Source organism: Balaenoptera ricei, chromosome 8 (assembly GCF_028023285.1).
Source record: "Balaenoptera ricei isolate mBalRic1 chromosome 8, mBalRic1.hap2, whole genome shotgun sequence".
Lineage (NCBI taxonomy): Eukaryota > Metazoa > Chordata > Mammalia > Artiodactyla > Balaenopteridae > Balaenoptera > Balaenoptera ricei.
This window is the reverse complement of record NC_082646.1, coordinates 64,257,298-64,329,386: the sequence shown is the minus strand read 5'-3', so window position 1 is coordinate 64,329,386 and position 72,089 is coordinate 64,257,298. Positions and strand designations below refer to the sequence as shown.

General features: G+C 43.4%; 1 protein-coding gene, 2 long non-coding RNA genes and 1 pseudogene across 3 annotated transcripts; 3 read left to right on the top strand and 1 right to left on the bottom strand.

Annotated features, from left to right (window-relative positions):
- Positions 1 to 40,606: 40,606 nt before the first annotated feature.
- LOC132370615 (uncharacterized) lies at positions 40,607 to 43,001 on the bottom strand. The gene is made up of 2 exons (XR_009504632.1): positions 42,875 to 43,001; positions 40,607 to 42,238 (listed from the first exon to the last, which is right to left on the bottom strand). It is a non-coding gene; the product is annotated as an uncharacterized LOC132370615 (long non-coding RNA).
- Positions 42,930 to 44,722, top strand: CAVIN3 (caveolae associated protein 3). The gene is made up of 2 exons (XM_059930958.1): positions 42,930 to 43,534; positions 44,093 to 44,722. The coding sequence occupies exons 1-2, from the start codon at positions 43,151 to 43,153 to the stop codon at positions 44,498 to 44,500; spliced, it is 792 nt and encodes a 263-aa protein (XP_059786941.1). The 5' UTR covers positions 42,930 to 43,150; the 3' UTR covers positions 44,501 to 44,722.
- Positions 44,723 to 48,002: 3,280 nt separating this feature from the next.
- On the top strand, positions 48,003 to 59,984 carry LOC132369830 (uncharacterized). Its single transcript, XR_009504479.1, has 2 exons — positions 48,003 to 48,339; positions 59,785 to 59,984. It is a non-coding gene; the product is annotated as an uncharacterized LOC132369830 (long non-coding RNA).
- Positions 59,985 to 64,032: 4,048 nt separating this feature from the next.
- LOC132370171 (TBC1 domain family member 12-like) lies at positions 64,033 to 65,705 on the top strand (annotated as a pseudogene).
- Positions 65,706 to 72,089: the final 6,384 nt, after the last annotated feature.

The following is a 72,089-nucleotide window of genomic DNA, read 5'->3' as shown; positions in this document are numbered from 1 at the left end:
AGGATTCACTCAATACAAACAATTCTCCTCTGAAAGGAGAGGGAAGAATTCTGCATCTAAGAAAAATATAATTAGAAATTTCTCTATATTGTTATACAGTTGACCGTTGGTATCCATGGGGGATTGGTTCCGGGAGCTCGGGAGATACCAAAATCCACTGGATGCTCAAATCCCTTGTATAAAATGGCATCGTACAATGAGTACAGTCGGCCCTCCATATCCGCGTGTTTGGCACCCGTGGAGTTAAGCAACCACTCAGATGGTTGAATCCGTGAATGCCAAACTCGTGGATACCGAGGACCAATCGTGCTAGTAACTGAGCAATTCTAATCAGTCGGATGAGTGCTTCACCGGTTTAAGTGAGAGGAGTCCTGGGAGCAGAGAGGAGGAGCGTCCCCTGCAACTGAGGGCCCTCGCGGAGGTTTCCAGAGGAGGAGATTTGTGTGCATAGATGTGGGAGGATTGATGCTCCGGCACAGGGAACCTCTCGCACCGTCCTCTGGCGGGGGAAGGCTGGGCAGGTTCGGGAACCGGGAGAGAAGACGGGAGCCCTGAGAGGGAGTCGGACTGGGAAAGGGCCAAGAGCTGAGGCTGGAGAGGCTGGCACCGGCTGAACTAGGAGGATCGCGTTAAAGAGTTTAGTCTTAATCCTCAAAGGAATGGGTGTATTTATTATTAATTTTCTTCCTTCCTTCATCTGGCCAGCTGGCCATTCAGGTGACAAACACTTTGGGGAGTCTACTCTGTGCCCCGTGTTGTGCCAGGGAGCACGAGACACAGAGATGACTAAGACGAATGGATAAAGAAGATGGGGCACATATGTACAATGGAGTATCACTCAGCCATAAAAAGAAATGAAATTGAGGTATTTGTAGCGAGGTGGATGGACCTAGAGTCTGTCATACAGAGTGAAGTCAGTCAGAAAGAGAAAAACAAATACGGTATGCTAACACATATATATGGAATCTAAAAAACAAACAAAAAATGGTCCTGAAGAACCTAGGGGCAGGACAGGAATAAAGACGCAGACCTACTAGAGAATGGACTTGAGGATATGGGGAGGGGGAGGGGTAAGCTGGGACGAAGTGAGAGAGTGGCATGGACATATATACACTACCAAACGTAAAATAAATAGCTAGTGGGAAGCAGCTGCATAGCACAGGGAGATCAGCTCAGTGCTTTGTGACCACCTAGAGGGGTGGAATAGGGAGGGAGGGAGGGAGACGCAAGAGGGAAGAGATATGGGGATATGTATATGTATAGCTGATTCACTTTGTTATACAGCAGAAACTAACACACCATTGTAAAGCAGTTATACTCCAATAAAGATGTTAAAATAAAAAAAAAAAAAGACAGCAGCAGCTCCCTCAGACAGCTCTGTGGACCCGTGGGAAGATACAGATAAGAAAGCACAGACCTACAATAAAAGTCTCTCAGTGGGAACTTCCCTGGTGGCGCAGTGGTTAAGAATCCGCCTGCCAATGTAGAGGACAGGGGATTGAGCCCTGGGCCGGGTAGATCCCACATGCCGATCAACTAAGCCCGTGAGCCACAACTACTGAGCCCGTGCTCCGCAGCAAGAGAAGCCACCGCAATGAGAAGCTCGCACAACGAAGAGTAGTCCCCGCTTGCCGCAACTAGAGAAAGCCCGCGTGCAGCAACGAAGACCCAATGCAGCCAAAAATAAATAAATAAATAAATTTATTAGAAAAAAAGATTGGTTGCTTAAATAAATTAGACGTGAGAGTATAAGTAAAGGACCAAAGGCATGAAATATTATGCAACAAGGGGAAATTTTTGAAAGTTTAGATGAAGGGTACTTTTGAGAGGAGATGCAAGAGAGGTGGGTGGCCAGGGACCAGATCTTGAAGAGTTTAGCTACAATCTGGACAAGTGAGTCACTAAAGGATCCTTTAATCAGGGGTCTGTCCCCATAAGCTATGGAGTTGCAATGAGGAAGGGCCAGAAGATCAGCTGGTAAAGAATGGTGATAGGTCAAGTTAGAGATGATGAATTTTGAAAAGTGGCATTGAAGAGGGGCTTTCTGCAGGGCGTACAGATAGAAGAGATATTTGAAAGCGGCCTCAAAAGAACCAACTGGACACTGTGGGGAGGGAACTCTTGATACCTTCCAAGCAGCCACATCAGATCCATAGGTAAATAAGTGAAAAAAGTGAATACTCGAGTTAAAGACGTCAGGGTTTCTGGCTTGGGAGATAGGCAGATGGAGCACACGTGTAAGTGTTGGACCGGGACAAGAAAAGAGATACAGCTTCCCCGAGGCTGAAGGTGCTGTACTTCAGCCTTGTGTAGGGGGAGGAAGAAGACAGAAAGTGAAGGGATTTCAAAGTCCCTGTGGCCTCCAGCGGGTAGGAGTTTGAGGCCGCACGGGCCCTGGTCTGTACTGCCTTCTCCCTCATCTAACATCTTATCCTTCAGGTCTCAGCTCAGCCACTCGGACACGCACAGGGTGCGTCTCCACGCAGCACGCACGTCAGGCGCCCAGCCTGAGACAGTTACCCAGTTACCGGATGTCTGCGAGGGCACAGCTTCAGTGTCACTGCTCTGTCCCCACTTCCTGGAACGGGTGCTCACTGTTTATTTGTTTCTGAGAAAGGAGTGAGGCTGAGGCGGGGGTCTGGAGAATGTTGACAGTACAGAGATAGCAGAAGGACAAAGAATTTAAGGAGAAACAACCAACCTTATTGACAAGTATGCCTGGAAATCCAGGTCAAAAGGTACAAACTTCCAATCATAAGATAAACAAGTACTGGGGATGTCATGTACAACATGATGACTGTACTTAACCCTGCTATATGGTATATTTGGAAGTAGTTAAGAGAGTAGATGCTGAGAGTTCTCATTGCAAGGGGGAAAAATGCATTTTTTTCTTTTTCTTTTTTGGTATCTACATGAGATGGTGGATGTTAACTAAACTTATTGTGGTCATCATTTCACAATATATGTAAGTCAAGTCATTATGCTGTACACCTTAAACTTACACAGAGATATATGTCAAATATATCTCAATAAAACTGAAAAAAAAAAAAAAAAGACTGGGAATCCAGATATTAGAAACAGGAAAAAAAAATGATCCAAAACCTGAGAAAAGATGAACTCTTATGCTATTGCCCAGATGGTCAAGTTGAACCACTTGGATAGACTAAATGGAAAAGAACCTTGTTGTTTGATCTGATTGATCTGATTAACAGTCCTTTTTAGAAAGTTAGAATTTAACCCTCTCAGTTGCGCATTAGTCTTGTGATGAGCCTAATGATCTTTAACCAAACATATTTTTCTTGCATCTTAGCTAATAATTTTATCTACATACTCCTTTTTCCTCCAAAGAAAAAATTGTTTTCAACTGGGTTTCTTGGAAGCCTAGATCCCTTGAGGGATAGCTTAAAATAAAACTTTAACCCTTGATTAAATCAACTTGTTTGAGAAGTTGCTTTAACAATGCCATTGCTTGGCTTTGTGTAATACCACCCACACTTTTCTGTTACACCAGTGTAGGCACCATACCCCAGTAAGGTGTTTCAGAGACCATCTTGGAGATGGGAGAATGAACAGGGAGGATTTCAATGTTTTTAACAGCCAGTTTTCTTAAAATTGAAAAAGTAATATATACACATGTTAAAAATTGTTTTTAAGTACTTTAATGGGTATACTTTATTTATTTATTTTTTTAAATTTTTTTTTTTTTTTTAAAACTTTGGGTTTATTTATTTATTTATTTTTATGGCTGTGTTGGGTCTTCGTTTCTGTGTGAGGGCTTTCTCTAGTTGCGGCAAGTGGGGGCCATTCTTCATCGCGGTGCGCGGGCCTCTCATTATCGTGGCCTCTCTTGTTGCAGAGCACAGGCTCCAGACGCGCAGGCTCAGTAATTGTGGCTCACGGGCCCAGTTGCTCCGCGGCATGTGGGATCTTCCCAGACCAGGGCTCGAACCCGTATCCCCTGCATTGGCAGATTCTCAACCACTGCGCCACCAGGGAAGCCCAATGGGTATACTTTAAATAGAGGATGCCTTCTTCCTACCCCAAACTCCTGAGCCTTTCTCTGGAGAGAACCATGACTACTTCTCTGTGTGTTTGTAGAATGTTCCTGCCATAATGTGTGTGTGTGTGTGTGTGTGTGTGTGTGTATGTGTGTGTAACAGAATGTTGAATGGGACTCTTTTTTTTAATAAATTAATTTTATTATTTACTTTTATTTATTTATTTATATTATTTATTTATTTATTTGGCTGCGTTGGGTCTTCGTTGCTGCCCCCGGGCTTTTCTCTGGTTGTGGCGAGTGGGGGCTACTCTTTGTTGCGGTGCGCGGGTTTCTCATTGCGGTGGCTTCTCTTATTGCGGAGCATGGGCTCTAGGCATGCGGGCTCAGTAGTTGTGGCGCACAGGCTTAGTTGCTCTGCGGCATGTGGGGTCTTCCCGGACCAGGGCTTGAACCTGTGTCCCCTGCATTGGCAGGCGCATTCTTAACCACTGCGCCACCAGGGAAGCCTGAATGAGACTTCTGATATCTAAATATTTTGACAAACGCTCTAGCCTTAGGCAATACACATACCTAAAGGATTACTTAAAAGTTGGCTGAATAGATCCTTTGACCCAAACCCTAGCATCCACCTTCAGTCTATATAAGTCTGAAATTCTATGAAAGTTAAAGCATAAGGGGCAAGTGCTATGGTTTTCTAAGTATGTTTGTGTATGTGTGTGTGTCAGATGGGGAGAGGGGCGCGGTGTTCCAAGGAAACCACTCAGAGTGATTGGGAACCTGGTAACTTTCTTGGGGAGAAAGTCTTGGGAGAGTTGCAGAAACATATACCCAGTGCAATCTCAATGACGCTACCAGGGCAAAGTGTGGTGAGAGAGTTCTTGGAAGAGCTGAAATGTGACACAGAGTTTGCTGCCTTCTTTCCAGCTATGTCTTTCAAGTAAACTCTTGTGCAAATATGCTCTGGGGACTCTGGAGGAGCCAACTGTGGGAGGTGAAGGAGGTGGATGGAGAATGAAAGAGCTATTCACATCTTCTTTCATCACTACAAGTCCCCAGGCCACAGAACTGGCCTGAGCTGGAAGTGCAAGGTTAACGGGGGAAATTCTGAATTGGAAATGTCTTGAATTTTGATTTAGGCAGAACAGAATCATTTCAATACCTCGAAGTGAGTTTAGTTTTATTTGATTTATTTTATTTTATTTATTATTTTGGCCGCATTGCGCGACCTGTGGGATCTTAGTTCCCTGACCAGGGATGGAACCTGTGTCCCCTGCAGAGGAAGCGCAGAGTCCTAACCACTGGACCACCAGGGAAATCCTGAGTTTAGTTTTAATTACGAATGTGAGACTCTTTCCATCTGAAAGTGACCAGAAATCTATGAGATCTACTTGAGACATCATGGGAAGGGTGGTGTGAAAGGGCATTCAATGCAGCCTGGGTGAAGGCTGTGGTAGGAAAGAAAGCTGAGACATGATTGTACTTCACTGAGTTCAGTTCATTCAATATTCCATTGCATGTGTATCTATAGGCAACAATACAAAATACACAAAGGAAAAAAGGTACATTGTTTCTTTCACTTAGCAAAGTATCTTTTCATGTCAACATACAGAGAGCTAACTTCGGGGTGGTTCCAGGGAGCCAGTTAATCACACTGGGTCCTCACTGGATTCTGAATGGAGGGTAAATGCCCAGAGGCAGGTGGGGATGGAGGGGCACCATCTGCTTTAACCTGGTGCTGTGCTGGAGGAGGATGCTGAGGCCGGAGGCCAGCGTGAGACTTCCTATGAATCTTCTCCTGAAGCCACCCTTCAGCAAGATTCAGACTTTGGGACCATCTGTGGGGAAAATTCGGGCTATAGAACAGTTCTTTACTCAGCTAGAAGCATAGAGGATCACAGCCTGGCCCCGCCCATCTACTGGGAGAGAGCAACACACTTTTTAACTTGCAAGTTCCTATGAATAAATGATTTTTGAGTACTCATTCTCATATATTCATTCATTTGCAAATCACTACATATAAATTTACTGTTGCATTATTTTTCTTTAAAAATTATTAAAATATAAATTTAAGAGAATGAAATAAAAATAAAAATAAATACCTCTTCTCATAGCCTAATATTTTATTCTCGCATCCATCTCAGTGGATTGACTGGTGCACTGCCTGGGATGTGTATACTCTTCTGCTCTAGAAGGAGGGGAGCGAGAGTGGAGGAAGCGTGTGCTCTGTGTGGGCCTGCAAGCCCCATGTGAGAGCAAGAGCCAGGAGACTGGGCCGTGGTTTAGCAGCCACTTGCCTCATTTCACCAACTGAGTCACGAGTTTGGCGAGAGGAGAAAGAGACCTGAAGCATTCTTTCAATAGAGTTCTCTTCTGGAGAACGTGTTACCCAAAAACTGGATTCACCTCTTGGTGGGTGTCGAGCTAAAAGACACAACCAAGGCAAAGATTGGGAGAAGGAAGGATTTATTACCTGCAGCAAGTAAGGAGAACCAGGGATCTTTGGGAAAGACTCGGGATCTTTCCCAAAGCAGTGTCTCGATGAACAACAAAATCAGGGAAGTTTCAAGTTAAGGGTACATGCATATCCATGATGGGGCTTGGGTGACTGCAGAGTCCAAGCTTTAGTTGAGAGAAGTCACGAGGGTCAGAAGAGGTCAACATTTCATCCCTTAGGTTCCAGTTGGTCTCGTGGTTGAGCACCTGAGGAGGGTTTAAATTCTGCAAAACAGCTCAAGACAATGCTTTAGGGTAGTCTTTGAAACAGAACTGGGGGCCTTTACAGCTGATTTGTTATCTTTGCTATTGCTACTTCTCTTGCCTGATAACAGTTTATTTCTGCATTCTTTTGTTCCCTTAAGATCATTCATTACTGAGACCTGTTCAAGGGCTAGCATTGTGGCCAGGCTTAGATCACAAAGTGGTTTAGGTCAAAAATGGCTTCTCTTATGTCAAGAAAGCCACTCCTGGTTTTCTTTCCCTGGAGACCCCCTACCTTATTGGCTCACAAATGTAGCAGAAGTACTTCCCCTCCATGAAAACTTGAAGAATGCTGTAATAAGCACCTTCTACTCTAAAATTTAAAAGCAGTTTAGTATTCCACTATAAATAATCATGAGATATCTTGGAATATTTTTCTTTATGTGTGTGTGTGTGTGTTTCCTTTCTGCATATTCTTCCTCTAGACAGAGGGTGGGTAAACTACTGTCCATGGGCCAAATCTGGCCCATTGTTGTTTTTCTGGGACAGTCTATAAGCTAAGAATGGTTTTTACACTTTTCAGTAGTTAAAGAGGGGACTTCCCTGGTAGTGCAGTGGTTAAGAATCTGCCTGCCAATGCAGGGGGCATGGGTTCGCTCCCTGGTCTGGGAAGATCCCACATGCTGCGGAGCAACTAAGCCCATGTGCCACAACTACTAAGCCTGCTCTCTAGAGCTTGCGAGCCACAACTACTGAGCCCACGCACTGCAACTACTGAGCCCACGTACTGCAACTACTGAAGCCCATGTGCCTGGAGCCCATGCTCTGCAACAAGAGAAGCCACCGCAATAAGCCTGCGCACCGCAACAAAGAGTAGCTCCCGCTCGCTGCAATAGAGAAAGCCCATGCGTAGCAACGAAGACCCAACGCAACCAAAAAAAAAAAAAAAGTTAAAGAAAATCAAAAGAAGAATAATACGTTGTGGCATACAAAGGTTACAGGAAATTCAAATTTCAATGCCTATAAATAAAGCTGTATTGGAACACAGACACCCTCCCTAGTTTATGATTGTCTATGGCTGCTTTTACACCAGTATGGCAGAGCTGAGTAGTTGTAACAGAGGTTCTATGACCCTGGAACCTAAAGTGTTTCCTATCTGGCCCTTTACAGGAAATATTTGCTGCCCAGGGCTCTAGACAGTGGGAAATACATACTACCTCAAGGAAATTTAGGATTATGCTAGTAGGAGGAATGCAAATAGAAGCAAAGGGCTAATGTTTAGAGTAGAGTAGTGTGTGTGTGTGTGTGTGTGTGTGTGTGTGTGTGTGTGTATCTGGGTGTAGTGTTTATTTGAAACAAGCTTTGGGGAATAAAAAGGGAAGGGGATCAAGGCATGGAGTTTATGCCATTACAATAGATAGGGAACAGAAGAGGGATAGGCAGGTAATTCAAATCCCACATCCTTGCCCTGGAGAAACTAGATAAGGGTCATGGGGACTTCTGATAGCAAGGAGATGGTAGTGATAAGGTAGGCTGGGAGTCTGGACCGGGAGTGACTCTTATTCCGGGGTCAGCACCAAGATGCCTGAGCCCGTACCACCTCCATCAGCCAGAATCAGGAAGCTGGGCAGAAGCTATGACCTGTGGACTGCCTGTCAACAGTCACATGACCACCCCATGTCACCAGTGTTGGCTGATGATCTCCCAGTCATCGTTGGGAGGAGGTTCCCCAACCACTATGCGTACACGTTACTAATGATGAAGGTTACCTGTGTGTGTCCTGAGACAGTGCTGCACCCCAACTATACTGCCCCATGTGGACACCCCACTTTCAATGACTCAGGATATTTTGAGCTCCACTGAAGCAGGTGATCAGGTCTTTGACACCATGGGTGGAGTGAAATGCCGGAGGGACCATCCTGTACTGGGGTGGGGCTGAACGGGGGTGGAATCCAGTCCACAACCTATGGATCATTTACATTTATTAGCATCTCGACTATCCATAGAAGTTAAGCCATGGTGGCACTTTTCAGCCAGAAAACAGGAATTTAATTAGAAAACCAATATGTATAGTTGTGCGGACATGTGCACCTGAGTGGTGAGCTTGGATGCACTCACCACTCCCCACCACTGCAATAGCTCTCTGACTTCATCAATACCTTCAATCTGTCATTATTTTTTCCCCTTTTATCCACCCCTCCTGGCTTCATGTTCTTTCTAGATCATATTCTATAATCTAATGTTATAATGATTCTCCACAGACACCTGCAGCTCCCTTGCTCCTCTTCCCTCTGTCCTTTTCATCTGGCTTTTCTACTACTGCATCCTAGGGGCTGAAATTGTTATAGAAAATTCTATAGGGGAGAAGATTGATATGATGATAAATTCATAATCCACAGCTTCACATGGCCCATCAGTGCTGCTTGGCAGTTTTTCTGCTTTTCTCTAGTCAGCTTGCCCTAATTTTTTCTACAGCTTGTTCCATAACTTTGTAAATCTTTTTAAAAAAATTGAAGTGTAGTTGATTTACAATGTTGTGCTAGATTCTGGTGTACAGCAAAGTGATTCAGTTATATATACATATATATATATTCTTTTTCATTATAAGTTATTACAAGATATTGAATATAGTTCCCTGTGCTATATAGTAGGACCTTATTGTTTATCTATTTTATATATAGTAGTTTGTATCTGCTAATCCCAAAGTCTTAATTCATCCCCCCCTTCCACCCATCCCTGCAGCCTTTCCCCTTTGGTAACAATAAGTTTGGTTTCTATGTCTATGAGTCTGTTTCTTTCTTGTAAATAAGTCCATTTGAATCATATTTTAGATTCTACATATAAGTGATATCATATGATATTTGTCCTTTTCTGTCTGGCTTACTTCACTTAGTATGATAATCTCTAGGTTCATCCATGTTGTTGCAAATGGTATTATTTCATTCTTTTTTATGGCTGAGTAGTATTCCATTGTATATATGTACCACATCTTCTTTATCCATTCATCTGTTGATGGACATTTAGGTTGTTTCCATGTCTTGGCTATCATAAACAATGCTGCTATGAACATTGGGGTGCCTGTATCTTTTCAAATTAGAGTTTTCTCCAGACATATGCCCAGGAGTGGGATTTCTGGATCATACAGTAACTCTATTTTTAGTTTTTTAAGAAACTTCCATATTTTTTTCCATAGTGGCTGCACCAACTTACATTCCCACCAACAGTGTAGGAGGGCTCCCTTTTCTCCACACCCTCTCCATTTATTGTTTGTAGACTTTGTAAATCTTTTTATATCTCTGATTCATCTGCTCCCACACCATGAAGTTGCATTTAAGGATTTTGTCTTCTATTTCACAGATAATTTAGGAGGCACCACAAAGAAACATCCTTGTTTTTGCTATAACAAATTAAAAGTCTACTCACATCTATAGCTATCCTCTCCCTTTCCCTTCCGTTGTGTCCTAACAGCCACAGCAAACATTTATATAGCACTGTACTGTGTGTGCATCTACTCTTACGCTATTTTACAGATGATGAAACTTGGGTGCAGAAAGGTCAAGGAACTTGCCTAAGATCACACAAGGTGTAGGGCTCAGTTCTGAAGAGAGGAAGTGTTCCTCTTTCTACCAAAGGCCAATACTTCTTTTATTGTCCTCTGTTTCATCCCATTCATAGATTCAGCCACCACAGAACATGGGAGAGTGGCTACTGGAGAACAATAACTGTCTCAGCCACACTCTCCCACTCTTCTGGTTGCCGACCCCAAGTTCGTGTTCCCAACGAAGAGTGAGGCCAAGCGAACTGAAACATTGGAGTTTGGAGCAGAGAAAGGTTCATTGCAAGGGCCATGCAGTGAGAACGGGACGTTTGTGCTCAGAAGGCCCAAACTCCCTGATGGGTTTCAGGGAAGTTTTTATAGGCAAATTTAGGGAAAGGGTTGCAGGGTGTGTAACCCTCCTTTGATTGGTTGGTGGTAACTTAACTGGGTGGTGTTCCAGAAAACTCAGTCATCACCCTTCTGGCTCCATCTGGCCTGGGATCCATGTGTTTGAACTCAGCCTCAAGTTACCATCCTCCCCCTGGGCCTTAGTTCCTGTAGAAGAACTCAGAGATACGTATCAGATTGCTCTGCACCTCCCCCGCAGAGGAACCAGGCCCAGGCCTCATTTCACTACTGTTTTTTTTCTTCATTCCTTTATTCTCCTAATTAGTAACTGTTTGAACCTGTCCTTTGGAAGGTCTAGGAGGCTGAAAGTCTATTTCCTACAAACAAGAAATGGGGAATATGGAAAGGCTTTTATGCCCAGGAGGTCCCCAAAGTGTCCACCTCGGTATCAATCCCCCTTTTCCTTTGATTCTCCTCAGTCTTGAGGGGAACAGGTGTTGGACAAGAAAGGGAATAATATTTTGGGTAGAGAGGTTAATCAAAAACTGAGCAGAGGAGCTCGGTTTTAGAGGGACTCAGTTTCCTTCCCTCTCTGACATCTTCAACCTCTTCTACTCAACCCCAAAACCCAATTGACACTCCATCTTTAAAAATTAAAATAATGCAGGGCTTCCCTGGTGGTGCAGTGGTTAAGAATCTGCCTGCCAATGCAGGGGACAAGGGTTCGAGCCCTGGTCTGGGAAGATCCCACATGCCGCGGAGCAACTAAGCCTGTGTGCCACAACTACTGAGTCTGCACTCTAGAGCCCGCGAGCCACAACTGCTGAAGCCCGCGTGCCTAGAGCCCATGCTCCGCAACAAGAGAAGCCACCACAATGAGAAGCCCGCGCACTGCAATGAAGAGTTGCCCCTGCTCGCTGCAACTAGAGGAAGCCCACGCACAGCAACGAAGACCCAACGCAGCCAAAAATAAATAAATTTATAAAAAAAAAAAATTAAAATGATGCAAACCAGGACAAAACAAACTCAGTCTTCTCTCTGGACCTAACCTGATCTCCAACCATCCTTATTCTTCTCTCTTAAATAGGGAGCATCTCAAGAGAGCTCTCCATACATGCTGTCTCCACTTCCTCACTTATTTGTTCTTCAAAACACTCCAGTCTTGTTTTGACCCCACCAATCTACCAAAAAAGCTAAGGCACCTATGACCTCTACATTAACAGATCTAATAGACACTTTTCAGTCTTCTGGATCTGCCAGCAGAATTGGACACTTTTTTTTTTTTTTTTTGCTGCACTGTGCCGCATGTGGGATCTAAGTTCCCCAGCCAGGGATCGAACCCGCGCCCCTTGCACTGGAAGTGTAGAGTCTTGACCACTGGACCACCAGGGAAGTCCCAGAGTTGGACACATTTGATTCCTCTGTCTTCAAGCACTATCTTCTCTCAGCTTCTCCGTCATCTCAGCTTTCACTTTCCTCCTCTTTTTCCCCCTTATCTGATCCTTCTCAGCCCTTTGCTGTTCCTTCTCCTCTCACTCCTCTCCAGAGCCCTTATGACTTTGACTTCTGGTTCCTGCACAGGAAGCCGGGCTGAACAGGAAGTGCTACAAACACAAGGTGACAAGTGCTCTTCACCTGTATTCTGATTTTACCTAAGGGGTAAAAGGATCTTGGTTTTACAAGCTACTTGCTAACCCAGCCTAGCGTCAGTGGAGGCTTCAAGGTGCAAAGAAAGTAACCTGGGCTGATAGCCAAAATCATGGTTCTGCTCCCAGCTTCAAACAGAGCCCAAAACTCTAGATCCTATTTGACACTCAGTCCTCTGTCTTATTCTCCTTTACGATGACCTTCCTGGCTTTATGCTATTTCCCCTTAGACCGTGCAACTCTGACAAAACCAACCTGCAATACAGTTGCATTTTGCCTTGCACTTCCTCTTGAGCAAGTCAGCTAATTTCAGCCTCTATCACCTAAAAATATAAGAAAGTCCACTGTCTAATGTAAGGATACATCCCATAACAGGGTCTTCTGCCTGCCTGGCTCAGAACTTTTCCTCTTGGTATTTCCCTTATCTTTCTTGTCTTTCTTGAATCTAAGCCAAGAAGGTAGTATATTATTTTCTGCAAGTTTTTTTCCTTTTTATTTCTCTCTTTAAAAAAAAAAAAATCTCTTATCTATTCCTCCTTTTGACACTGAGAAGCTACCAGTAGCCAATAATGGGCTTTCTTTTTCTTTTTACCTGCTGCAGAACTCCAGCCAAAAGCAGGCTTCCTGCTTTAACTTTCCTGTGTTAAAGCAGACACTTTAACACATGAATCACACAAAGATACTTGGGAGTCTCTGTGGCCAAAAGCCTGTAGTCCCCACCTCACTGAAGAGCTGGCTGCTTTCCCAGAGCTGGGCAGCTGTGCAGTGTGGACAGGGCAGGTGACCTTCCAGAACTTGCCGGGCCTGTGTTATTCTTTCTGTTGAAATCTAATTTGTCCCTCTCACTGTTTCTTTGGATGCAAATGGTGGAGTTCTAATTTTTATTTGCTGCAGTCAGAGATTTAATCTACAAAGTCTGGAGGGGCTTACAAAATCAGATTCTAGAGCTGGGCTCTAGTATCTTAGCAGCTAAGAATGGGGGGAGGAAGCCTGGAAGGACCAGAAAATTTAATCAAATTATCACATGACCCTGAGACAGGTACTATAATTATCCTCAGTTCATGGGAAACTGAGACTTAGAGAGATTAAGTGACTTGAATAAAGTCATGCAGCCAGTGAGTGGTGGAATTAGGCTTGGGACTTGCTTCCAGGTTGTCCAGAGCCTGGCCATGCTCTCAGTGATTCCATTGCACTGCCTCTCTCTGTCAGCATTCCATTGTGAAAATCTTGCCAGTCACACAAGCTATGAGATGTTCAGATTCCTTCCAATTTAGGAAACAGTAGTTTTCAGGGTGCCATGTAAACCTGTCAGATAGTGTGCCTTAGGGACAGGACATTATTGCAGAAGTGGGAAACGTGTGTGACACTGCAATGCCTACCAATAACATAATGACTAACTTTACAACAAATAATTGAAAGGTCTTTTCTCTACTCCTTGCCTGGATAAGAAAACAGCCAGAAGTGTAAGAAATGACTAAGGAAGTGGTCCGATTCCTTAGCTTAAGGATGGAGCTTTGGCTCTCTCTCCCTGGACAGGCAGATTTGTATCACCATAGTATGAAGATGTAAATGAAGAGTGTGTGGATGGGAAGTTGATGATTTGAGGAAAGTTAAAAATAGTGCTGTGGATAGCTCAGAAGCCATTTGATTCGGGAAGCATAGTAATGTTGCAGGACAATTTTGTGTTTATAGGACTATTATGACTCTATTTCCATACTTGTATATTAGTCAGGGTAAGTAACACTAGCTGCTATAAGAAACATCCTAAAATATCAGTAACTTAACCTGATATAAGTTGTCACTGTCCAGCGTGGGTCTGTGGTGAAAGAGAAATGAGGGGGACCCAGGTAGATAGAGGTTCTATCATATTCAACTCGTGACTCCTGAAGTTCCTGTAGATGTGGAAATCCAGACATCAGATGGGGCAGGGGGAGGAGGCAGGTGGGGGCGGGGGAGAGGATAACGCAGAGGATCCAGGCTTGGAAGCAGGTTTTATGCACCAAGTTTGGAAATAGTACCCGTCGTTACTGCCCATATTCCTTTGGCAGGAAGTGGGAAAAGGAAGCCTGGGGAATCTAGTTTGGCTGTGGGCCAAGGAAGGAGAGAACAGGGCTCTTGGAGAGCACAATGTGGAACTCTTCAGTGCCAGGTCTAATTAAACTTATCTTGCTATTCCCTGTCTGCACTCACCCCCCTGCACAGTGTCTGGCCCACACAAGCTCAGAGAAGGGTCTGAATCTTTGAATGACTTAAGGGCTTGAGCTTAGATAAGAATTCAAGCTTTCTATTTTTACCTTGGTGTTCTTTAACTACTTGTACTTACCTGACCCAGACTGTAAAAAATGGTCACTGTGTTCAGGGGAGGGAGAGGTCAGTATGGGCTAAGTGATCAAGAAAGGCTTTGTGGGGGGACTTCCCTGGTGGTCCAGTGGTTAAGGCTCCGCACTTCCAGTGCAGGGGGAGTGGGTTTGATCCCTGCTTGGGGAACTAAGATCCCACACACCGCGTGGCCAAAAAAAAAAAAAAAAGGCTTCAGGGAAAGCAGTACCTGAACTGGGCCCTGTGGGGTGTATAGGATTTGGATAGACCAAGCAAGAGGGGCGGCATCCTCCAAACAAATTTGCAAACATAGATTTGGACTCAGACAACCATATTTATTTATATTTTCTATTAATTAAAATTTTATTAATTTTTTAAAAAGGTAACACATTCACATGGTTCAAAATTCAAAAGGAAAAAAAGGATACAGAATTAAAAACAAAATCATCCCCCTACCCTGTTCCCCTTCCCAGAGGCAAACATTATTACTAATTTCTTTGGTATCTTTCCAGAGATGATCTTTGAATATAAAAACAAATATTTGGGAGTGCCCATCTCTTAACAATTTCACCATAACAAAGCATTATCTTTGCTAATCTGATCGGATAAAAAATATTTGAGTTGTTTTAATTTGCACCTTTTATTTTTATGAGAAAAGTTGAGCATCTTTTTATATTTAAGACCATGTGTATATTCTTTTTTTTTTAAATTTATTATTTATTTTTGGCTGTGTTGGGTCTTTGTTGCTGCGCATGGGCTTTCTTTAGTTGTGGCGAGCGGGGGCTACTCTTTGTTGCGGTGCGGGGGCTTCTCATTGTGATGGCTTTTCTTGTTGCGGAGCACGGGCTCTAGGCAAGTGGGCTCAGTAGTTGTGGCTCGTGGGCTCAGTAGTTGTGGCTCACAGGCTCTAGAGCACAGGTTCAGTAGTTGTGGTGCACAGGCTTAACTGCTCTGTGCCATGTGGGATCTTCCTGGACCAGGGCTAGAACCCGTGTCCCCTGAATTGGCAGGTGGATTCTTAACCTCTGCACCACCAGGGAAGTCCCTATATTCTTTTATCTGAACACTTTCCTTTGCTCATTTTTCTGTTGGATTATTATTACTATTCTGTTAGTATTATTATTATTAATTTCTAAGAGCTTCTTCTATATTGGAGAAATGAAGCCTTTGTCACTAATAATAGTTTTGATTTTTATCAGTTTGATATTTTTGTCTTTTTTCTTTTGTTTATGGTGGTTTTAAAAAAATTATTAATTAATTAATTAATTAATTTTTGGCTGCGTTGGGTTTTCACTGCTGCGCGAGGGCTTTCCTTTAGTTGTGGCGAGCGGGGGCTACTCCTTGTTCCGTGCACGGGCTTCTCATTGCGGTGGCTTCTCTTGTTGCATACATATCTAGAAAGATCTTCCATACTCCAGGATTCATTTTAGAAAAATCCTGTGCTTTCTTCTGAAGGGAGAAAATAGGGACTGTGGCACACAGAGATCCTGATACAGATTTAGGGTGACCCAAAGGGGCAGCACTCCTGGCCCTAGCCAGTCCCAGGCACCAGAGGAGACAGCAAACTTTGAGGAAGGCACTCCAAAGCAGGGATCCCCTGAGTCGTGGGATTGGGGCAGGGGCCTTGCTTGTAGGAGTCTAAAGGCCATACTAGAAAGCAGAGATTCACTCCTGACCAAGAAAAAAAAATTAAATAAGGGCAATCTAGCTGTCCACAAAGTGATAAGGAAGATCTGCTGCCTATATTGGGATCTTTTTTTGGTCAGCTTGAACCAGGCATCCCTGCATCGCCTGAGGACCAGGTGATCTCAGCCACGCCTGCGGCCTCACATACTCTTTCTGTGCTGATGATTCCAGATTTATATATCCAGTTTCTACTGCTGAGCTCAGACATCTCTAACTTAACTATGTCTAAAATGGAACTTTTGATCTTGTTTCCTGGATTTGGCGGTGCTCCAGTCTTCATTATTTGTACCAGAAACTTGAGTCATTTTTGGCTTCTCATTTCCCTTTATCTCTAACTTTTATTTACCACCAAGTTATGTCGATTTCTCCTCCAAAGTCTATCCTAAAACCTGCTGCTGCTAAGTACTTCTGCAGCTCCCCTCTTAGCCAAAGCCACCATCATCTCTTGCTTAGATTGCTTCAAGGTATCCTAACTGGTGTCCCTGCTTCCATTCCTGCTCCCAACCCCATGGTCTGTTTCCCACAATCTGCTCCCTCCACGTCTCTCTTCTCCCTCTTGCCTGCTTTTCACTTTATGTGCAGCTGTGTCGGTGTGGAGTTCTCAGAACACACCCCGGCCCTCTCTGTGCATTTGTACCTACAGTTCCTTCCTCAAATACCTTCCTATCCTTTGACCCTTTGGCAAACTCCTACGTGTCCTTCAAATCTCAGCCCAAATGCCTCTTCTGTGCTGCTGTACGCTGCACACCAGACCCCAACCCTCCTTTACCTGATTCCTTGTAGAAGCTCATTTAATGTTTGCTTGAATAAATAGATGGACTCGAGTGGCATGAGGACTGAGGAGGGAAGGGCCTGAATTTTGCTGGGGTCTGGAAGAAAGAGAGACAGGGAGAGTCTGCACTAGTGAGATAGGAAGACAGGAGTATAGCCATTTTGGAAAAGGATTGGGGAACAGCTTTGGACAAAAGAGGCCTTGCAAGCTAAAAAACAAAGTCCCTGGGGACCTGAGCCCTCGAGTCAAAAACCAGGCTCGCAGGAGTAAAAGATGAACTTTATCTCTGTCACACTAACAAGTATACCTAGTTGCCACAAGACAAGAAGCTCAACTATAAATTTTAAGCTTATCTGTTCCCGTGCTTTCTTGCAGAAAATGCTCGTGCATTCCATTCCCCTCACAGAAGCACTCCCAATTCCTGATAGCCATCATGGAGCCGCCTGCTGCTGGTCAAAGAAGTTTGACGATTTCTGGAAATTATCAGTGATCGCAAGATCCCTTTTGTTATGAAAGCAACTTGCTCCTTCTGTGGGAGCTGGCATTTTGTTTTTTTCTGCCTTCTTCCTTGTGCACAAGTTATCTCTTTTATTTGTTTATTTATTTGGCTGCATTGGGTCTTGGTTGCTGTGCGTGGGCTTTCTCTAGTTGCGGCGAGCTGGGGCTACTCTTCGTTGCGGGGCTTGGGCTTCTCATTGTGGTGGCTTCTCTTGTTGTGGAGCACGGGCTCTAGGCGCGTGGGCTTCAGTAGTTGTGGCATGCGGGCTCAGTAGTTGTGGCACATGGGCTTAGTTGCTCCACAGCATGTGGGATCTTCCTGGACTAGGGCTCGAACCCATGTCCCTTGCATTGGCAGGCTGATTCTTAACCACTGCGCCACCAGGAGAGTCCCACAAGTTATCTCTTTAGAATAAAAAGCTTTGCTTGCCTAAGAGTCTTGTGGAAGAGATATTCATTTCTATGGTATTGCTGTCCAAGAATCTGAGAAGGGCCCCGGTGACACTAGGGTCTGGGGTGGGTGTCAGGCCTAGCAGGATGCTGGGTCTGAGGAGCTCTCAGCTCTCTAGGACTGTGATGGGACAGAGGCCCTGTTTGAGAGGGAGAAGGGGTGAGGTGACCCAGACGTGTGACCCGGTGTTGGGAGCCAGAAGATGTGAGCCCCAGGTGGGGACGGGTGGGCTTCTCTGCTCTGGACAGAATCTGGTCCTCTCAGGCCAGGGTTCCTGGGATGAGATCAATTGCCTCAGCAGGGCCCACTCTCCTCATGAGACCCGGGCACAGCTGTGGCCACATCTGAAATAGGGACCCAGGAGCAAAGGCAAAACAAGATGGAAAGCCCTGGTGACCAGAGGCCTCTGTCTTGGCCTCTCTGGAGACTGGGGGGGAGGGGGAAGGTAGCTGGGAAACCAGGTGGGACCTGCTCAGCTCTTGGGTGCCAAGAGTCTCCCAAATGCCACTCTATATGCCCACTTGGCTCTGAGTAAGGGTCTCTAGTTACTGAGGGGCAGAGGGTCCTGAATGAGGGGACTCAAGGTCACTGAGGGGCCCTGGTCACTGAGGCTTGATCGAGGGACTCTTGTCTCTGGGACTCATGAGCTGCAAGTCCTGGTCATTGAGTGGCCTGAGAGGGAGGCCCTAGCCACTATGGGGCTTGAGTGAGGGATTCTGGCCATTGAAGCTCAAGTGAAGGTTTCTGGTCATTATGGGGCCTGAGAAAGAGGCCCTGGTCTCTGCGGGAGGGGGTTGGGGGCTGAGTGAGGGGCCTGATCCCTGAGGACCTGTCCTGGGGGCCATGGCCACTAAAGGGCTTGAGCGGGGGGCCTCTGAACACTGAAGTCTGAGTGAGGGGCCCTGGTCACTGGGGGCTTAAGGGGGAGGACACTCTATTAATCCTGAGCTGAGGTGCATGGGGGAGGCTTCCCAGTGCCCCCAATCCGTTCAGCATGTTCCTGGCCTCACCAGCATGGCCCATGAGAGCCAGCAGATGGCACTGTGGCCTCACACGTGGCCTGAACTCAGCATGGGGGGCCGTCCTCGGGCAGGTGGTCCTTGGGGTGGAGAAGCTCAGCTGAGATGGGCTCAGGCACAGCCTCCTCCACCAGATTCAGCAGCTGCAGGGGCGGGTTGGAGGGGCGGTGGGGAGTTAGATGAACTCTGGCCAAACTCCCTGGGGTGATGGCCCAAGGTAGATCCCTTGGAAGCAGAGAATTCTGTGCTGTGGGTTAGGAGTCCTGAGTATGTTTTGTACACCAGGAGCCAGGACAGGCTTGATCAATAGCTCCGGAGCCCAGAACAAACTCTACTCCAAATCTGGCCACACATACCCAGATGTATTATCCCCTCTGGATTGGTTCAGATGCCCCTGTCCATAAATCCCAGACAAACCAGGATCCATCCTGAACATTAGAGAGGTTGCTTCCCAGAGCATTTGGTGTCCTGTAAAACCCAGACAGAATTAGAGTCTGTACCTTGTCATGGTCAGAACTTGTCAGAGCCCAGAACTTGTTGATACCACACATCCCAGGGCCTGGTGATGTTCCAGAACTGTGTCACATTCCAGGGCCTTGTCATACCCCAGATACAGTTACAGAGCAGTGCTCTGTCATCCCGTGGATAAAGGCACCCTGCAGGACCCTGTCACCCTTCATACACAGAACAACCCGGGGCCTGAACTGTCAGTCTTTATATACAGGCATTTCCCAGGGTGCTGTCACAGCCCATGCTTGGCCCTGAGCTGTGATAATATCTGCGATGTGACAGCCGAGCTGTGACATATTGAGTACATGACCAAACACTGAAATGTGCCTAGATTTGAGTGATGACAGAGGCCTGGGCTGTGATTTTATTCAGAGAGTGCAATAACTGGTCTCAAAATCTGTACTTGTGAGTCTGGCTGTCATCACCAATAATTCATGATTAGCATCTATAATGATCATGGTGACAAGTGCTGAGGAGGGTACAGTGTATAAAGCAGTGCTTTGCCAACTATTTGTGGTGGAAGACCAGTTTCATTTTTTAAATTTCCATTTTGGATCCACTACAGACTGACACTTTTGTAAAGTGCAATTAAATTGCTAGAAAAATGAAATTGAAAAGAGCCATACAAAGTGAGTTACATCATGCCTTCCCACTGTATTTCCAACATCACAATGTTTGTATGATACTGGAACCTGTACTCATACGTTACGTAAATAATCTGAAACTGTATATTTTTCAAAGGTTTTTTTAAACTTTGGGGAATCTTGTTAAGATGTTAAAGGAATAAAAGAGCTGAAAAAAAAAGAAAAAAGAGAAAAGCCATATAAAGTATAAGCCCATATTTTAAAAAATAGAGGTTTTATTTTGGAATAATTGTAAATTTACAGAAAAGTTGCAAAGAGAGTAGAGCGAGTTGCTGTATAGTCCTCACCCAACTTCCCCAATGCTAACATCTTAGATAACTGAAGTATATTTGTGAAAACTAACAAATTAACATCGTACCATTAACTAAACTATGGACTCTCTTTGGAGTTCAGCAGTTTTCCTGCTAATGTCCTCTTTCTGTTTCAGGATCCAATCTGGGATACCACACTGCATTTAGTGCACTTTTTATTATTAGGTTCCAATGACATATAATTATTCTGTCAAATTGATATAAAAGTTTCTAAGCACTTAATCTCTGAACTGTCTCTTCGTGGACTGGTAACAATCTGTGGCTTGGCCCTGGGGTGCCGGCCACACCTCGAGTAGCACTGGAATAAGGAACAGTTGCCATATTTATTGTGACACATCAGGGGCGTGAGAAGGGTGGATGTGGCCGGCATGAACAACCAAGGCACAGGGTACAGAGGAAGGAAAGATGGTACCAGATGGGTGGGCCTTGGCCATGGTCTGTGTGGAACACATAGGAATGGGAAACTTTAGGGAAAGAAGTCCCAAAAGATACTCAGCGAGGCTGTGATCCTGCATTTCTGTGCACTGTATTGAACTTCGGTGTGATGTCAGCAACAGCCCTCAGGTCCTGATGAGTATTTATGAGCTCACTGAGCTATGCAGGTGTCTGGGTGGTGAATTTAGGACTTGAAAAGACAACGTTGTGTATGGGCTCGGAGATTCCAAACTCTGACCTGGGCCCCTGCCAGTCCGAGGACTCTGGTGAGTCAGCATAGTCTTAGGACGACTTAGGTCTAGGATTGCACGACAGGACACCAGGAAGCACAGAGGTTCAGGGACGGCAAAGTTCCCCTGGGGAAGGAGAAGGAGACCAGGAGAAGGACACGTGCGCTCCAGGGCCTCCCTTCATCCTGACCATATTGTGACCCGAGCCCCCAGCAAGTGGGTAACGTAAACATTCCAGGCCTTAGTCTCCCATGTATGCAGTGGGGTAAATAATTCGTAACCTCAAGGAGGAGTCTGAGAATGAAAGAAGAATCATATGGAAGTATCACCATGACACCCGGCATGGAGCAGGAGCTCTCCTTTCCTGCTCAAGACAGCCCAGCTAGAATCTTCGGTTTCTTCACCTTCACCTCTTTTCTTTTCCTCTAGGAAGCTGGAATCAAGGTTCTAGTAGGATTTGTCTGGCCCATGTCCCATCACATCCCAGATTCTCCAGCCTCCTCCTCTTTGCACTCATCCCTCAGGTGTCAACATCCCAGATTCTCCAGCCTCCTCCTCTTTGCACTCATCCCTCAGGTGTCAACATCCCAGATTCTCCAGCCTCCTCCTCTTTGCACTCATCCCTCAGGTGTCAAAAGGAAGCCTCCGGGCCCTTCCCTCCATCACCTCCAAGATGCACAGCTTGCTGCTCAACACTTTCCATTCTTGATCATCACTGCTTATTTGATCACAAGTAAGTAATGGTGGAAACTGAGCCTGTCTTATTTCCAACACCAACAAGTGCCTGGCCCATAGTCGATATTTCATAAATATTTGTTGAATGAATTATTGGGAGGAAAATATGTGATTTTTTTCCTTTAAACAATTTTGAGTATAGTTAACACAGAGTAATACAGAATGTACAGTCAAGTGTCAAAATAATCGTTGCTTAGAACTGAAGAGGTTGCCTGGCAAAAAAGATGGCCCTGATGGACATGAATTCAATATACCATAAAGTTGGAATCAGAAATTTATTGGTAAAGGAAGAAATTTATTCCATACATGGGCTGGGAAAACTGGCTAGCATAAAAGAAAAATAATCTGTCTTTTCCTCACATTGTATACCAAGAACTTTCCAGATGGGCTAAAGAGCTTTAAAAACCTCGGAAACACTAACCTATTTATCAAATATCTGGAAGGAAGGAATTTTCCATCTTAGAAGCAACAGAAGCAGTCACAGGGGAAAAGGTTAACTGATGACTATATAAGTATTTTAAACTTTTGCGTGTTAAAAAAAAAAGAAAGGTAACCCAAATAAAAAGGCAAACAAACTGGGGAAATATTTGCAGTCAGCTGCAGCAAGAACTTTCATAAACTGATTTTAAAAGAATACACGGAGGCCCCAGTGAATAAATAGAGCATGTGACCAGATGTTTTCCCAAAAAGGAAAGACATGGAATGGTGTTTAATCATGATAATGAAAGATAACTCCAGGAGGAAGAGGTCCATCGTGGCCTAAAGAGTCAGGGGAGATTTCACAGGTGAGGGGGAGTGTGAGCTTACCTGAAGACAGGCACTTTATGGAGATGGAGGGAGGAGATGTCACACACTTGGGTGGCATTTCCTGCTCACTCGCCTCTCCTGGCTCCCCTCTGACTCTGCAGGCCTTTTGAGGCCGAGAGCTGGACACTCTCCTTAGTGTCTCTTTGGCCACCATTATCCATCAGTAAGGGAAAGGACTTTATTCACGGAAACAAATCACCACGGAACCTCAGGCAGGCCTAGCAGAGGGATGTTCTGGAGCGAGAATTCTGTGGCTGTAGGCTTTGGGAGCTGGCTGAAGACCCTGACTTTCCCTATCTCACCTATCCCAGCAATCTTGGAGTTTTCTGACTTAAAAACCAGCTGCCAGCCCACCTTTGCCCTCAACGCCTAATCTGAGTTAAACTGTTCCTTTTTTACAACGCTCTTGGGAATGCGAACAAAACTGTCTTTAATTTCTCTGAAACACAGCTCAAACTGGCATTTTCACTTTAAAGTCTTTTCTTTTTATGACTTCTAATAGCAACATTCCATAAAAAAATTAAGCAAGAGGTACATATTCATCGGAGGAAATATACATATAGCTGGCATTTCTGAAAGTTTTTCTGAAGAACTGAGAGGAAGAAAAAAATAGAAAATATAAATAGTTCACCAACAGTCACATTTCCAAGCAGAGCATGAAGATACCACGATAAGGAGACCCTGCCCCACCGCTAGACTTTCTGAGCCTGTGGGCTGGCTTCCTCTCCAAGTTCCCGACCTGACTAGGTCTGGGCACCTCGACTCCTTCCCCGTTGGAGAGGTCTCCTGACATCCTCGTTGCCTCCAGGCTGCAAAAGCCAGATTCGTGCTTGCAGCTCCCTCCGGCTCAGCCTCCCACTCAGCTCTCTTTCTGGTCTAAGAATGTGACTCACACCCAGCCGCATGCAACAGCCGTCCTCAGTCGTTTCTCCGCCCACCATGTGGGATGGATGACATCCATATTCAGACACACTCTCAAAGGTTAAACACAATTTAATCTAAACCCAGGAAGGATTTGGGCAGGAAATGAAAGCCAATGGTAAAAATAACCATTACGTCTCAATGCAGTGTGATGACTTGAAATTGGCACGGCCGTTGGTGTGTTAGCAGTCTGCCCACGCTAGTCTGCTGCACACGTAGCACAGGCTTTGGAGATGCAATTCCTGGGTACTGGCTGTGATGTTACCTCTTCCTCTCCCAAATTAGTGAGGGTGACATTACTATAGGGATAACCTCAATAGTGGGTCACCACTAAGTCTCACGTATATATTTTTAGAGCAATTATTGCGTTTAGTTGTATGTCTATTTTCCCAACTAAACTTACGTGTTAGTGGCTGTATCCCTAGTGCCCAGCACAGTGCCTGACGTTGACCAGTGGACAAGGGTTGAATGAATGACTGAATGAACCCATTTGGCTGTAAAGCCTGTCCGCATCTTGCTCTGATTCTAAGAAATCCCACTCTCCTTCTAGTCCTGTCTCCCAGGTCCGTGCCACCAGCAGCCCTTTGCTGCTACATTTTCTAAACTGTCTGCTTTCTCGGTGGCCTGTTTGTGTTTGTCTAGCCTCCCAGTCCTGACATCTTGGCCCTGTTACCTGTGCTCCTTTTTTTTTTTATAGATTTATTTATTTTTATTTATTTATTTTTGGCTGCGTTGGGTCTCTGTTTCTGCTTGCAGGCTTTCTCTAGTTGCGGCGAGCGGGGGCTACTCTTCATTGAAGTGCACGGGCTTCTCATTGCGGTGGCTTCTCTTGTTGCAGAGCATGGGCCCTAGGCGCGCGGGCTTCAGTAGTTGTGGCTCGCGGGCTCTAGTGTGCAGGCTCAGTAGTTGTGGCGCACGGGCTTAGTTGCTCCGTGGCATGTGGGATCTTCCCAGACCAGGGCTCGAACCCGTGTCCCCTGCATTGGCAGGCAGATTCTCAACCACTGCGCCACCAGGGAAGTCCCTTGAGAGCTTTATTTAGAGTGATAGATTTCTCCATCTTTCTCCTCCCCTCAGCAGGAGTTCTAAGTTGGCTCTTCATCTAGATTTTGACTCTTTGACAGTATATTTATGTCTTATCCACTTTTATGTCATTCAGAACATGAAGTACAGGCCTAGGTACATGTTAGGTCCACCTCCTTTGCAGCATGTACTACGATTTTTATTAAATAAGTAACCATGTAGTTTGTCTAACATCTGTTATCTCCCATTTGGAGGTAAATTCCATAAGGTCAGGGACTCTATTTAATTCACTTCTGAATCCCCAGCATGTAGCATAGGACCCAATACATAGTACATCTCCATAAAGATAAAAATGATAAGATGAATGAATGAATGAATGAATGAATGAATACAGGAATTAGTAGACTGAATGAATGACCAATTATGACTTTGATAAATAGAGAATGGTTTTGTTTCTCTGGAAGGAAGCCTTAGACACTGAAGGCTCTATTTGTGAAAGGGAAAAACAGGCCTTGGGGCAATTGGAGGCCAAAAGCAGTGGTTAATGCTTAAGGCGACCCATGGGCAACCTGTTTAAGTGCAGGGCAGCCCAGCTTGGGCCAAAATAGAGGGAACAAATGGCTCGGGGAGGGCTGAAAATGGGAGTGGGAATTTGGGTCACAATTCCCTACATCCTACCCACCAATTTCTCCCATAATTGTATTTACTTTGGACCCTGAACCACGTTCTCAGAGGATTTGGGGTAAAAGTGGAAGTTGGTTTGTTTGTCTGTTATACCATTCATGTGGATTAGTGTGTGGCAGCAACATTTCAAAGAGGATTATTGCTAATCACTCCCAATGCAGGTGGGCTGGGGCGGAGGTGGCCAAAGCTGACCTTTTGGGGAACAATCCCTGGGGCGGCACCAATTAGCCCAGCAGGCTCACACTTCCTCCTGCGATCTGGGCTCAGCTGTGGCCCCTGTCTGGACAAGGGGCCCAGGGACAAGGCAGGAGGCAGACGTCCTGGAGGCAACAGGCTTTGGCAGCTTCTCCGGGGACCAGAGGGAAGCAGAAGGTGGACGGGTGACCTGAAGGGACCCTCTGAGCTCTTGTTATGTCACTAGACCTTAATTAAAGCCCTTTGGTCACGAAGCCCTGAGCGGTGGGCACTGGGCCCCCAAGGGAGTGGGGCTGGATCCAGAATGTTAAAGGTCTAAACATATTAAAGATTATGATTGGTCTCCATATGTCATTCAAAGTAAAAACAGTTAAACCACAAAATAAGTGCAAAGAAGTTCAATACAGTTCAGGTTTATCTCATGAAGGTCACATTGATGCTTTTCTGCAAACGTTGACTTCTTTAAAAGAAACTTTTTTTCCATTTTGTTTTGGTGTTTCCACCTTAGTAATGCTGGAAGGTCTTTCTTGGCGGCCTCTTGAGGAATCTGTCCTGACAATGTGTCTGAGGGAGGGGTCCTGGCTCACTGAGGGGCTGAGGGAGGGGCCCTGGCTGCTAAGGGAATGGAGGCAAGATCTCTTGATAACCGAGGTATCTCTGTGAGGATCCTGGTCACTGAGGACCTGAGGAAAGGTCCCCATCACTGAAGCATCTGAGTCAGTGGCCCTGTTTACTGAGGGGTTTGGGGGAGGCATCTGTTCACCAAAGCCTGAAGAAGAGGCTCTGGTCGCAAATTCTTGAGTGTGGTCAACGGTTCCCAAGTGAAAAGCTCTACTCCTTGAGAAGACCAAGGAGGGTGTTTGGATTCCAGAGTTAAGGTCACTGAGTGTGGAGTTCCCAGCTTTGAGGTTTGAAGAAAGGGCTGACCACCAAGACATGTCTGAGGGTTTTTGGTCAATGGAAAATATAAATAAGAGGCTCCCTCTATCAAGTCTGGGCTCACGGACTTCCCTGGTGGCGCAGTGGTTAAGAATCCGCCTGCCAGTGCAGGGGACACGGGGTCGAGCCCTGGTCCGGGAAGATCCCACATGCCGCGGAGCAACTAAGCCCGTGCACCACAACTAGTGAGCCTGCGAGCCACAACTACTGGAGCCCGCGCGCCTAGAGCCCGTGCTCCGCAACAAGAGAAGCCACCACAATGAGAAGCCCATGCACCTCAACGAAGAGTAGCCCCCGCTCGCAGCAACTAGAGAAAGCCTGCGTGCAGCAACGAAGACCCAACGCAGCCAAAGATAAATAAATAAAATTTAAAAAAAAGAAAAATAAAGTCTGGGCTCACATAGGTGGGAAAAACTGCCCAGTGTGGGGTGCAATAACTGAGATTCCACAGCCAGATTAAAGCGCAGTGGCCTTTAATTCCTTCTCCTTCCTCCTTCAGCCTGACCTGCAGATCTTCCAGTCACCAGTAGATGGCACTGCAGCTTCACACGAAGAGGGGGCTGCTGGCTTGGAACCCAAGGTGGGGCCCAGGTGCAAGCAGGTGACACATGGGAGATAGAAGAAATTAGTTGCCCCTCCCCCCTCCCCAGACTCCCTGGAGGAAGGGAGGAACTAGGCTTTGATGGACAAGGGAGAGGCCCTAAACACAGGCCACCAAGAGGCTGAGTCCTGTTAGCACCAGACCAACTAGTTCCAAATGCAGAGTGACTTTTTAGAGTTCATTTGCTCAGCAAGTGTAGGTCCAATACATAAAGAATTTGTGCTAGGCACTGAGGGTACAAAGGTGATTAAACAAGGTCACTGTTGTTGAGAAGTCCATAGTCTTGGAGGCAAAAAATTAATATAAACATATTAAATTAATTTAAATGTGATAAAGACTGTAACATAGGGATGTAGACAATGCTGTGGGAGTCCAGGGAAGGAATGAATATAGAACATGGGGAAGAAAGAGGTGGCATTGAGCAGAGTCTCAAACTAGGGGCTGGGATTTTGTTTGTGTGGCACAAATGAGGGAAGGTGTCTGGGGTGGAAGCAAAGGTATGAGTAAAGATATGGGTGAGTGAAAGAGGCCGGGTGTTGAGGGACCTTTGTGCAGCCCCAGATGTCTAGGGTATAGGGAACAGGATGGGAGTGGGCTGGCAAGACGGTGAGGAGTAGGAATGACAGGTACATATGGGTAAGATCATTAGGAACCTTGTAACCCATATTTAGGGATTTGTTCATGGTCCTTTAATGGATGAAGAATCAGGAGGGTTTTCAAGTAGGCAGGTGACATATTCAGGTTTCTGTTTAATTACTCTGGTAGCCAAGGTATGGGGTGGATTAGAGGAGGAACAGACTGTATGCAGGAACCCAGTTTGGCAACCAAATTAGAATTGATGAGAGTTAAGTTAAGAAGGGATATAGGGAGAAGAAAACAGACTTGAGGGGTATTTTAGGAGGGAAAATGAATAGGATTTTGTGCCAAAGTAGATGTGAAAGATAAAGAGAATAAAGAATTTAGGAAAACAATAAATGTTGACATTTACTAAGAATTTAACATTTATCATTTTTAACATTTTATATTTAACATTTATGATTATCACTAATCATAACAGAATTCTATAAGGTCAGAATTATTACCCCCATTTCCAGCTGAAGAAACTGGAGCTCAGGGAGGCTACGTGACATGTCAAAGGCCACACAGCTAGTTCTGTTCCCCACCTGGTTTTCCTATCTTTAGCCTTATCCCCCCCAGGTCACCCTCCACACGGCCACCAGATTGAGCTTCAGAAAATCCTTCCTTAAAACCTTCCAATGGCTCTCTAATATGTATAAGATAAAACAAAGCCCAAGCATTTCACAGCTGTGCCCAAAGTTCTCGGCCATCCAGTCTCTGCTGCCCTCGGCTTTTCTCCAGCCCTTTCTAAAGATGAGGGAGACAGGGCTGCTGGCAGCTCCCTAAAGGGCATCCCTTTCTTGCCCGTATGCACTTGTGTATGTGGCACGCTGCTGCTGTACACCCCACCCGGAGACCTTCACACGCACTGCACCTATCACATGTACTATCTGACCAACTCCTATTCATCTTTCAAGTCTCAGCCTAAATGTCACTTCCTTAGGGCGGCACTTTGTGACTCACCCTCAACCCCAGGAGCTAAGGTCTTCATATCATGTATTGTCACAGCATCTAGTACTCTTGTTTCATAGCATTTATCACAATTATAATTAATTATTTTCATAATTAGTGACTTAATATCAGTCTCTTCCACTGGACTACAAGCTCCTTGACAGGAGGGCCCTACCTAAAGATATTCATCACAGCTTTTTTGTAATAACAAAAATACCAGGAATGGAGGATTGGTTCAAGAAAATGTGATGGAATAGTCCTTATAATGGAATATTATTCAGTCATTAAAATGAATAAAATTCATGCCACCCTCCCTCAAGTCCCACCCAGGACCTGTTGACAGAGGATGAGAAGACTCAAGGCTGATTTGCAGAAAGCTCTGCACAGGACGCAGCCATCAGGCAGAAGTGGGCAGGAGGAAGGAAAAGCCATCCTTCCCACTGCCTGGAAGATGGGAATGTCATTACTCATCATTATACTTTAATAATCATTCCCCAAATGTTGGCTTCCTGACACCAAGATTCTTTCACTATCCAAGCCAAGGCCATTTTCACTAGATTGGAAAATGGTCGTTTCACATTTCTCATAACACACAGCAGAAGGAAGACAAAAAGGTGTCCTGGTGTCATTTAGGATGATTAATCATGACTGCTATTGAAGAAAAGTGCTTTCCCCCCACTCTCTACAGTTTATTTATATGGCAGGAGCTTCTCCAGAGTAATACTCTTGGCCTCTCTCCCCAGAAGAGGAGTTAATAACTTAGTGGAATGACAAATTTGAGAAGAACAAACTGAGCATATTAGTTCAGCACCTCCATTTCTCTTTTTGGGAGGCAGGCCGACCACAGAAGCACGCATACTGTAGGATGTTTTAAATGGACTTGCCCCAACAGGGAGACCTCCGTTTTCTAGCATGATCTATGACTGGGTAAGACTCTATTTCTGGGGTTCACTATTGGAAAGCTCATTTATCCAATGATACGAGCCACCTTCTCCAATATTAACTTTATCAAAGTAATAAAAGTAATATATTGACTTCTACTTTTTAATTGGTTTTGAACTCAGGAGAGGAAAAGAGGGACCTATTTATTGAGGATCCACAGAACATCAACATCTGATTCACTGGACCAGGAGCCTTAAGAAATAAACAGGGAGTAGAATTTGGGGACCCAACTAACATGTGAAGAGGCTTTTGGTGAGGCTGGGGTCTGTAGCTTTAGGTCTGGACTTCAGTAAGCATGTGCTTGTGGCTGCAGTGGTTTGTGGAAGCTTACACTGAGCCATGTGGAGGGTTTTGTTTTTGCATAGAGTTGGTTTTTTTTTTTTTTTTTTTTTTTTTAGTTTTATTACTTGGCTGCATTGGGTCTTAGATAGGAGACCTGTTCTTGGTCTGTTTTTGGAATCAGAATCCAAATAAGACCCAATCATTAATATTAGTTTATAGGTCTCTTAGATGTTTTTTAATCTATATATTTCCCTTCCATCATTTTTTTTTTTCTTTGAAACTTATTGGTTGAGGAACCTGGGTTATTTGTCCTGTAGAATGTCCCACAGTACGCATGAATTGCTATGTTATCATTGAAGATGTTTCTCTGTCTCGCATATTGCTGGTGAAGTGGTAATTATATCTGGAGACTTGATCAGATTCAGATTTGATTTTTGATTCGACCCCTCTGGGGCAAAGGGGTCACTTCTCTGGTAAATTTGGGACAAATGAGTCGGGCATGCTCAACACTCTGACTCTCTTTAGCCAGGTTCCCCAGGATACACACACTCTGCTTTCCTCTTCCATGAAGTAAAATTGAAAGGGGTCCTCCCTGAAGGGGCTGGTGGATGGGGTGGGGAAGGGGGAGAGCTATAGTTTTCTTGCCCAGAGTGGGTGGGTTAGTTTCCCTAATCCTGGGGGTCGGGATCAAGAAGCCCGTTTACTAAATGATGCCGCCACCCTTGCCAATATCAACTTCATCAGTAGCACGGTTGTTTTTTTGATCTCTCATTTGCCTTATTCTTTTGAATTATTTCTCAACTGATTCAGAACTTTGGCAGGGAATGGAGGGGTATTATTTATTGGTGTCCCTAAACTCTACAACAACCATCAAGGATACATAGTCTAGCTACTTCTATTAGACAAGCTTCTGTGCCTGCCTAGCCCACAGATCCTGTAAGAGCTGGCCCTGTGTACCATGTTCATCTCATTCCCGAACTGCTGGGCAACAGCTGGTTGTATCTGACCCAAGGCTACCAGTTAGATGCTCATTCTCTTTATCCCTCAGGACATTCAACTAAGACACAATGACTAATATTTGACAGAAGGCACTTGAGCTGTGTTGAGATGGCTATTTTCTCTCCCTGTGCATTGCTGATAAGAAGGCACAGAGAGTGAGCTTCAGGGGAAGCAGCGTGGAGGAGGCATGTGGAGAGGAGTGGAGCTGAGAGATCAGGAGGCCTTTGAGAATCAGAGGGAGAAACCTGGCCCCTGACCCCCTTGTTCTAGTCCTCCAGGCTTTTCTTGTCCTTAGATGCTGTGAGATGGTCACTTGATCCTACGTTTATGAGATGGAGGGAATTATACTCACCAGACTTGCTGAAGAGAGAGCACTGTAATTTTTTTGGAAGATCTTTCATATCAGGCTCATTTGAGGTAGAAGCTGAGAAACCAAGGGGTCTGAGCATGGGCAACACATCTGCAGGGAACAGGAAAAGCTTTTGTTGGTCACTCTCGAGAGGGAGGGAAGAACGAGAGGAAAAGTGTAGGAGGCACAGTCTGTGACACTGATGTGACACTTCCCAGGACTGACCCTCCAAAACTTCAGAGCTCCTATCTCTTGAAATAAGAAATTTTCAGTTTTCTTAGTGAAAGCTGATGAAGGGGCTCTGCTTGACACCCAGATTCAAGTGAAAGAATCGAGCCAGCCAGAGGGAGTGTGGGACCCTGGGAGAGTGAGTGTGGTAGGAGTGTATTAGAGTGTGTAGAACTTTGGACTTGAAACAGGAGCTTAGAACTCATTGTAACTAGACGATATTCGGTCACTTTGAATGCCCAGCCTCCCTCACTTCCTCTTTTAGAGGGCAGCCTCCTCTGATCTATACAAAGACCCCAAAGCTTCAGTCTTATGGCCCCTCGAATTTGTCACCTCTGCAGTGCTATCCTGTCATCCAGGGTATTTGCTCCCTGCTCTCAGTTTGGCCTGTCACTGCTGGGAGCTCTGCGTTATGCCCCATTTGATGTCTCCCTCCCATAAATCAAAGAAGAAGATGGCTGGGCAGATCTTTCTCCCCCCTCTAGTCTCTCCAAAGTTACCAGCAGCCTAAGTGTATATGCAGGTTTCTTCACTGAAGAGTTGAAGCAATTTCAGAAGGGAGAGTCAATGTCAAAGAGGGAAGGATAAAACACTCCTAACGTAGACCTTCTATTTACTTCTCAAAGGGAGGGATGGTACCTACAAATCCAGGTCCTTCACAGACTCCCTGGCTTTTAGTTTTTATTTTTTAATTTTTTTGGTGGCGCCGCATGGGATGCAGGATCCCCAACCAGGGTTAGAACCCGTGTCCCTACAGTGGAAGTGTGGAGTCTTAACCACTGGACCGCCAGGGCAGTCCTGTTCCCTGGCGTTTAGATGCACAAAATTCCCTTCTCCATGGGCCTCCTTTTCACATTTTCTCCATTTGAAACCACCAACTTCCACACCTATCACAGGAAGGGATCTCACTTCTTGTGTTACCAACTCGGGTCCTTGGATTCTTTAGTCAATAGAAATTGATAAGAGGCCAGACAAGGAACACAAGCAAGGCATTATTGGGCTCGTGCTGCAGCACGAAGGAGTGAAAACAAATAACAGGTGCCCTTGCTCACTCCCTGAGTGGGGGCTGGTTCCTTACATGGGGTGAGGGTAGGGGGGGATCGGTAGGTTGGGCCTCAGGGTTGGCTTAGGTGGTCTGCCCACCCTTGGTGGTGCTGTGTGCACGGATCATGGGCAGTGCCCTGCTTCTGCTCCCAGCACTTCAGATGTGGCAGTTGGGTTTTGGCCTTTTTGTATTTCCTTATTCATAATTTGCCCCAACTGCACATGCATGCAGTTATTTTTAGTCCCTTATGATTCTTTGTATTTTGTTGTTGGAGGAGACGTTTGTCCAGGTGCAATCACTGCAGCAAAGGGTCCCAGGTCCCAGGTCCCAGCCTGTCTCACTTGGATCTCTCTGTCTCCAAATTCACCACTCTTATCCTACCCCAACGTCCCAAATCTGAGTATGCCAGTTGGAGGCAGGTCCCCAGAACTTTAGGCAGTTCAAAATGACGCCTATTGTCACCCAAGTCTTGCAGAATTGTGTGTATAGGGTGGAGGTGGGAGTGGGAGAGGAAGATGAAGAGCCTCCGGGTCTGTGTTAGTTGTGGGTTTAGCTCTTCCTGACCAGATTTCCTTTTCAATATTCTTACACATGTGAGTGGGAATCACATCAGTTCATTTGATTAATAGAATTGTTATACAAGCTCATCCACTGCTCCCAGGAACAGACATTAATTTTTAGAGAGTACAATCTAAACCCATATTGAAAAAGGATATATTTCCTCAATTAGAAGGGCATCTCGCCTTTTTCCCAGAGTTAGTGGGCCCCATTATTGTGCACAAAAGAGGTCTGGTTTCTTTCCTGCTTCGCCTGAGAAGCTATTGAAATAATAAATAAGCTATATTATCCTTTAATGGCTCCTCCCTTTTGTTAATTCAGGAAGGGCTCCAGACAATAAATTATTTCAACAGTCTGCTTTGGGGGCTGGGGTAGCTGCCAATTCTTTTACAACAAACCCACCTTCACTTAAGTTAACCGAGATATTTTCTGTTCCGTGTCACCAACTGATCCTTGTCTAGAAGAGAAATGGATGCTGGCAGGTAGGTTTGCAAGCAATAGAGCCTTAGATGAATGTGGATGCTGTTTCCAGTACTGCTGCATGATGCTGAGTGGTGAAGATTTTCTCATCCTGGGAAAGCAGTTTGGTGAGGCCTAGCCAGCTTGAGGGGGGCTTCTGTTTGTTGCAAAAAAGTGATGCCTGAGTAGGATCCACTATAACCGAGGCCTGGAGAAATATGGGTAGAATGTGAGGAAACCTTGGCAAGACTCTTTATTCTGCCATGTCTGGTGGTAAAGTTAATGAACACATTGGCACAATTCTAGGCTGCTTCACCATGGGTTTAGACTCTTCTGGTATGAAAGTTTGGGTCAGCTCACCAGGTAAATCTTGACCAGGGTAGGTATTGGTTAAAAGCATGGGCAACATGACATGCATTACAGAGGACAGAAAAAATAAAGACCAGCTTTACCTCTTAAACTCAACTGTCAGTTTCTTATCTATTTGGCATCGGATTTTTATTTGAATTTAAATTTAGCTTAATTTTATTTTATTTTGCATATGTTTAACACAATCTGTTTTCTGCGATTTTACCTCTAGTCTTAACTTATTTCTCTCTCCCTCTCTCCCTCCCTGCCTCTCTCTCTCTCTCTCTCTCCTTTTCCTCTTTCTCATAATATTTGCCATTTAAAATCTTCTCTGTTTATTTTCCCCTCTCATTCTAATGGTCCCAGATTGACAAAAAAGATGGGAGGAGTCCCTGACTTGGAGAACACAAGGACTAGGTAGCAGGGGTTACTTTCTGAGAGACAGCCCACGTGAGAGAGTCAAGAGGTCTTTCTGCACGTCCCTTCCCCAAGATCCAGGTCCAGCAAGGTTTGTGCACTATGTAGGTAAGCCGCCGCAGACTTTCCCTATAGCAATTGCTTTCAGTTTCAACCAAGACACTATGGCTTCAGCCTCTTGGGGCATCTTATAGAGGCTTAAGTCCTGGATCTAGCCTAAGATCACAGGCAGGCTTAAATAGTTCAGCCATAGAAAAAGCTTATTTTTGCCTCCCCTTACTCACTTGTATAGATAAAACAAATCAAGGTCTGTGAGGAAACCTAACGTTGGGTTATCGACAGAAGATGAAATAGACACAAAGCAAAGCTGCGCATTCGTTCCTGTCATTTCTCAACCTTTGTTGCCAGGATATCCCCAAGGTCTGAAGACTCCTTAAGTGTGGGTACGTCTGGCAGTGAATGTGATGGTGACTTCTGTTGGACCTGTTGTGCTGGCTTCACGAAAAGCCAAGGAGCATCAATTAAACAAGCCCAGCAGGGTTCAGCCCTCCAAGCACTGTAGCCCCGGCCTGTGACCAGGCTCAGTACACTTACCATGTTTCCCCCACTGCCGCCCTTGATTCTCACTGGTCTCTCTCTCCCCAGGTTGCTACCTCAGAAGCAGAGTCTTAACTCTTACTAACGTGTTTACTCCTAAGGTTATCATTGCAAACGTGATCCACTTCTTACTGGTGTTCTACTTTGCTTAGCAAAGTAAACTTTCTTTTTTTTCAATCAACAAATTTGTATTGGGCCCTTTCATGTTTCTAGGCTCTTCTGTATGGGACACTTGTTATTAAAACTAACAACTAAGGTATTTGTTGAAGGTAAGTGCAAGGTTATGTTTACTTTTTTATTCAAAATTGCATGTTACAAAGTAAACATCTTCATCTTTCTCACAGCCTATACATCCTCTTTCCAGGGTGAGGCAGGTTTACAGTGAACATCCTGGTCATTTTCACCACACAGACAGAAAGGAATCTTGTCACTTTGGCAGACACAATTGTTGCAATACTTCCCCCCAAAGGATAAAATCAATAACTATAATTCCCATAATCAAGGTAAACCATGTTGGAAGGTATATATTTTTGAGAGTGCTGGTCCAGGTTCTGAAGCATGGGACCATTTCAGAAACTACTCTCCTGTAGCCTTATCTACCAATTTTAAATGGTACCAGTGCTATTGGAAGAAATCAGTTCTCCATGAATTGCTCTGTAATTTCATTCATACTGGTAATTTCTTGTTCAAGATGTGCCTTTCAGGAGAAATGGGAGATTTCTTTGTCTCATCTCTCAGATAAACCTGTGGGATTGTTATTGGTAACATTTGGGGAGGCACGCTCACCCCATGGGCTAATATTAACTTAGAGGCATTGAGTCCAATGTGGTAGCCCCTTGCTAATAGTGGCTGTTAAGCTCTTGAAATGTGGGTTGTGTGACCGAGGGCTGAATTTTTAATTTTATTTAATTTTAATTAATTAAGCTTAAAATTTAAACAGTCACAAGTGGCTAGTGGCTATCATGCTGTACAGTGCAGGGCTAGAGACATCCTTAGACAAATTTAGGAAATCGGGTTTTCGGTCACACTGCTTGTACCAGACTTTCTCAGGTGATGCTCTAATCTGATTTCCTGAGGATGCTTCACTTCCTAACTTAAGTGTGAAGAACAGTTTCCATTCTTCCTTTGAGGATTCACATTGTAATTTTACAACCTTCATAAGTACAGCAGGCATCTGTAAATTACATTTTCTGTTCTCATAAATGTTCCCATTCTACTTAGAACCATGTAAGATATGGTCTCTTTAATATCTTGTACACATTTTCCAGCATTGGAAGTATAAATATGTAAATATTTACCTTTATTCTCTTTCTTTCTTATTCTCTTTCTTCTTTTTTTTTTTTTGACATAAATCTTTGGCCTGCATCAATAGAACGGCTCTGGCCCCCTCCTATGGTCCCCTCTCCTACATTAGCTTCCTAAGCAAACTGACTTTGACTGAATCTACTTTGTAGGGGACATGATTCCAAGATCAACTCCTCTTCCTCCTTCCTGGTCTCTTTCCCCTGGTGCAGGCCCTGAAGCAATCCTCTCGTTCTTATGGGGAAGCAGTGCCTTGCTCATTGCTCTCTGGCCCAGTGTGTGGCTTAGACACAACTTGGTGATAGAAAAAAATATCTAAACTGTATACTCTGCCTATGTGAATTAATATTTCCTCTATCCAGCTCCCCACAAGAAGGAGGAGTCATGGTTAAGCTGCAGCTCTGTCAAACCAGCAAGTTGAATAGCTGGTAGTAGATTGATTTTGCGTCATATATTACCTCCAGAGGACTCAGTGGGTTACCATTGATACCATCACACTTAACTTGATGGGATTTGATACCAAAAAGCTGGGATACCAGCCTCAAGGACCATTCTACCAGTCTCAGGGATCGTACCACCTCTTGGATTAAATGGGTAAGCTTGCAGACCTATTAAAACATTTTTTTTTTTTCCTTTTCAAAGCCTCTCAATTGTCATACCAGCCTGGCTTAGTGAATGGATTATTATACATATGGTCTGGTTCTGAGAGCCTTCTCTTCTAAGATCCACTGAATCCAAATAAGATAAAAAATATTCAATAGGGTACTTTGTGTTGTGCAACATTCCTAAACCATGCCATTTGCCTTCAAGTGGAATGAGATGGATGAACCAATGCTATTCTTTGCCCAGGGTAGGCTCGCTTCTTCCACTTCCGTAGTTGAATTGATTAGCAGCTATCTCTTTTTTTTTTTTTTTTTGGTTTGCGGGATCTTAATTCCCCGACCAGGGATCGAACCCCGGGCCCCTGGACTGCCAGGGAATTCCTAACTCTCTCTCCTTTCGACACCATACAAATGATAGTTATTCTTCAAACAAAATCTCATAAGTAAACACCATCCAACTAATGCAATGCTAAATTTTATGAGTCAAATTATTTCCTAGCTGTGGTAGATACTGGGTGGCTCCTAATGACTTCTCCTACCTTGGACCCAGCCCCAGAGACACAGGGGAATGCTTGTACGAAGATGAAAATAGCTGCAGGACTCCAGCTGTATACAATTTTCTGTAAGTCACCACCAGTCCGGATTTGCTACCCACGGCATCTCGGTCAAACCCGTCTTCAATGCCTCATTCTACCTCTCACTCCTCGAGCCTGCCTCTGAGAGGTAGGGCACACCAGTCCCTAATGATCTGCCCTGTCCTTTATTATGTGGGTGGTAAAATAACTTCCGGGGTCAGAGGAATGCCATATTAGCTCAAGATAGAGGCCTGCGGGGGCTTTGATGGTGGTTTCTGAGTGATTTGCCAAGGAATGCAAGCTCAAATCCAGGCCAGGCCTCCCCGTGTCAGGGCCCACTGAATTCCTCAGATTACAGAAAGAGGTTCAATAGAGTCTATTCAGTCACTTCCAGGCTTTTTGCCTTTTGAATGTCCCAGGACATTTTTGCAGGAGGAGCTCAAATCCCACACCCTGACAACTGGCTCCAGCAGCAATGACAGATTCCAAAGTTCTGGGTTCCTCAGCTTCATCTCAGGTGCAGGATGCTCTGATTCCATTCATGGCATATTGACTGATTTACTTGGTTGTTAAAACTGCTTTTTGTGTCCCTAATCCTTCTGGTGGCTGTTCATATGTGTAATAATTTCCTAGGGCTGCTGTAACAAATTGCCACAAATTTAGTGGCTTAAAACAACAGAAATATACTCCCTCACAGTTCTGGAGGGCAAAGGTATAAAATCAATGTTGGGGGCTTCCCTGGTGGCGCAGTGGTTGAGAATCCGCCTGCCAATGCAGAGGACACGGGTTTGAGCCCTGGTCTGGGAGGATCCCACATGCCGCAGAGCAACTCGGCCAATGAGCCACAACTACTGAGCCTGCGTGTCTGGAGCCTGTGCTCTGCAACAAGAGAGGCCGCAATAGTGAGAGGTCCGCGCATCGCGATGAAGAGTGGCTCCCACTTGCCACAACTGGAGAAAGCCCTCGCACAGAAACGAAGACCCAACACAGCCAAAAATAAATAAATAAATAAATAAAATTAAAAAAAAAAAAAATCAATGTTGGTAGGGTCACGCACCCTCAGGAGGTTCTGAGGGAGAATCCATCCCATGCCTCTCTCCTACATTCTGGTGGCTGCTGGCGATCTTTGGTGTTCCTAGGTTTGGGGTTGCCCTCCAATTTCTGTCTCGATCTTCACATTGCCTTCTTTTCTGTGTCTCTGTTTTCTCCTCTTCTTATAAGGGCTCTAGCCACTGGATTTAGGGCCCACCCCAAACCTAGGATGATCTCATTTCAATATCCTTAATCACATCTGCAAAGACCCTATTTCTAAATAAGGTCACGTCCATAGGTACTGGTGTTAGGACTTGGACATACATTTTTCGGGACACTACTCAACCTTCTAAAATATGAGATACAAAAAATAGTGGTTTGAGGGAATAATATGCCTGATTCTTGTCATAAAAGCCATCCCCAAACCTCTTGGCCATAATGTATAATTCCAGGATCTTCCATCCATTTGGTTATTTTGATTTCTGGAGTTCGAACTGATTCTCACTTCCTGTTGCTCCAAACTTATAGCTCTTTTCACTGCCAGAGGCACAGAGCTCCCTCATTGTGTGGAATGGCCTTACTCCTTCCGTAGGCAGGATGTCTGTGACAAAGGGTGGAAGGTAATGCCTGTCCACTGAGGCTCGTAACCTGTTGAATGGGTGGCTCTGCTTGTGCTGCACGTTGTTACTTTATTTTTTAATTGAAGTATAGTTGATTTACAACATTGTGTTAGTTTCAGGTGTACAGCAAAGCAATTCAGTTATATATATTTTTTTCAGATTATTTTCCATTATAGGTTATTATAAGATATTGAGTATAATTCCCTGTGCTATACAGTAATTACTTGTTGCTTACCAGATACAAACTACTATGCATGTTGCTCCTTTTAATTCAAAGCTTAAGTCCTTGGAAGATGTCCCTGTTTGGCAGCTGAAAGTGAGGCTCAGGGTCAAGGGTGTTTCTTGTACAATTAACTCACACAGCCATTTCTCATTTTTTTTTTAGATTTTTTTCCATTGCATAATCAAAGACTGTTAGGCTGCATTGCTATGCGAGACAATGAACAAAACAATCCAGCAACCTCTGGTGAATCTCTCCACTAGCATCTACTAGTAAGCCAGCAATTATCTTTCAAAAGCAGTATAATTCTCAGATGCCGGAAGCATTGCCTAAATGTTTCTGTTACATTTTTCCTTTTAGGTCCTGCCATCTCTCTCCCTCTCCTCAAATCATCTTGGTGGGAGAGGCAGAGATCACACACAGATCTCAAGTCTCATCTTTCTTATAGGGCCCAAGGGGTAGGAGTTGACTTGTAACTTGGCCAGGGTCAGTCACTGAGGCGCCTCTGAACCCTATTCAAAGTATGTGGCCTTTTGGATAACCCAAGATGTGGAGTGTATAAGAATTCCAAGGTGGAGCAAATTTGGACACTAAAGCCCAAACACTACCATTAGTTGATGTTCTTTGTTGCAGTGGGAGATATCACACACATTTCACTACCTGTCATGGGCTTAAGTACTACTACTCCAGGAGGCCCCCATCTGCTGCATCCCTCATGGCTGGTCCCCGGGGCAAACCTGACTGAACATCCTCTTCCCCTCAAGTATGATGTTAAGAGCTGCAGTGCCTCTGTCACTTTCGTTTCAGGGCATCTTTGCAACATCATACAGTGGGGCACCTGACCACTGAGGAAAGAAAGAAAATAAGGATGCTGAATGATATCATCTAAGGCACCGTAACCTGATCCGTCTCTTTCAGAGGTTTCCTTGAGCTTCTTTTCACTTAAAGTAACCAGAGCAGATACAGGCAGAGGCAGGGGGCCACCGTCAAGTCAATCTTTGTTAGGCAGATATATTCCAGGCAGGTCCAGCCCTCATGAAAGCTGTAGTGATTTCTTTTAAAATAAAGACAACTCTGCCTCATAGTATGTATGTTCTGGGAAGGGGACAGGCCAATGTATGAAAAGAAGCCTTGAGAAGCAGGGCGGGCAATACCTTTGTTTCAATTTTTTAAAGAATTTGGTAGGGCCATGCTCCCTCCAAAGCTTCTAGGGGAGGATCCTTCCTTACCTCTTTCAGCTCCTGGACACTTCAGGCTTTCCTGGGCTTGTGGCAGCATGATTCCACTCTCTGTCTCCATTGTCACATGGTGTTTTCCCTGTGTGATTCTCTTCTTCTTGTAAGGTCACCAGTCATATAGGATTAAGGGCCCACCCTACTCTAGCATGATCTCATCTAACTTGATTACATCTGCAAAGATCCTATTTCCAAATAAGAACATATTCACAGGTATCAAAGGTTAGGATTTGAGCATATATTTTTGGGGTGACACGATAAACCCACACCAATTGGTTTCCATTTTTCAAACCCATACCAAGGAGTTTGAGGGGGTGGGTCCCAGTCACATCCCTGATGGAGAAAATATCTTTAAACAAGATCAGGTTGCACTGCCTTAGAGGGTATCATTCTGCATCTTTGCTCTCTTTTCTTCTTTCCATCCTTATTGGAAACTGTAATATGGCCTTTTCTTGGATACTTCGTGATCAAGGTCATACTACTATAATTTCCATCAATCTGGGCTTTTTTGACTCAGGGCATTCTTCTGGGTTGCCCCCAGTTATTTTTATGCAACTCATGGGCTTCTATTTTCCAATATCTGCTAGTTTCTATGGCTTTTATAGTTGAAGTTTTGGGAAGATCAGTGGAATCATCAGTGGCTTTGTTGCTAAATTTTAAGGTCATCCTTGTTCTGCATATCCAGAGAGGAATTCAGCAGGTCTTTGAAAAATATCTATCCACATAGTTCTTGTTTCCAAGTGCATTGGGCTTCTTTAGTACCAATCCTCAAGGCTAGTGATTCTTTCACAGGCTTCCTGTAGCAGATATTTTCGATTGACTATCTATCCCTAGCAGTACTCAGATTTTATACATAGATAACCACTTTTGCACCCAAACCACCCATGTGCACCTAGGCAAGCTGACCCTACCCTGCTCTAGAAGTGGGCCTACTTTGTCAAAAGGTAATTATCAGCTCTCTTGTCAGTGATGGGTTAAGGAACTCATGCTTAAGCCCACCAATGCAGAGCCATAGAATTTGGTTCTGGCATGGCCATTTAATTCAGTGGAAGGCAACTGGAAAAATTCTTGGGGGCCTCTGGGAAATAAATGTTCTAAATTTTAAGATGGTCCCCTCTTTTCTCTTGATCTTGTGCAGAGATGTGAGGCCTGGAACTGCTGTAACCACCCTGTTTCCCGTCTGGAAATGAAGCTGACACCTGTAGAGGGCATAGCTGAGAGAGCTGTGACTGACCCACACTTAAGCATCACTCTACCATGGTCTTTTTCAATTATGTTTGGATTGGATTTCCTGTGTTTAAGAACTGTTTAAATTGTGTTCTCTGTTCCCTTAGTTTGAAAGTATTTTAACTGGCACATCCTGATGGGTCTCTCTGAGCAAATATAGATCCACTGGAGGAGATGGTGATTCCCATTAGGCTCCCAAGGGGCAGAGGGGGTCAGGCTGCATGAACTTGTATTTGTAGAATTTGGTCATTAACTTAGCATCACCAGATTTCTGGCAATAACTGCTCATCCTCTGCTGTACTTCTGTGTAAATTGGACCTCAGGTCTTTTCAGGCCCACGTAACTATACCCCGAATGACAGTTTCTTCCATAGTCATCAAGCGGCCCTCAGAGATTGGGTGAGGAGAAGCAGAAGGAGAGACGTCGTCATGATCAATGGATTGCTTGGATTTCTGTGCCTACCATCAGTTTACCAAGTACTGCTAGAGACAAGGCGTGGGGTTTTCCAAACTGATGACATAATGAATCCATGACCCACATCATTAACTGGATCCTCTATGTTCACTCTCTCCCCCACCAGGCAGCAATTTTAAATCTTCTTCACTCTCAGTAGATATTCTCACCTATTTCCAAAGAAAATTTAAAAAACATCAGGTGGGAGCCACAACTAGCCTCCAGGAGAACAAAGACATACCAGAACCTACTCTAACACTTTTAAAGGTTTCACAGGAAGAGGTGTCCTGCCTGCTCCCCAAGCTTGGGGTGCAGGACCTAGGCTCTGACTGGCTTAAAGAAAGAGAGGGAAAGGACTAGAAGAAAGAAAACAGGGTAATGCTACACAACAGTAGGAACTAGAGAAGCAGGAAATGAGGCCTGTGGCCAAACCCTGGTGATGACTATTAGGAAAATACCAGAGGATGCCTCCTCACTCCCTCCGCCCCTCCTCTGTCCACATTGCGGGGCCTGCTGGGTCCCAAAGCGAGGCCTCAGGCTTAAACAGTCTTAGGTTTGTAGCGGAACATCCAAGAACCTCCCTGTCTACAGCGCCCAGCCTGGGGCGCAAACGCAACCCTTTGAAGCTTGGGAGGCCAGGGCAGGAGGCTGCGGAGGCCCTTTGGTTACCCCTTTGCTTTGCTAACATAGTTTCTCTGCCCACTCGATGCAAACAGCAAAATTTTCCATGGCTCGCCCTCTGCAGTGGGGAGAGTACTTTCCAGAAAGAGGCACACCAGGGAATTGGAGTGGGGGAGGGAACTCACACTCAGAGCGAGAGAGTTTGCCGGGCTGGGTGGGGCGGATCCCGGGCCAACCTGCTTCCCCGCGGGTCTCCGGGGCGGGGCGGCAGAAAGGGGGAGCGCTTCCGAAGGACCCCACCACCAACATCCCGTCCCCCCGCCTTCCCTCCCGCCGCCCGGGAAGGCCAACCCCGCCTGCCTGAGTCACGGCCGGAGCTGGGGAGGAGCCGGGGAAGGCGGCCCCAGCCCAGAGCGCAGCCGGCGGCTTCAGGGAGAGCCAGGGCAGGGCAGTCGGGGAGCATGGGGGAGAGCGCGCTGGAGCCGGGGCCTGTTCCCGGAGCGCCGGCTGGGGGCCCGGTGCACGCCGTCACGGTGGTGACCCTGCTGGAGAAGCTGGCCACCATGCTGGAGGCGCTGCGCGAGCGGCAGGGGGGCCTGGCTCAGAGGCAGGGCGGCCTGGCGGGCTCCGTGCGTCGCATCCAGAGCCGCCTGGGCGCGCTGAGTCGCAGCCACGACACCACGAGCAACGCGCTGGCGCAACTGCTCGCCAAGGCGGAGCGCGTGGGCTCGCACGCCGATGCCGCCCAGGAGCGCGCCGTGCGCCGAGCCGCCCAGGTGCAGCGGCTGGAGGCCAACCACGGGCTGCTGGTGGCGCGCGGGAAGCTCCACGTTCTGCTCTTCAAGGTCAGTGACCTCAGGCGTCCCCTGATCGGGGCCTTTCCTGCGGGCCACCACCTGGGGGCTCCCCCTCCCATCCGCCTACCACACCCACATTCCTGACCCTACCCTCCTCCCATCTCGTGGAACCCACTTCCAGGGCCTCGCGCCCTTCCCACCACCGAGCCCCAGCCTTCCCTCACACCCCTGAACCCAGCCAATCAAAGCCCGCCCAGGCCACGTCCACAGCAGTTGCTCCAAGTCCCAGCCCATCCCCAGATGAAAAGAACGGTGGTGGAAGTGCATCCCGAGACAGTTCGCCCCCTCCTCCTGTTCTTGCCCCTGCGGCTACCATCCTGTCTCATGTCCCTAACCGGGTTCCACAGACTTCTGCAGTTCCCCTGCCCTAGCTCTCCCCACCTCCCTCCAACCCACGCCCTCCTTTCCCACGCCTGCCTTTTCTTTCCCGTCCGGGCTGCGGAGGCTAAGGGTGGGGTGGGTTCCCCTGGTGTCATTGAGGAGGGAGGCTCAGGCTGGTGCGGGATAGGGGGCTGCCAGGGCCAGTGCTGTGTCCATCACTTGCAGGAGGAGGCTGAAATCCCGGCCAAGGCCTTCCAGAAGGCGCCGGAGCCCTTAGGCCCGGCGGACCAGGCCGCCGAACCTGGCCCCCAGCAGCCAGAGGGCGAAGGTGGGGAGAGCTCAGACGAGGAGCAGCCCGTGGAGTCCAGGGCGCTGCGGCTGCGGCGCGCCGGGTTGGTACATAGCTTGCGAAGGGCCTTTTCGGGCCGGAAAGGGCCTGCAGCGCCAACCCCCACGCCTGTTAAGCCTCCTCGCCTTGGGCCTGGCCGGAGCCCTGAGGGCCAGCCGGAAGCCCAGCCTGAGTCGGAGTCTAAGCAGGAGCCAGAACCTCCGCAGGATACCGAGGAAGATCCCGGGAGACCTGGGGCTGCCGAAGCAGCAGCGGCTGTGCTCCAAATAGAGAGTGCGGCCTGATGGCCGGTGCTGCCTGCCTCCCCCGTGCCGATGCCTAGCCCCGAAATAAATCTTCCTCTCAGAATGCAGCGTTCCGGCCCAAATAAGGAGTGAATCCTGCATCCACAGCCCAGCGCTGGCCCTCCCTTCCTGGCTTCTTAAGCCCAGCACCCTGTGTCCTTTAAAAGAGCAGCCACTCACACCTGCTTACACTCACCGTCAATAAAAGTCATGGCACCTAAACCGGACTCCATGTGAAGGGGTGGGGGAAAGGCGATGCAAGGAATAAGACAGACGTTGGAACCTGGAGTGTGGCTTCCATTTCAAACAGATCATTGTGTGATCTCTCCAGTTTCCACTGAATCCTGGGCTCTCCCCCAGTGGCACATAGACATATCCTTCTGGCTACTTGCTCCTTCAGCACTTTCCTCCTCAGGACACACAATCATAATTCTTTCCCAGCATCTAGTACAGTCCCTTGCTGTAGGTGCTCAATAAATGTCAACTTGTGGTTTTCCCCTTAGTCTCTCCTTCCTCTACCACCTCTTAAAAGTTGGGTTTTCCGAGATTCTGTTCTTAGCCCTCTTCTCATTCTGGGTATTCTTCCATTAACTCCCACTGCTGGGGCTCTCCTATGGGCCACATACCCCCTAGACCACTGTCTTGAGTTGTATTTGAAAAGGAATCCAAACTCCAAATGCGTCCAAAAGAAGCAGCGTGTCTTCTACCTTTTAATTGAGTTCAATTCAACAGCTATTTATTGAGCACTTACTATGTATCATTCAAAACTGCTCCTCCTCCTGTGTTTTCTTTACCAGTGAATGGCACCATCATCCATCCAGAAACCTGGGAGTCTTCACTGGCTCCTCCTCTCTCTCCTTCCCCTACCATATGGAGACAGTTATCCTGCTGATAACTCTGATCTCTTCTCTTTTCTTAATACCCATTGCTGCTGCTCTGTTTCAGGCTTCGTCTTTCATCTGACCGTTATTTGAACTGCCAATCTGATCACATCACCCTCCAGATCCAGACCCTTCAATAGTTCCCCATCACCTTCAGAATAAAGTCCAAGTTCTTGAACGTTACCTTCAAGGCCCTTCATGAGCTGGTACCTGCCCATTTTTGTAGCCTCACCTCTTGCCACTTCCCCTCATTCTACTACTGAATCACGATGAGCCATGTGCGCCCACTCTCATCTCTACTGTCCTACAAAAGTCAGCAAGGTACCCCCGTTTTTGGGCCAGATGCTTCTCTTCCTTGCTCCCAAAGCACCACTTGCATGCTTCAGCGCTAACTGCACTAATGGTGATTGTTTGCCATTACTCTCCCGCCACCACCCCAGCTCCACTAGACTGTGGCTCCTTTGCAGTAGAGACTGTTTTATTCATTTCTGTATTTCCCATACCTAATACTATGCCTGGTGCACAGTAGGCCCTCACGAGCATCACAGAAAAAAAGAGAAGTGGGAGGGGGTTGGCTCGGGATAGGAGTGTGGTCATCCACCCATTCATTCAGTCATCGTTGTATAAAAATACTTTGAGTACCTATTGTGTTCCAGGCCCTATAGTAGCTCTCGTGAACACCAAGATGACAATCCCTTCGGAGGCACTCAAGGACCTCAGAGTGCAGGGAGATACAAACATATAATGACTGATGTAAGTGCAGTGATAGTTATACATAGGTTATTTTGAGAGGAAAGGGGAAAGGGACACAACCTAACGTGAAGGAGGAAAGGGAGGGAATGTTCTTGGAAAAGGTAAATAGAGGGATGGGAAACAGGAATGGTGAGGGGCAGTAGAGTTCAGTGGTTAATGATTTGGGTTCTTAGTTCCCTCAGCTGTTCAAAGGGATAGTGATAGCCCCTACTGAGCTGATACGAGGTTACGTGATGTTAAGTGCCTAGCACAGTACGTGGAACATAGTTTGTTTCAGGTATATAATCCATTTGTCCACTCATCTGACACATATTTCCTGAATTCCGAGGGTCTGCCAGGCACTATTTTAAGACCTGGGGATACAGTGACACACAAGAATGACAAGATCCCTGCCTCCGTGGACTTAAATTCTAGTAAGGGGAAGACAGGCAATAAAGAAGTAAACTTATAAGCCAGATAAAAACAAGTAAATGTATGAACTAGAAGGGCCTTCTGGTTATGGGCTCTGAGGAAAACACTAAGGATACAGATAATTACTGGGGAGGATGAGTGCTTTAACTGAGGACGTTGGAGACTTAAAGTGGGACCAGAGTTCAACGGTGACGTTTTAAATAAATTTCTATGGATTCAATTAGAAGAGTCCAAGCCCCTACCTGCTACAATTGGTAGGAAGTCTGTTTCCAGTCACTTTAGGGCTCTTCCACTTCCTTAGATTGTGCAATTATACCAGGGGGTTCACACCATCTCAGTTGTCTCTCAGACTGTGTATCTCTGCTGCTATTGCTTCTTATGACCACACGATGCCACTGTTGGGGTACCAGTGTCCTGGTTGGTGCCTCATCCTACAACCCAGAGGTCCGCCTGTCAAGCTCTGTGCCCTGAACCAGAAGTCTTTCCATGGAGGGTGGCTCTGCAGTAGCTCCATTTCCTCTGGAGAAATTCAGGGCTCCGCCTCCAGGCTTCCAAACCTTAGTGCACAGACCATGTCAGCTCCCCAGCAGCCACTCATTTCAAGGTTTTGCCATCACTGAGGGGCTGGTCTGAACAGGCTCAGTTCTCTATCCCCAAAGAAGAATAAATCCTTGTTCCATTTCAAATCCTTGGAAATCCAATTTCCCCCTTTCAACCCCCGCACAAAATTGAGAGCTCAAATGCACGTTTCTCACATAAAATAGCTTGCTAGCTCATTGGGAAGCACACAAAGGCTCAGAGACCCTGGACCCTGACCCCTAGGGATCCAAAGGCTTGGCTAACTTTGGGGGGGGATGTTACTTTTTATTCCTTCCTGATGCTTCTACCGCACCAAGTAATAAAAATCAAGTTAAAACAAAAGCGACTTAAGTTTTTAATAGTTCTCTTCGTGACATTGCATTCTTCATCGTCACTGCTATCATTATTATTACTATTACTATAAACTAAAGGGAATGGAGACACTGACACAGAGATCCAACTTGGCATCCAGCATATGTGACATTTAGGTGGCTGCTTTAACCAGGGGGGAGGCACACTGGTGGATTACCAAAATTCAGAGACTCGTTCTCAGTTTTTAAGATCAGAAATGCAAATTTATTATGTGTTCCACCATGATTAGGCTGAAAGGGATTAATCAGCAATAACCGAATTCAGAAAACACTGATTAACTTGAATCATTAATTTCCCTGAGAAGTCTAACTGGTAAGTGAACTAGAACAATCTAGCTAGCTAGTCAGAACAGTTTCCATTCTGCAAGAAAGTCTACATGGGAAACTGAAGTAAGATCTTAAAGTGTAAAGAAACAGAATAGGGCTTCCCTGGTGGCTCAGTGGTTAAGAGTCTGCCTGCCAATGCAGGGGACACGGGTTTGAGCCCTGGTCCGGGAAGATCCCACATGCCGTGGAGCAACTAAGCCCGTGTGCCACAACTACTGAGTCTGCGCTCTACAGCCCACGAGCCACAACTACTGAGCCCGCGTGCCACAACTACTGAAGCCCGTGGGCCTAGAGCCCGTGCTCTGCAACAAGAGAAGCCACCGCAGTGAGAAGCCCGTGCGCCACAACGAAGAGTAACCCCCGCTCACCGCAACTAGAGAAAGCCGCGCACAGCAACGAAGAACCAAAGCAGAAAAAAAAAAAAAAAAAAAAGGAATAGTGAAAACAGGATGAAGATAATGGGCAGGATTATCCAACCTGCCTGCATTTTTTCTGCTGTGATATTCCTCCTGCATGGGTAAGACTACATTCCTGGTAGGAAGTGTCTTCCTCTGTTAAGTACTGGAGACCCTTTTGACTTCCCTTTACTGAGAGTTGAATCATATAACTTCAGCACTGAAGAGAACTAGAAAGCCATTGAATCCACCTGCATTTCCAACACTTAAACATCCTTTACCATTTTACAGCCTATCCTTAGCTAGCTTATATTTGAAAAAGTCCAGTGACAAGGAACTCACTGCCTCTTAGGCAACTCTATTTTTGAACAACTTTAACTGATAGGAAACTTTATAAGATCACAGTATGTCTTTATGGTTTCCCATATGTGGCAGTTGGCCTCACTTCTGCAACATCTGTACACCAAAATTCCTTTATTTTTATAATGTGCGTGTCCTTGGAGTCCAGCTCCGGCAGGGCACACAGGACTGACTTAGGTAGGATTTCTCCCACCTTCTCTTCCTTAGGCTAAACATTGCTGCTTTTATTCAGTCATTCCTTGTGATATGTTCCTTCCAATCTTGGCCTTTCTTTGGTGAATTGTTTTAGTTCATTTGTATCCATGTTAAATAGAGAGGTGGCAAAGTACATGGAAAAAACATCATCTTCACAGCTGAACTTTACTGCTGGTGAATGGGAATTCTCTTTTTTCAGGTCTGTTAGGAAGATTAAATAAGGTTTTTCATGTATTCATTCATTCACTTGATATTTGCTGTGCTAGGTGATGGGGATGGATGGTGTATTACACAGAGAAGAGTGCTGCCCTCATGGAACTTATATTAAACTGGAACTTATATTAAGCTGGAAATTGTAATAAAATTTTAAATAGGTGCTATAATGAGAGAAATATAAGGTCCTATAAGAGCCCCAGAAATGGGACCTTTTATCCAGTAGGGTGGCAGTAATTACAGAGGAGTCATTCCCTCCAACCTGATTTCCTCTTTCATTTTTTTTCTATCCTGTTGTATTATTTCTTATTATGTAAGTTTCTTAAGTGACTTTTTGGAATGACCTGATATATAATAAAAAATCGTCATCTGAGTATCTGATTGACACACTAAATTGAACACATCTAAAACTGTGCTCCTCTTTTCTCAAAAGTCATGATTCTCCTCCGTTAATCACCTTAGAAAGTGTTACAATCAAAGACATAAATTTCACCACCCGCCGAAATCCCTGCATCCAATGAGTCACCAAGTCCTGCATATTCTTTCTTAGTAATTCCTGTGAATTTTTCTCTCATAAATAACTAATAAATTTGGGTCCACTAGGAGGATTTGAGAAGAAACCCTACAGTCTGGAAGGCAGAATAGAGAACCGGAGAGAAGTTGAATATTGCACTTTTCTCCTGGGCAAAATGGAGCTAATCATACTACCTACCTTGTAGGTTTGTTGTGAGTTAAATGGGTGGATACATGTAAAAGGCTCAGAATTGTGCCAGGCATATGAGAGCTTAACTTTCACTGTTGTTTGGTTATGGTCACTTGATCCCTAAACTCAGTCAATCCCGAAACCAGGTATACCATGGACGTTTTCATTTATGTGAACTAATAAATATGCTATTTGTTTAACCCTAGTTTTAGTTTTTTGGATGTATTTGATTTACCCCCGCAGCTGAAAGATTCCTAATAGATACAGTCTCATTGGCGCTGAAACCAACATGAAGGGCGAGGGCAGCATCTCATCCTTGTATCCTCAGCACTTAGTGCAGGACCTGTCACAGAGTAGGTACTGAATATTTGGAGAATAAGCAAATTTATTCCATTGAGGTGCTAGGGACACGAGAACGAACAAGAACCTGCCCTCGAGGAGCTGGCTCACAGCTGAGCCTTGTTTGTTGTCCTTCGTTGGAGCTCTGTTGCATCCTCCCAGGCAGACTAAGGCTTAGTAGAGACAGTACGTAGGGCCCACAATCCTTTCTGGGCCCATGACAATGCTTTAATTTTTTTAAAATCAGAAGAAAAAAAAGAACTTTTAGGTAAAAGAAACATTTTAATATATGATGTTAATATATTGATTACACAACACAGTTGTAAAATGTAATTAAAAATGTGGTTACCAGAGGCAAGGGGGTGGGGGGCATGGGAATTGGATGGAGGTGGTCAAAAGGTACAAACTTCCGGTTATAAGTTAAATAAGTACTAGGGATGTAGTGTACAACATGATCAATATAATTGACACTGCTGTGTGTTATAGATGAAAGTTGTTAAGAGAGTAAATCTTAAGAGGTCTCATCACAAAGAAAAATATTTTTTTCTACTTCTTTAATGTTGCCTCTCTATGAGATGATGGATGTTCACTAAACTTACTGTGATCATCATCTCATGACACATGCAAGTCAAATCATTATGCTAAACGTATACAGTGCTATATGTTAATCATGTCTCCATAAAACTGGAAGAAAAAAAATTTTTTAATGGAGGAAGGAGCTTGTCATCTGCCATTTAATTTTCTAGTTTCTTTCCTCCTTTTTTTAGGGTAACTTTAAGTTCTGTTCAATTTTTTTTTTTTTTACATCTTTATTGGAGTATAATTGCTTTACAATGGTGTGTTAGTTTCTGCTGTACAACAAAGTGAATCAGCTATACATATACATATATCCCCTCCCTCTTGAGCCTCCCTGCCACCCTCCCCATCACAGGAGCACAGAGCCGATCTCCTTGTGCTATACAGCAGCTCCCCACTAGCTATCTATTTTACACATGGTAGTGTATATCTGTCAGTGCTACTCTCTCAATTCGTCCCGGCCTCCCCTTCCCCCCGCCGTGTCCACAAGTCCGTTCTCTACGTCTGCGTCTCTATTCCTGCCCTGCCACTAGGTTCATCAGTACCATTTTTCTAGATTCCATATATATGTGTGGTATTTGTTTTTCTCTTTCTGACTTCACTCTGTATGATAGTCTCTAGGTCCATCCATGTCTCTACAAATGACTCAATTTCGTTCCTTTTTATGGCTGAGTAATATTCCATTGTATATATGTACCACATCTTCTTCATCCATTCACTAAGTTCAGTACAATTTTTAAAACTATTGCTTATCATTGAAAGAGGTGATTTCTTCTGGACTGTATTTGGAGGAGATTCACTGTATGGTGAATGAGCCAGGGCAGTGATCCAGGCTAGCAGGAATTCTCCGTATGACACAGAGTTTTCAGTGTGGCTTTTTCTCTTTTCTTTAGCAATTAACAACGCAGAGTTTTCCTTCTGCTCCTTGAAATTACTTGCTGCAGGGTGGTGGTCTGTTTGATTTCTTGGTCAGCTCTGCAAGTTCTACTTGTGTAAGCATCTAACTCATTTCAAGGAAGCTCAGGCCTGCAGCCCCTGGACTCTGTTCTCATTGCTGCAAACTAAATTGTGTTTCTTCTGCACTTCTGGATGTGCCCATTCACTGTGTGTTCTGCCAGCTCTGTGCGTGTGTCTTTGTGGTTTGCAGCTGTGACCATCCTTGCTTTGATCCTCACTGCTATTGGCAGCGCTTCCTATTTGTGGTTGGGGCTTTCAGATGTTTCCTAGTTTCATCAAAGATGCACAGAGTTTGCATTTATGTTTCTCTTTCCTACTTTAGGATTTTTTCCAAAATGATAAGATGAGGAGAAAAATACGCAGTGCAAATATGGGGCATCATGTAACAAATATGCGCCATTTCCCTCCCCCATGAAGGTTTAAGAAATTTCAAATTGATTTTATAGAGTATAGATCCAAACAGGGTGTTCAAATCATCTGAATGTAATACAAATATCTCTGAAAATTAAAGAAAAATATAACCTCATCCAGGGAAACACTAAGGATCATGAACCCAGAGCATTTAGCTCCTCAGATGGCATTCTCATGCAACTAACAGAGAATAGTAACTCATAGATAAAACAGACAAACTCTTATTAATGGAATTTTACCTTAAATTCTCCAGCTTTTACAATTTTGGGGGATTAAAGTATAGACAACTTTTCCTTAGAGTCATAACTTGATCCTGCTTACTTTTTTCACACACACACACACGCACACACAGATTTTAAAACATTTTAATATTTACCTTAGTTGAATTCCAGTTTCTAGGGAGACCTTTGGAGAACTCTCTATTGATGTCTATACACACATATATATACATCTACATATGGATGAACACACACACATACACACACGTATATATATATACACATATATATATGTACACGTACACAAACATACACATGTATTTCTACCTCAATGTTATATTTCATAAATTTCCAAAAACCAGTTAGGAATGTCAAGTTAGAACTAAATTAATATAATATTAAAACACAATCAAATCATACTAAAATTATTAGAGAAAGAAATAAAATTACATTTCTGAAAACTTAAATGAGCAAGTTTGTGTAGAACAATATCTACAAATCCAGCTAATCTTCACAAAATCACTCCTCAAAAGATATTTCCGTTATTATCTTGTGTTATCATTTACATTTAGTTCTCCAAATATCAAGCCAGACATAATAGCTTTTTTGTTTAAAAGCAAATAGAGAAGATTTAGAAAACTTTATCCATAAGAAATTTAAGTCATTTCAGCTTTAGTTTAATAGCTGACTCTTTAGGGACTCCCTGGTGGTCCAGTGGTTAAGACTCAGCGCTTCCATTGCAGGGGGCACAGATTCGATCCCTGGTTGGGGAATTAAGATCCCACATGCCGCGTGGCGTGGCCAAGAGAAAAAAAAAAAAAAAAAAAGAAATAACTGACTCTTTGCATGGATTAAAACATGCCTTTTCCATATCCCCCAAATGCATCTTCTGTAATAATTTTCTTGATTTTGACAGATATAAAACATATGGCCATCTTTAAGAATTAAGGCTCATAAATGACTTATTTCACCAATAAACATTTTTCTATTTTAATTAGCAACAGCAAATAAGAAAATGCCCAAATTGAGAGATAATACATCTTGCAGTTCTATTATATTATATACTTTTACTACTATACTTTTAGATTTAAAACAAAACATTTAGAATAAAAGTTGCCAAACTTGGAATTGTACAAATTAATTCAAGAAACCTCATATAGGAATTTGACTGAAATGGGAGCTGTGATAGATTCCCTCTCCTTCCTGATTCTGAAGCATCAGTTTCTAGGTAGAATTTTTGACTGGCTGAAAAGACCCCATCCATCCTTGTCTCTCCCTCTAGAATTTATATGTAGGAGAAATTTCTTTTTCTTTTTTTAGGTCATGTTGTGCAGCATGTGGTATCTTAGTTCCCTGACCAGGGATTGAACCTGTGCCCCCTGCACTGGGAGCATGGAGTCTTAACCACTGGACCACCAGGGAAGTCCCATGTGGGAGAAACTTCTTGATAATTATTTGGGTACATTTTGTTTTAAGTATCTTTATTTTTCTCCCTGATATGTTGCTTGATTCAGTTTATCAAGATCATACTTATCCCTGAAAGAGAAAATTCATGAAAAAACTATACTGAAAAAAAGTCACGACTTTAGACATGATTTAACTCAGGATGGCATTTTACTTTCCTTGAATGGTGTCCATATTACTTCAGTATACTTGAGAACTATAGTTCATTTTGGGATACACAAAGCTGATAGTAAAAAAATGTTTTCACAGGCAAATCACACATTTAACCAGAACTGATAATATTTACAATTTCTCAGCTTTTCACACATATAACTCACACATTTGTTCTGGTCAAAATGCACTCTTCAAGAAATAAGTTTCAAAAAGGAGTGGCTCATATTTATGAATGGAAATTTCATGTTCACAACTATTTTCTTAAAAAAAATTTTTTTTTTAAGTCTTTAATTTGTTACGATATTGCTTCTGTTTTTTTATGTTTTGGTTTTTTGGCTGCAAGGCATGTGGGATCTTAGCTCCCCGACCAGGGATCAAACCCTCACCCCCTGCATTGGAAGGCGAAGTCTTAACCACTGGACCACCAGGGAAGTCCCTATTTTCAAACATTTGCTTAGAAGGCATCTTTTAGAGCAAACACATTTTGGAAATGTTGTCACATTATTTCAAGACCAGAATACCCTTTCCTGACCCCAACTCCTGGAAGACATCTCTTTCCTCCATGGACAGAAAGATTAAAAATATGCATTTCAAACAGAATAATTCAAAGCTAAAAGCATCGGTTTATAATTGGGCAGGTATAAGTGCTTACAACTTCAATATTTTAGTTTGTTTCCAGTTTCCACTGTCACCACTCTCACATCTATTGACTTCTATTCAATTTCCTTTTGCTAAGTTAAGATTCTTCATTATTTTAGATCCTCTCTATTTTAAGTTGACACGTGGAGGGACATTTTACATAAAGTAGGAATTATTATTTCTTTGATTTGATAGACTTTGCCTTTAAAATTTACAGAACATTGTGCGGATCTCAGGTTGTTGATGTACCCAGGGATATATGCTAAGGGATCAGAGAATAGAGACAACATTAGCAAAAGGAAAAGTAATCACAAATGGTATCCATTAGGGAAGTCCTTAACAGATCATGTCACCACCTGCAATATCATGGGAGAACAGGTTTTGGCACTGAGAACTTGCTGATCCCTAGATGATGGTATAGACTCAGCAGAGGCTATGGTGAAAACCGTGGCAGGCATGAGATACATTTGTGGGAGAGTGAAAAACTGTTCTCCACTACCAAAGTATCCTCCTTTCTGCACAGTAAACAGGTGATAATATATTGAGCATACTAATGCAAAAGGCCCTTTATGTGTCTAGACAAAGAAGTCCACTATAATTGTTATTATTCAGTGTTATTCTGGGAGTTCTACTTAATATAATAAAATGAGAAAAAATGTCTGAAATATTGAATATGTAAATATATGGGAAGGTGTCATTAATATTAACTTAGCAAATGTAGAACACTACGAATCGTGTAATTCCCTTAAAAGATATAAGTACATGAAGTGTATAACATATATGCCATAGAAAATTATTTACTTTTTGGTAGCGGGATGGAAAAAGATACACTTATACTTTTTATAGTCTATATTTTTATATTTATATTTTATATTTTTATAGTCTATATTTCTCTAATTATTTGCACTTATAAATATGTATTAATTTTGTTAATAAAAAGGGAAACTCTACCTAACTCAGAAGCCCTTAAGTGATAAGTAAAATAGCTCTCTATTTCTTTCCTTTAAACATACATAAATACTTCACATAATCATTGTCGAAATAAAACTTTATATTTCTTAATCAAACTATATATATGTTTCACAGCAGAAGTATAAGCAGAAATCTTGAATTAAGAATTATGTAATTATTTCCTTTGTGCCTTTTTTCTTTCCTTTTTTTCTTGTGACTATAGGCATATATATACATAGCCCAGGAAATTTTTGTTATGAAGAGTTAAGCAATCAATGTAGGAGTTATACACAAAGAAAAATATAACATCTACAATTATGAAATTTCATGCAGCTATCAAAAGTAAGATAATTTTAATTATATAAGAAAATTCTCAAACTATAATAGTTAAAAATATCAGAAAACTATACCATTTACACAGTAGGATCCCAGCTATGTTTTAAAATTAAAATGTGCATAAGAGGAAAAATACTAGGCTAAAATGTTAACATTGATGAGAGGACAGGTCACACATTTTCTTCTTTAACCTTTTTTCTTAGTTTCCAAACCAAGTAATTTTTGCAATGAGTACATATTACTTTTGTGAATAGAAAAAAGTAAATTAAAAAAATGTTAAACGACAATACAATATAGTTTCAAGTAAATAAAACCTGTCAGAAATGAGACTGAAGTTTATGAGTGCAAAGTCGAGGTAGGAAGATTGAGGCAATTCTATGCTGACATGTGGAGAATTCAGAGAAGAGCTGAAGAGACTCAATTTAGTAAGAGTGCCTCATTTGATTTATAGGGAATGGTGTCTTGAACCTGTAAATTTATTTTTCCAGCATCCAAATCAGGTACTTTCAGATTGTGCTGAGAAGAAAAAAAAAAAAAAAAAGATAGACAATCTATGGTAGGAGCTCAAGTGTCTGCAGGCAGCCCTTCCTCCCTCGACAGAGCTTTAATAATGGAGTACTCCTACATTCCAGCTGGGCAAGCTCATCTCCATCTCGTCAGCACGTAGAGGAAAATGAAACTGCAGGTGTCCGAGTTACTCATAGGGAGCTAAAGCTAAATAAAGAGGTGACATGGTGGAGGTGGGCGGTGATGGCTTGAATCCTAAGAACTGGCTTTCAAAGCATAAGTACTTATGTTGCATAGAGTGTCTACAAACCAGACATATGACTGAACAGACAGAATGAAAAGACAGGAGTCTTCACTGGGGAAAAATAAGACAAGATGGCCTCATCCTATGTAATCACCAACCTCTTGTATACTGTTTTTTTTTTTTTTTTGGCCGTGCCACGCAGCTTGCGGGATCTTAGTTCCCCTGACCAGGGATCGAACCTGTGCTCCCTGCAGTGGAAGCTCGGAGTCCTAACCACTGGACAGCCAGGGAATTCCCTTGTATGCTGTATTTAAAGCAGCATCTCAGAAAGTAAGCTTGCCATCTTCCACCTCATTTTGTTTCCCCCCCTTACTTCTGTGAACTATATTTCCGTTCTTAATGTTCAAACATTTTGTTTCCTCCCTTTCAATCATCTCCCATATGTACATTAGTTAACAAATCTTGAAGAAGCTAGCTATGCAACATTTCATAAATCTAGTCCCTCATTTCTGTTTTATTGCTATTACCCTCATTCAGAGTCTCATTGCCTCTGATTTGAGCTCCTGAAATCATCTCTGAAATATCCCTATTCCAATCTACCTGATATACTCAGTTGGTTAAAACACTATTCTTGATTCTCTCAAAACCCCATGACCTCCTCTTCCTCTTAGCCAAGGTGGCATTCTTGTATATTTGCTATAGTCTATTTGTGTAATTGTTCCATTCCCCACTACACTGTAAGCTCCTTGAGAGCAAGGATATATTGAATTTACCTTTCAGTCCTTCACAATGCTACATGTTTATTTAGAAGTCATAAAAATGCTTGGGGCCTTGGTATATAATTATTAACTTAGCTTCCCTCTCTTCCTACCCTGGTGCCAAGAAGCTCTTTCCAAAAACGTGCTTTCGGTAAGAGAAATGGAACTGATATGTCCTCTCTGAACCGTAAAACCTGCCCCCTGAGCACCTGTTTCCCCCCCACATCACCAATCAGTGACGGAAATACATTAATGCAAGTCCATTCAAAACAGACGGGGGTTATCATCCCCTTTTCATAACTGCCTGTTTGCTGGTAGGTGTCTGTGCCTCCACCTTTGTTGGGGATTGATGCCCATGATGTGTTTTCTACTAGGCACAAGTAGATGCAGCTTCTGCATTTTGAGAGACACCAGCTCTCAACTGCACACAACTCTGGGATGACTGCCGTTATACTGTCACCACCACACAGTTTCCTCTGCTTACTTTCCTGGGAGCTCTTTGTTCTGTCACTGGGAATCTCTTCTCCTCAAGCCTTCTTCTACCCTACCATTGCCAGTACTCCGATATTCTGTTATACCTCCCTGCCCTTGCTCTGACCAGGGTAAGTTTTCCCAAAGAGGGAATCTTATTGCTCTCACCATGCCCCTGGAAGTGCAGATCTTTCAACTATTATTGTTTCAGAAGGAAGATACTGTGTTATACGATTTCTCTTCTGTCCTACCAATAACTCAGTGCAATCTATCTCTCAAAGGAAGGAGTGGGATCTTGATCTTTTCTCCAGGTTAGTGGGTTGGGGGACTTAACAGAATGCTTCAAACAGACTCACGGTCCTTTGACTTTCAAGTATATTACCTAGACAGACCGTTAAATATACTAAACCTTATGATAGTGAAGGGGGAGGGTTGCTCCTCTAAGTCTTTGTTATTTAGCCACTAATATGGCCCTAGACTTCCAGGATATATAAGCAAGTGAGCATAAGGTATTTGGTTATGATCATGGCCTCCCACACCTTTTTCCCTAAAGGACAGACACAATAAGACCCAGACGTTTGCCTAGGAGTTTTCAGGTTATACTAATAAGAGGGAATTGAATAGGAAAAATGGAGCTCTGATCTAGATTAAACAAGAATGAACTTAAGGCTTATTTGAAGATGGCAGAAAACTGTAAGGCTAACAGAAACACCTGAAAACAGAAGACATGCTTCCAAAATAAGACAAGAAATCTCAATACCAACAGACAAAAGTAAAAAAGAAAAAAAAAATAAACAGTTTAACATCATCAACAAAGAGCAAAGCTATAGAAGCCAAACTGTAGAGAGAATCTCTGCAATGCGTTAGACTCTTAGTGGATGGATTTCCCAGAACCCCTTAAAGGAACAGCGACATAGATTTAGCTAGAGTTATGTCCTAATTTCCTGATTCCTGTCCCCTGGTCACAGTTGACTGGACAGGACAAAGCATTCCATCCAAATTAGTCAATCACAATCTTTTCTCTACACCAGTGGTTCTCAACGGGAGATACTTTTGCCCCCAGGGGACATTTGGCAATGTCTGGAGACATTTTTGAGTATCACGAGTGGCATCTAGTATGTACAGCTCAGTGATACTGCTAAACATCTTACAAAGCACAGGACAGTGCCCCCAACAAGAATTAACTTGTCCAAAATGTTGATAGTGCTGAGGTTGCTGAACCTCATAGTTGATTGATCCCTGCTGTGAACCTTACGCAGGCTGTTCCTTACTCGGATATCTGCAATTAAGAAGTGAATGAAAAATATTCTCCTGGCATGCAATGAAGGAAAAAGATGCAACATTAATTTAGGGTAACCCCTTTGCCTCACCAAAGACATTACATTAAAACAAAACAAAACAAAACCAAGAACAAAAAACCCAAAAAACCAAAAAATGCAGGTGTGTGTGGAAGTATTCTCATAGGGACTTGGGGGGAAATTTTGTTCTTTTTCTTTTCAGAAATACTAGCACCCATTACCAGGACACCTATTTGTGCCTTTGTTATAATGCAACAGGGTTCTTGGATGTGTCAACAGAAAGGCACCACAATCAAACAATACCAGAGCCACCAGCAGAGTGAAATAAAAGCAAGCAAAACTATGTAAGATTATTTGCCAGAAGTGATTTTTAGGGCAAGATACAAAAGGGCATCTTTATTCCTGTCCTGCCCCTAGGTTCTTCAGAACCTTTTTTTTTTTTTTTTTAGATTCCATATATGTGTGTTAGCATACGGTATTTGTTTTTCTCTGACGCACAGGGAGATCAGCTAGGAGCTTTGTGACCACCTAGAGGGGTGGGATAGGGAGGGTGGGAGGGAGACGCAAGAGGGAGGAGATATGGGGATATATGTGTATGTATAGCTGATTCACTTTGTTATACAGCAGACACTAACACACCATTGTAAAGCAATTATACTCCAATAAAGATGTTAAAAAAAAAGATACAAAAGGGCAAGTATATGTCTATGTGTGTGCATTTTTCAGAGGCATTTAACAGTTATTTTTAAATACTATTTTCTGATTGTGATTTAGGTGTGATTACACAGAAAGTGACAAGAGATACTGTGTGAATCCAGTGAAGATAAATGTCATCATCACAGCAGGAAGTTAAAATGGGACTTGATGATGCAGAAAATGGCGTTCAAGTCAGTGGATACTGACCAGGCCTGTCAGCAGTCTGCCTGAAAATAACAAGGAGGAATTTTTTAAAATAAATTTATTTATTTAATTTATTTATTTGGCTGTGTTGGGTCTTCGTTGAGGTGCGCGGGCTTCTCATTGCGGTGGCCTCTCTTGTTGTGGAGCACGGGCTCTAGGCGCGTGGGCTTCAGTAGTTGTGGCTCGTGGGCTCAGTAGTTGTGGCTCGTGGGCTCTGGAGCGCAGGCTCAGTAGTTGTGGCGCACGGGCTTGGTTGCTCCACGGCATATGGGATCTTCCCAGACCAGGGCTCAAACCCGTGTCCCCTGCATTGGCAGGCGGATTCTTAACCACTGTGCCACCAGGGAAGCCCAACAAGGAAGATTTTAAGACAGAGCTGCGAGCCCCCTTGAGAGCTATGCCTCCCACAACCATAGTTGCTGTGCCAAGGCCACCTGTACAGCCTGTGATGGCAGCCAAGTCACTGTCGATTGTGCTGGCTTGTCCAGTTCAGCCAGGACCCAGCGGAGGGAGCGCAGAGGGCTTCCGAGATAGGAAAATAGGGAAATGCTTAGGGGAAGCTCAGAGGTAACTGGGACCCCAAAGAATGATGTCTGGGGGTAGATACATATCTGGAAAGCGCTATGCACTGGAAAAGGCTTGTGGATCATATTGGGACTGCTGAATATCTCCATGGATTTTGTTTTTGTGTAACACCCCAGAAAATGGCCAAAGGGGTACCCAGAGATTCTAAATAAAACCTGAAGTAAATGTATCCTGAATATTACATTCAGCTCTGGCAGCTTGGAGAGGGGTCAAACAAGTCATTGTTCTGTGGTGGAGATGGCAACTGAACTTACCCAGAACGTCAAACATGTTAGAGTAATTCAAAGCTTGTTGCAGATGTGTTGTCAACGTTAATAGGGACTGTTAGAAAAAATGGGGTGAACAGAGGATAAATAAAACATTCTTCTGGTCAGGTAATGAACCCAAACACAGCCTGTGGACTTCAGTTGTCCGGGGTTGGGGGTGAGAGGTGGCTAACATGTGACCTAGGGTGGAAAGCTGTTGAACATATAGGACAAAACCTTAATCAGCCACTTTCTGGATTCTTTAACCTTCCCGGAAGCTGCCAGAAGCCAGGGCCTTTCTGGTGAATGAATAGTGGGGTCCTGCTCACAGTTTTTAACATGGTTCTGAGTCAGTATATGTGAGTCCTGGGCCAGCTGTCAACAAGACAGCCCCAAGCAGATGAGAATAAAATAAGACACCGACTCCTTTCAGTGGTTATGCCGATGTCCATAAGTTTTGGCTCTGTATAAGCTTTACTTCTCACCAGAAAAAGAGCTGTCTCTATCACCCCCTTCATTGCTGCTCCTTTTCATCCAAAGATTGTGCTATTTGGCTCACAGATGAGGGGTTATCTAACATGCCATGTCTTCCTGGGAGGCAAGGGTCTTGTCAGGCACCACTTCCTGGATGGTTTCACCCTGATCAAGAAACTAGGGTGGTCTTTGTGTTCAATGGTTGTTCACCCCCACCCTGCTATGGCTGTGAGGGACCACAACTCTGTGAAACATCACCTTTGGGCAACATCACAACGGAACTTTGGTCAGATCTCACCATGTGGACAGCTTCAGGTTTCCAGTATGTGGTTCATTTGGGTGGCCCAGTTACAAAAGAGAAGGACAAGAAATAACGAAGAAGGGACATCTCCAGCTTTGGGTCTTTTTTGGGGTATGCTCTTATGTTGGAGGGTGGTTATAAATATGCAGCTAACCTACACTTTGTTTCACAGTCTGGGGAGAGGGTACAATACCCTCATATCTTCACAAGTCTGTATCGTTTTGTGAACAAGACCAAGCACTACTGTGTTGGGTACTGAAAATTGATCAGCAATGGTGGTGATTTTAAGCAATGTTATTCAGGACTGAGAAAAGTATATGTGTACCCCCACTCTGGGGCTGTTTCATCTTGTCCTGCTTTCTAGGGTCCATAGAAAGCTGATGTTCACGTGCTACTGCCCGTTTACAATATCGTAGAGAAAAAGGAACAGTTCTTTACAGGTGCCCAGTGGAACTGAGGTGACCAACCCATCTTGGTCTTCTCAGGACTGTCCCTGTTTTAATACCAAAAGTCTTCTGTACCAAGAAAACCTTCAGTCTCAGGCAAACTGGGTTGGTTGGTCACCCTAAGTAGAACTGAATATGGCTCTGGTCAAAGTGTATGGGACTAACAAGATTTATGAGGTCTGGCATTTTAAAGAAACTTCCACATGACTCTTGGTGAATATGTTCATCCACATCCGTGTTATAAAAATAAGGTTTCCAATTTCTAAGCCATGAAGGCCAATATAATGGAGGAATGATTGTTAAACATAGGATATTGAGTTAAACCACTGTAAAATTCATTAAACAAATATTGAGTATTTACTATGTTCCAATCACCTTTCTAAGTATTAGAAATAGAGAAACGAGCAAAATAAAGTCCTTAATTTCAGAGGACAAATTCTCAGGAATATAATCAGCAAGGTTGGCATGCTTTTTCTGAATGAATTGTGGGATAAATGTGCACAATGGTCAAACCTTCCCAATACCAATTTGGTGAGTCTACTTGGGAAACGCAGTAGCAAGATGTTTTCATGATATATCCAATTTTCTAATCTTGATTGCACATCCTATGAGAAAAAAGTTGGACATGCAACCTCAATATATGTGTATTTACAAATTATATGCATGTACTACTAATATATTAAACACATACACAAACATGAAAATTAAGAAAGGCTGTCCTGAGTTACCTTTCCTGAGATGTGTGCATCCAACTTTAGAGATGGCTAATACATCCCAGGTCATTTCATAAATGATAACATGATAATTGCTTGCTAGAAGAATGCAAAGGATATCTGTGCAGCAGCTCAGACCACCTGCGTCTTCACACACCGATTTTACTACAGGCTGTGCCCTCCTGGGTCATGACTTGCTTGACCATGTGGTGTCCTCCTGGAGGAAAATATGAGCCCCCCCCCCCGACCCCAGTCTACCTGCCATCTAGATACAAGCATGAAGCTTCACATGGCTTTAAACAAGCTTATGAAACCCCATGTGGCAGTGCTTCAACACTATCTCACTCTTGTCTGTGAGAGTTAGATTATGAGGGTCTTAAATGTGTATTTTTCTCCTGAAGTGTACTTTTGGGGTGTACACAGCCTTTAAGAGGAGCCAGGACAATGTCAGCCAAGAAGTCTCAGGCCACCTCAAACTGTAGGGCTGCCACCATAAAGCTTCTAGGAAGTTCCTGTGCTAGGTTGTTTGGAAGGTCACCAAACTGGGTTGCCTCAAAAGTCTCTTTGATGGTGTTGTCTGAAAGTCTCTAAGGCCCTCTGGGGCTGAGGCAAAGACTCAGGGCACACGTGATCAGCCACTAAAGGGTGGTTTAGTTCCAAGCAGGCATTAAAAGATAATTTTCGAAAGCAGGTAATATCATGACTCTCATACAGATATAAGAATAAACACAAGTTGAAGATTTTATTTAACTCATTCATAGAAAACAAGTGAAGTGATACAACCAGGTCAAAGGATATTATCAATAACAGACACAGTTATAGGTCAGAAATATGGAAAAGAATGTACAAATAGCGCCAAAATTGGTTTTTTGACTATTTCTCCCCATATAGAATTTGTTTGCATGTCTATAGACAAGAATTATTTGGAATTCCTGTCAGTTATCTACAGTTTACAGAATCAGAATCAGACAACCCAGGTTTGCTTTAAAATAAACACTTATTTTTCCATTTAAGCACAAATTTTCCCCTACAGTTTCCCTACTTTTGATCAAAAAGAATCTCAAAGATTCCTGATCACAAAATGAATGTGGCCTCATTAGATTTGGCCTGATTATTTACATAGGTGCAGCAAGAATGTTAGTTTACCATAAAGGCCTTCTTTAAGTTTACTCTGCTGGAGGTTTCCATAAGGAATCTCAGGTTGGACTCCTAAAATCCTCTATTACTTGCTGTCCTGAGGCTAGGAAGCCACGCCTAAGAAACTTGATCCACCAGATTTCATCTGCAGTACTTATACGCTTTGGGTGACTTCCTCTCTTCTCAAAGTCCTCAAGACATCTCTAGCCTCCTGGCCGGTAATGGAAGTGAGCTTCCTTACCAGCTGGACCCTGTAAGCCTGGTACCAGGAGGGCTTTGTCAGCACTGTTTCAATAAAGTCAACCTTAGTTCCCTAAAAGTGACTGGTCAGGCACCAGCCACAGCTTCCCCAGGTGGGCAGGGAGCCTCTTCCCTTGTTCCTGTGGTCACGTCCACCTGGAGGGGCCTGGTGATGAGGTCACTGCTGGTATGGGCAGCCTGTCCTCCGCAAAGCAGCTGCCTGGTGGCTGCAGATACCAAAGACCATGAACTTGAAGCAGCTGGGAGTCAGAGGGCGTTATTCTCTCCCTCCTCTTCCAGAGAGCCCTTCTACCTGCCCCTGGTTGTCTGAAACCTTTTCCAAAAAGGACAAAAGGAGCTCAGATCAGTTGTCCACGGTGTTCCTTGTTGGAAATTATTTGATAAAGTCCCTCCCAGAGAGAATCTTCAGAAAATCCAAAAACCATTCAGCAGAAAAAAAGCATGAACAGGGAGGACCTATAAATCACCGTTTCAGTCTTTAAGACATAAGAATTTTGAATTTGAGCCACCTCTACCACCTTTCTGATTCTTGAGTATGGGCCATCATATGATTGACGATTGCTTTTGTGTCCTGTTGAAATCTTTGCCTACTCCAAGAAAATCTTCCTGCCAAATCTGTGGAAGAAGCTTTTAACCTCAGTGACGAGAACACGAGACCTTTGAGCTGAGTCTTAAAATTGAGAAATTAAAGCAGTACATTAAAAAAAAATTAAGAAGAAAATATTGCAAATGCAATGGTAATTTGGACCAGTGAAATACTGCCCAGCTGGGAAGAAATTCATAGTAGGAAAAAGGTTGGAGAATTGAGGTGCAGGGATTGCCCCCTAGTGTTCATGGTAAAGCTTGTAGTCTAGCTGTAGTAAGTGAACTAAATAAATATCACTCCTGAACTTTATGCAGTATTCCTCCCCAGAGGAAAGAAATGGTGCTAAAGCTTCAGTAAAACAACTTCTATCTAAACATATCATTCTCTATAATGCTGGTCCAGAATGATGATTCTCCAGATGCTGGTCTGGAATTAAGCTGGACATATCCTATGCCTTTCCATCTCTCTACATCTTTCAGAAGGATGGTCCATATCAGGATGTTTTATACAGTATCTCAGGAGCATATTCATGTTACAGACCTGATGTTGGTTATGTCCAAGGGATGTCTTTCATTGTGGCATTGTTCATTCTCAGTTTGGAAGAGGCAGTTGCCTTCATTGCATTTGGAAATCTCATGAATAAGCCATCCCAGTTGGCCTTTTACTGTGTGGATTGCAGCAAGATGTTGAAATATTTTGGAACATCTGAAGTATCCTTTGAGGGCAGTCTCTTTACACATTTTCTTCATATCAAGTAGTCTTACGGTTTCACACTAGTATATACTTGATAGACTGGATATTCACATAGCATCACAAGTCACTATTCTACTTGATCCAGACAGTACAGGCTGGGATGTATTTTGCAGAGATGGGGAGGAATTTTTATTTAGAACTGGGACAGGAATCCTCCAGTTATATGAAGACATTTTCCTTCAGGTAGACTTTATTCACATAGCACAGTTTCTAAATAAATTGGCAGAGGATCTCACACCAGAAAAGCTGTTCAGCTGTGTTGCAGCCATTCAGATACAGAAAAGCACCAGCTAAGGGACTTAGGTCTTTGTGTCAGTAATGAAGGATACAAGAAGGAGACAAGAATAACAGTACTGCTTTGGACAGCTAATCTTCATAACTAACAGACAAATTGAAACATAAAAAAAGCATTTTTTTATAACAGTATTTTGTTTCCTATGTAAGCACATGGAAGAAAGTTGGAGCAATCCAAAAGAATCAAGAGGTGGAAAATAGTTGATTTTGAATTTTGTGTCTGAAGTAACGGAAATGAGCAACCTATTGACAATATTATTTTAAAAAAGCATTGCCATTTTACAAAAGAAAAAGTGTAAATGGCTAGTTCATACTCCATAATCTGGGGTGAACGTTTGAATGCAAAAACATTTAAAAATAGTTTTAGGGAAAAAATTCAGTGGCTGGTTGAACCCAATTAAATAAGCATCATTTTCAAATATGACATTCCAGACAAGGCCTTGGTTACATAACCATTTTTCCAATTATATTTAGTAAAAAGGAGGGTAGATTCTTATTGAACCTATGCAAATAACTAAGTTACCATTTAAAAGTAAGAATATTTAATAAAAATTTCTGAATTTGGAAGGGGAATCAAGTAGGGAGAATAAAACATCATCTAAAGATGTTTCATTTCAGTTTACAAAATCAGAATCTACTAAATTGTTATGGCTTATAAATAAGTTAACAAGAAAGAAAAAGGGCTTCCTTATGTATCCAGAAAATAGAACATTAAAACAATATCAACAATATTCCAAACAAGTAAAACAATATCAACAATATTGCAAACAAGTAGCTACAATCCTCTCATTAGTTCATCCATTCTATGTAATCAATTCTTGTTCTGCTGGATCTTGGGTTAGCAGCATCATGAACCCATCTGCTTCTTACTAAAAAGAGTTCTGGAAATCCTGATCTAGCCCAACAGTACGGTCTTTTTTTTTTTTCCCCCTTCAGTACGGTCTTAAAATTGTTTAAGTGATGACATCAGAAGCCTGTACCCAAGATCTATTCGTTGAAGTGTCAGTAGTTTGAAGTACCTGGTACAGTCCTTTTCCTTGGGCTCTGGGGACCATGTATCTTTGTCAAGGACCTGATCTGGCCTCTGCAGCTGATTGCAGAGCCTTCAGGGAAGCTTCCAAGCAATACAAAAAACTATCTGTAGGGACTTCCCTGGTGGCACAGTGGTTAAGAATCCGCCCACCAATGCAGGGGACATGGGTTCGATCCCTGGTCTGGGAAGATCCCACATGCTGCGGAGCAACTAAGCCCGTGCGCCACAACTACTGAACCTGCGCTCTAGAGCCTGTGAGCCATAACTGCTGAGCCCGCGTGCCACAACCACTGAAGCCCATGCGCCTACAGCCTGTGCTCTGCAATAAGAGAAGCCACCGCAATGAGAAGCCTGTGCACCACAACAAAGAGTAGCCCCCGCTCGTCGCAACTAGAGAAAGCCCGCATGCAGCAACGAAGACCCAAAGCAGCCAAAAATAAATCAAATAAAATAAATAAATTTATTAAAAAAAAAAAAAGCTATCTGTAGATGCCAGAGACTTAAAATAACTATGGTAATTACTGGAGAGAGTTCATAACAAGCATGATGCAACTGACAAGGAAATTTAGTTGTTTCTGTCATGCAAAACAGTGCTAATCCAAATAAATAAATAAATAAACACATAAAGCTATGACAAAATGTCTATGCACATAATGATTAAGGTTATTTTCAAAGAAGATACTGAATTTTACATCTGGCTTATAAAAATGGATGAACATACTTGTTACAGAGGAAAAATTCTTGAGATATGCAAAATTCCTGAGTCTTAATATATATATGTAATACACTAAAAATATACCAAGAATGTATCAAGAATTTCAAGTAACGAGATTTGGAGTAGGTCCTAAACATCTGTATTTTAATTAAAACCCTACAGATAAGTCAGATATTTATCCCCAAATGAAAATCACTGGCCTAGAAGACGCTAGATTCAAATTAAAGAAGAAAGATTCCAACCAAATAAACGTTTTAAATAATAACTAAAAGTATGACTAACAACACTATTTTGCTGTTGCCTAACATCAGGCAAAGCATCATCAGGATACAGATAAACAGAAACACTGATAAATCTCCAGGGACTTCCCATGAATCATTCAAGTTCTAAAATAGTTACAGCAATAATATTTTACCTATACAAATTTAACCTAGGGAAGGCTAAGCATCTTTTCTGATTTGACAAATCTTTCCATGAAACTCATCAATAACAACATAAATAAAACCTAATTATTTAGAAATAACTCCTCTCTTTCATAAGGTAAAAAGAACAGATCTTTTGGGGTTTGAGAGACCCATTGGGAAATCTCAAAGATAGGTTTAGGGAGGCAAAAATCAAGAGTTGTTAGGAGATTTGAACTCTTGAGTAGGATCATGGGTGCCTCAGAAACAACAGTTGTTGTTTTTCAAATGTTGTCATTTGAAAGTGACAATAAAACATCTAAAGATAAGCAGAGAATGTAACATGATTGTAAAGAATCTTAGTTCTTTTCTAAGTGAGGAACCTTTGTTTGCTTTTTAAAGATAATCAAGAACATAATACAATCAACATATTATAAGACACAGAATCTTTTGCTATATAGGCAAAGTACACACACAAAAAGAACTTTCCATAATGGAGGTGAAGACAATAAGCAGTAAACCAGGGAAACATGGCCGTCAAAATCAAGCAAACTTTGGTGAAATTTTAACACATTTCATAGCTTTTCAGACTCAGGTATTATAAACCAAGGCAAATAAAATTTATTTCCAGAAAGAAAGTAGAATGGTGGTTGCCAGGGGTTGGAGGGAGGGTAGGATGGGGAGTTAATTGTTTAACAGGTGCGAAGTTTCAGTTGGGAAGTTGAAAAACTTCTGGGGATGGATGGTGGTGACAGTGGCACAACGATGTAGACATACTAAAGTACACTTAAAAACGGTTAAAATGGTAGATTATTTCCAAATTTTGCCCTTCATCGTGTTCTTTTATATTCTGGAACAAACTGACACTTTATTTTAGGACCCATCTCAGGGCGTCTACAATGTCAGAATGAATTTCATAATATGAAGATGTTATTAATATGCAATGCAGTCATTGTTGCTATCTTCAAATAACTCAATAAATAAGAATTATAAACGTTTCTCAATTCAGTTTCCAATATGTTGTGTTGATAATTAAACGCACCATCCCTAGCCCCCTTCTCCCTTTAAGGTCCTCAATATGCTTGAAGAGTGCAAAGGGGGCTTTGGAGACAAAACAAAACATATAGACAAAACCTTGAGAACCATTGCTTTAGGACAAAACTACTCTTTTTTTCTCGAAAAACAGGAGCACACACACAGTTGTATTTCTCTGTGCTCCTCAATACAGTCTCAACCACTAACATAAATTCTAAGTTTCAACCAAAGTAACTTCCGTTTCAGAGAAAATTAGGGTGGGAGGAGGGAGGAGGTGGATAGTTGTGAACTATGTCACATACCCGCTCTTTATTTTATTTTATTTTATTTTGGCCGTGCCTCATCCGGAAACTATGTCACATACCAGCCTTTTATTTTATTTTTTATTTTTTGGCAGTGCAGAATGTAGGATCTTAGTTTCCTGATCAGGGATCGAACCCGTGTCCCCTGAAGTGGAAGCGTGGAGTCTTAACCACTGGACCACCAGAGAAGTCCCAGATACCAGCTTTTTAGCTTTTTAACAGACCAGCAGGGTTCATAGCTACACATAACAAAACTTTCCATAGACACTTATATCCCTTACAGTACAACTTATCAAAGTGGCAAAAATGAACATATTCATTAACAGACCCAAAGACACAGTCTCTTACACCATATAAGACGAAAAAGTATATAAACTTAAAATTATGCTTAGTAATCAATGTCCAGTATTCTGTCTTACTTAGGAATGATCTTGGTATCCAATGATTATCCATTAATTAACTTAATTTTAATATCAGTCCAAGGTTTTAAGTTACCAAAAACTCTTGAAAATTATCTTCAAGCTGACATATTGCAAAACAAAATTACTATTGAAATAAAAGTTTTTCTGAATAATGATTCGATTAGTGAAAACCAAATTTTCATTTTGCATAATCTTTAACATTATGAATAATGTTAACTTATTTGATCAATAAACCTGTATAAATTTAGAAAAAACATATCTAAGTAGAATACTGTTGGGAATTACACTTAACATTAATAAATTAGAGAAAATATAGCTGTTTTTCTTAAACCCCAAATACTAAACTACTCATTTTCCAAAGATTTACTTAAATTTATAAGCTGGAATTTTTAACATGTTATTGAATGGTTTCTGTAAGAACATTTTATTAGTGTAACACATTTAAAGATTTAGGAGTTCATTGTCACTACTTTCTGGGAATTTTAGGAATATTTGCTTTATTTAAGCACTTATTTATCTCTATCAGTCAATCAGAAAAGAACTCAATTAACATGAGACTTTATAATCAAATTTATTAATACCCTCTGGAAATAAGAAAATATTACACATTTACACAATGAGGGATAAAGGCCTTTCTAAACTACAGACACACAGACATACAGAGACAGATAAAGAGGGCTTATAGCTTGGATTCTAAAATTTCAGTCACAGGTCAAGAGTAAATGCAGAAACCTCAAATCTCACCAGTCCTGGTATGAAAGAGTTGTTTTCCCTCCCAATGGGCACAGGACTCAATTGATTTGGGCTCAAAATTGACAAACTAACAAAAATGACTAACAATCCAAATTCTCCATCATCTCTCACCCAACAGAGAATAGATCTCTATAATCCATTAGTCCATTTACAGAGATCACTAAATGGTCAGACCATAAAACAAAATTCTCAGTCATTGCTGCCACTAATGAGTATTGGCTATACATGAATCAAAAACCAAAACCAAAACCAAAAATAAAAAATTAGTAGAGAGGAAAATTAAATTAGAAAAACAGCAAAGATGCCTTGTCACTTTGGATTCACCTCTGGGAGCCAAGAAGAGATGGGCCTGGTCTTAAGCACATCTCTGGTGATGAAGTTTACCTGGCTCATCAGATGAATGCACATTGGTGGCAGACCTCCAAAACTGTTTTTTTTTAAAAATTTATTTATTTATTTATTTTTGGCTGCATTGGGTCTTTGTTGCTCTGCCCAGGCATTCTCTAGTTGTGGCAAGTGGGGGCTACTGTTCGTTGCAGTGCGTGGGCTTCTCATTGCGGTGGCTTCTCTTGTTGTGGAGCACGGGCTCTAGTCGTGTGGGCTTCAGTATTTGTGGCACGCAGGCTCAGTAGTTGTGGCTCGCGGGCTCTAGAGCGCAGGCTCAGTAGTTGTGGTGAACAGGCTTAGCTGCTCCGCGGCATGTGGGATCTTCCCCGACCAGGGCTCGAACCCGTGTCCCCTGCATTGGCAGGCAGATTCTTAACCGCTGCGCCACCAGGGAAACCCCCTCCAAAACTGTTAAAAGGCCATTTTCAAAATTTAAGAAGTATGATTCTAATACACGTATAAACATGTATTAAAAGATTTTATTTAACTCAGTGAGAATCCAAAGAACAGACACATTTACAGATTAGAAATATTAAAATGCATGTGCAAATGGAACACAAACTGAGTGTTTTTGGGGGTGGGGTTTGGGGTGAGGGAGGTGTTTTGCACGCAACTTGAGTAGTAAGACAGCTCCAAGAAGATCAGAATCAGATAATGGGAAGGGTGTACATAGACAATACATAGTTCTATTGAAGCTCAACTTTTCCTACATAGGTTATCATTAAGATTCAGATGCAGATGTCACTCCCTACAATGCCAGAAAGATAGGGTCCTACTGGACCTGCCTGTAATCTAGTCACTCCCAGGCTCCACCTTATTGCTCTGGGATTATATTTACAGCCCTTCCCCAAGCCCAGACATCCCACGGCTTTCATCCAATCCAGCCAGACACTCCCACATAGCACTCATAATATCACCACCCAGGCCACACACACAGTGGAAAAAAAAAAAAAAATCCACCTTCCTCTCATGTTTCTGAAACCCTGATGTGAAAAGCTAAAGGTTAAAAAAATTTTTTTTGTTTAACTTTAATTTGTTTAAAACCTCCCTAACTTCAGTTTCCAATGTAAAAAGAAAACATCCAGAAATCTAAAAGCAATTGCCTTAAACTGCTTTCAACAAGAAAAACAGCGGGGTTCCCCTACTTCTCTGTAAAAATTCTTTTTGACTCAGTCACGGTGAATTGCCCAATCTCATTTCTAAATGGTTAAAAAAAAGAGAAAAAAAATATACACAAAAATATACTGTAATAAACTGTTAATAAGGAGAGAAAGGAAAAAAAAAGAAGGCAGTCTGTCACTTATACGTCTAAAATAGTGCTCAAAAAAAAGGCAGA

Coding starts and splice junctions, on each gene's coding strand:
- CAVIN3 (XM_059930958.1), top strand. CDS start 43,151: ATGGGGGAGAGCGCGCTGGAGCCGGGGCCTGTTCCCGGAGCGCCGGCT. Junction 43,535..44,092: donor TCCACGTTCTGCTCTTCAAG/GTCAGTGACCTC, acceptor CATCACTTGCAG/GAGGAGGCTGAAATCCCGGC.